The sequence below is a fragment of the Pungitius pungitius genome, chromosome 10, assembly GCF_949316345.1.
Source record: "Pungitius pungitius chromosome 10, fPunPun2.1, whole genome shotgun sequence".
In the NCBI taxonomy this organism is placed as follows: Eukaryota; Metazoa; Chordata; class Actinopteri; order Perciformes; family Gasterosteidae; genus Pungitius; species Pungitius pungitius.
This window is the reverse complement of record NC_084909.1, coordinates 10,489,808-10,547,514: the sequence shown is the minus strand read 5'-3', so window position 1 is coordinate 10,547,514 and position 57,707 is coordinate 10,489,808. Positions and strand designations below refer to the sequence as shown.

The following is a 57,707-nucleotide window of genomic DNA, read 5'->3' as shown; positions in this document are numbered from 1 at the left end:
CCTATAGCTGACCTATTCATATTGCTTGTTGTTTTCTAATGATTTGTCCAAAACTCAAAGATGTCCTGTTTATATTCAAGATAGGCTCTATTTAACAGCTCTATTTAACAGTTTTGGGGTCATAAAAAATAATTTTATGACCCGAAACAGATGAACAGGTGAGTGGCCAGGTTAGTTTTTACTCCTAAACGTGTTTTATACAAAGGATTTAATACTTGAAATGAAGAATGTACAAAACAATGGATACGGTAAAATACTCTTTGAAAATGATTTTCTATATTTTCCACTGTTATTTTGGGGGGTTTATGATCCTGAATCATAAGAGTCATCAAGTTGTAAAAGCCATAAAAATATTCCTATAAAATATAACCCATAACAATGAGGTTGTATAGAGCATTACGTATTGCATGTGTTCAAATGCATCTGCCCTTCCTATTGCCTGTTACCTTTAGTTAAACGTGTACTAATGATTCAACAAAACAATACAACTTTACAATGTGGTCAAATGTAAATACAGTGTCAACATTAAGCTCCTCGTCGGACATTTAAATCGTCCAAATGTCCAAAACACCGCAGCTTACAGCTGATAACAGCAGATATGCTGGTTGAAATAAACGGATTCAAAACAGCAGGCTATGCAAAGCTGCGCGGAAAAAAAGCATATTCATGTGATGCTAACGTGCACTAACAACTGCTTGGGCTGGCTTGTCCCTTATGTGTGATGTCATCGTATGGATGAGGGTGCTGCCGGCTGCGATGCGCATGTATGCAGTCCACCGCCTCAGCGCATCACAGAGAACCGCACTTGACAGCCTGCCAGGTTAGAGGGGGGAAAACACACACCATTCAAGGAGGAACCAGACCTGCTGAATATCCACCAGCCAGCAGTCATCCGCATCCACCAGAGGTAGAGGATTTCCTGCAGACTCTCTCTCCCTCTCTCTCTCTCATCGACGTCTCGTGTTTTTTTGCTTCTTTTTTGGTGAGCGGTGGGATTGATTATGTTTCGTTTCTAACACACAGATGACAGCGTAATCGGGGCTGTTCAGATACCCCCCTCCCGCCCCCCCCCCCCTCCCCTTCCCCCCGGCCCCCACTTCCACCCCAACACACAGACACAGCCGCTTTTGTTGGAACGGGATCTGTTGGGACTGGACATGAATTCGGCGGAACAGACGGTTACGTGGTTGATTACGCTCGGGGTGCTGGAATCGCCAAAGAAGACCATCTCGGATCCGGAAGCGTTTCTGCAGACCTCCCTGAGAGATGGGGTGGTGCTGTGCAGGCTGCTGGAGCGGCTCAGCCCGGGCTCCACGGAGAAAGTAAGGGCAATAACCCCCCCCCCCCCCCCCACCCCCTCCCCGACCCCATTCAACCCCCCCTCCGCCTCCTCCTCGCGCGTCTGTGTGCCGCCCGGACCCGTGAAACCGACGCGGGTTTGTTGTCTGGCTTCTCTCCCTCTCCCTCTCTCTCTGCCCAGTGGTCCGTGAGGAGATTTCTTTTGTAGGTCACAGCAGCCCGCGTTACTGTCCGCGAAAAAACAGCGCTGGTGCTGATGCGGCGCTGCACGCGCACACACCGCGTATGTCGGCGTGTGCGCGCAGACGGGCCAAGCTGTTTGCGCCGCGTATCGACCTGCTAGAACAGAACAGAGCGTGTGCACGGATGAAATGTCCAGGGGAACCACCGCGGTGTTGGTGATGAAGGCCTCGATAGGTGTGCCTTTTTAATGCGAGGTTTTAAACGCTCAACACGTTATCGCGTTATCGTGTAAAGCACCTATTTTAAATCCTCCTTTAACGTGTGTTGCGTGTCAGTGCGTTTGGATTGGCCGCGGATGACCAGCTGTCTGTGCACAGATCACAGCAATAATACGAGTGAGCCGCCATTGAATGCAACGGCACACCGACAAGAGATGGACCCTCTCCCCATTTAAAGAAACAGCGCAGTGATTGTGTCCGTCGGACCTGAAGGAGGAAAGGTGTTCCTCTAAAGAAGATGATTGTCTGTGCAATGACAAAAAACAGGCTCCTTCCATTTTCTCCCTCTGGCACCGACGAAGGGATGTTTAAAATCTGAGGGGAAAGCCAAAGTTATTGTGCACACAAGAGAGAATTTGATGGAGGCCTCACGGCGGCATCTCTGTGATTAAAACAATCCCTGCTTGAGAACAAATGAAATAGACAAATGGACCTGATGATAAAATCCAAGTCAGTGTGTCAGAATCAGCCCAATACATCAATGATCTAAATTATGTCATCTCAACACCAACACCAACATCAACATCCATGTACTGACAGTAACTGCTAAGATGTCAAAACCGTTAAATGCCTTTGTGCCACAACAATAACATGTTGGTATTGTGTAACTGTTGTTGTGAGAAATTCATCCAAATGGTTGAAAAATTGCAAAATGTAAAAAATCCAGCTTTGTGTGCTTCCCACGTTAATTCTTTACGTGTTGAAAAACATAATTTGTCCCATTAATTTGCTTGTAAAATTTATGTTGACTAATACATTTACCAAGGGGAGAATTTATAGACGAAATAACAAGTTCTCATTGCCCTCTAGTGGACAAACTGCATTGGTGACACCTCTTAAATTCCCCATAAACATACTGTATATTTGGCATATCTGACCTTACTGTACATTTCTTGTTACTTAAAAGCAAATGTAAGCGACGATATGAGACACATGTGAAAAGCTGACAATGGCTGATTTATTTTTTGTGCTCTAAATAAATACAACTGACGGTTTAAATGTGGGCAACAGCTCAGATGTGAGTTGTTGTTATGTACAGTCAGATTTGAACTGAAGCAGTCACTATTTTGTTGAAGTGCAGCTTCAATTCAGTGGATAGAACAAAAACCCTACATTGACAGGAATTTCACCTATTTCTACACAGTTATCCCCATTTTCAGAGGCTTGGAAGTAATTGGACAAACTAGTTGTGAATATAAAGAATATCTTTAATACTTTGAGGAGAATCCTTAGCATGGTGAGAATGATGAACAAAACTGGAATGAGCAACATGTAAAACTTGTGGGCTAGATAACTTAATTAATTACTGAAACTTTAATGCGGACATCACTTAAATATCGAAGCTAATAAAGGTGGAGCTCATTTCAAGATCTCTATATGCTATCTGCTTGGCGGCTTATGAATAAATCAAGTTTTATCTAAATTCTTAATTACATTTTGTATTATAAGTTTAGTTTAATATTAATCGGTAAAGTAATTAAAGTTATTAGATCAATGTTGTGGAATAAAACGTACTATATTTGCATCTGAATTGAAGAGTAGTTAAAAGTAGCAGTAAATGGAAATACTTAAGTACCTCTAAAATATATATTTAAGTACAGTACTTGACTAATGTTTGTAAGTACTTTCCCCTAATGCTCATGTACTCAGTTGCCAAGTACAGTAGCTCAAACTTGTTCCATCTAATGTTGTTGTGAATTCTATTTGAATGTTCTAGTCGGTTCTTAATCACGTTACCTAAAAATGAAAGGTGTTCCTAGCATGTGTCCAACCTCCCGAGGCTTGTTTTTTTCTTTGTCTAAACATTTTCTTCACAAAGTAGGTTCTGATAACAATGAGAAAAAAAAGAAGAAAAAAAAGGCCACACCAACATCGATGGGGAGTCCTCTCCGCTGACGTCATTTCCCTCGACGCCGACCCCACGGCCTCCTCCACTTCCCCGCTGCGGGATCAACCTCCCGGAGTGTCAGGCTCGCACATATACAGTACAATGCGTGTCGAGAGGGAAGATACGCGTTTTATTGCTGATAAACTCACAGAAAGAAAGCCCGCGGTGTGAGAAAAAAAGGAGCGCGCGCAGCGTGAACGAGCCGCTTTCCTCTAACCGGCGTCTCCGTCTTTCCAGATTTACCAAGAACCGAAGAACGACGGCGAGAGCCTGAGCAACATAAAGGAGTTCCTCAAGGGCTGCGCGTCGTTCCGCGTCGAGGTGAGTAACCGCCGCACCTTGGGCATTATTCTCGTGTTCGCCTCGAAGGCGCATGTTATGGAAGAAGGAGGAGGAAGAGGAGGAGGAGGAGGAGGAGGAGGAGACCAACAATGGAGCGGAGGCTCGGAGCCCAGATGGAGGGAGGAGGAGGACTGCAAGCCGGGGAACAATTGCCCATCGGCCCGGCTCAGAGAGAGAGAGAGAGAGAGAGAGAGAGAAAGAGAGCGAGAGATGTGGTCGGCGCGGAGATACATTAGCAACGTTGTGACAACTTTCACCAGCTGTGCGGGATTGGATTGATCACCTTTCAGCGTGCACACATTCCATACTTAGTTTTTCTTCTTCTAATGAACGCAGAGCTATTGTCCTCGGACTCGTACGGGGCTTTGTTGTCACGGATGACACCAGCCCTCGTTGTTCCCATTTGTGTTGTCGTTGTGTAAGATGCAGTTGCCACCCAGCTGAGGACAAGGCCGAGGGGCCGCGGTCGTGTCAGTCGGTCTCGCTCAGACGCGGTAATTACAGCGTGATTATTATTCTAAGGTGTACAGTTTAAACACGTCCCCGGATCATGCCCCTCCCCTCCCCTCCCCTCCCCTCCCGCCCCATTGAGCTGCAGTGCACGGGAAGCCTTCTGGGTCGGTTGTAGTAATGGCCGGTGTGGCAAATGGAGGACAGCTTGCTGTTTGGGGCTGTGTGTTGGGCCGGTCCAGAGAAGGGGGTCATTGAACCAGCCCTAGTTTGACAATGCAACGCACTGTTCTTCAGCATTGAATCTGCCCACAGAGGCCCCAGATGGAGACATCTCACACACTCTGTCATGTGTGTGAGAGCCGTCCTTTAGTAACACTGCATCGTGGAAGCAAAGGACATCTTACATGGGGTAATGTTGTGCAGGGTTTTTTAAATTTTATTGTACCAAATAGTCCAATTCCCATCATAAACGTCTCGAGCCCCTCTGCCTTCACTGGCAGAGTTACTGCGTTACACTACATTAGGTCCTTGCGTGCACGAGTGTGTTCAAATACACGTGACTATTTGTACTTCTATTTATTTTTTCCAAGAATCTGACTCAGCTTGAATATAGTAGTTCTGGGACATGTCAGTCCTTTCTTCTCACCATCTGTAGAGCAAAGATGGACCTTCTCCAAAGAGCCCAAGGCACTGCTGGCTCTGACCCAGGTAGCTGCAGCTGCAGATTAGAGCAGCGGACACGAACATGAGAAAGCCTGTCAGAGAGACGCTGTGCTTTTGCAGTTGGGATGTAAACCTCTTTTTTTTTTAGCGGCGTTTAGCTGAACATCATCGATGGGAGCTCGTCTCGTGTGGATATTTCAACCAGGTGATTGCCTTTCTGATCTAATTTGGATACCACATGCAGATTAGACATTGCAGACCATGTCTCGCACTCCGGCAGCTGCTTTTACTGACCCTTGACCCCCAGTGTCTCAGACCACAGGAAGTGATCATAGGCGTCCCCCCAACCCCCACTGCTCCCTTTTGGAATAGTAACCTTACTATTATGGAGGCTAATCACACAATCTGTCTGCACCAATGGGAGACTTGGATAGTCAAGATAAGGCTGTTGTCTTGTATGGATGTTATTGTAGACTCATGGAGCTGTTTAAGGAATTCAATTGAACATGTTATATATTTGTTTTATTGATTTTAAAGCATGAAAAGTACTAAAATAAAATAAATTGCCAGAGTTTTCACTGCTTAACGTGAAATTGTCAGATGTGTTGCTTTGTCCAACCAAATGTTTGCTTGATCAAAACGACCAGTCGATCCATCGACTGAGCTCCAGCTGGCTCTTTGCTAAAGCCATTTGGGTTAAAGCAGTGACTATGAGGCCAAAGCTCTGAATCTTAAGCTTTAATTTGAAGGTTTTTACATCCGTGTCATGTTATCAGCTGCTTTATGTATCCCAGGACTTTACGGTCCCAAAAGAAAATTGAGAAAAGGCAACTGAATTGTCGGAAATTTGTCTTTTTACTTTTGGTGTAAAAATATTTATATTTAATTGTAAATCCTTTGCCGTCTGTGGCTCTGCGGCCCGCAGACATGAGGTCAGTACCGTCTGCAGTCGTCTCCACCAGAGCTAAGCCAATAAATCGGTGCATCAAATTTCATGTTATGCATGGTCAAATATCAATATTGGCCTTAAAAGTACAGTAGCAGTCGAGCCATGACCGTAATTTTTTGCATGGCTATGTGTTTCTTTTGTCCTAAGGAATTAAAACCCCATGACCACTTGTGTCAGGGTCTGCTGACTAACTTGGCTGCTGAAATATACGCCCCTGTTTGGCTGCTTGGCGGCTTTGTCCGCATGTTTAGGCTCCATGTCCGAAAATTTGATCAGTGGTTTCACTTTAAATGCCATCAACTCCATATAGATGTGAACACCCTCAGTTACCATTAGAAGTCAACACAGCACCCTCATTGCTTCATGTCTGAAGACATGCTGTATGCATTCTTGCCTCCCTCACTGCACGGTATAAGTAAAGAATATTTCATTATTCATATACATCAATGTATCTCATTAACCGCAGCGTGCATAGAGTTGTGGTTAGTAGCACCTTGGCAGGTAAACACTCCCACGTCATCATCATAGGAGTCTCAGGGGGGTGTTGCACTATTGTTTCAGGCTGCGAGTGTGATGCTGAGGCCCAGCGCACACGTTGTGAGCCTGTCGTACATAAATGAATAATTTAAACCACCCGGCTTGTTCACTGTTACCTTTTGTTATTTTTCGAAATTAAAAAAATTGTTGGAATGACTTGAAGAAAAGTTAAGTACAGATTCCCAAAGTCACTTGCAGCTTGAGTCCCAGTGGAGGTATTGATATTGGCGGTTGAGGAGGAGGATGCTTACACATGAATGCTCCTCAAGTCGCCCAGTAGTCGGTGAGCACGCACACCCCGGCACATACACGAACCCACACTATCAAACACCCCCTCGGGGCAGATCTGCAATCGGAGCGGAAGATGAAAGAGACTCGTATCTCCCAGTCGCTCACCCTCAGTATAAAGGCAGCAAGACCAACCGATCGCATGGAGCCGTTACACAGGGAGAGAGAGAGAGAGAGGACGGATACAGCCATCAACAGAGATACAATCACTGCCATTCATAGCAGCCGAGAGGCTAGTGAGGGTCACACTGACGAGGAGACAGGTCGTGTACTTTGGCTGCAACTAGGCAAGAAGGCTGGTATTCTGCAATTCGTCGACAAATCCCATTCAGAGAACGAAAGCCATCAATGCATCAGTCTGTATCTCAACACTCTGGGTGTCTGTGACACCCACGCCCTGTTATGTTATAGTCATGACAAGTTTCCATGACAACTCATAAGTTGAGTTCACAACGACATCCACGTTTTAAGAACCTTTTTTTGACTTCTCTGTAGGTTGAAATATGTCTGACTCTGCGCTTAATAATGTGAAAGTACCTGAAAGCAGGGATTCTCTACATCAGCCTCGGTCCATAGTTCAATGTGGTTTTGCTATTATTTTTTTGGCAATTTTGTCCCAAAAGTTTCTAGCTCAGGATCTCTGATTTGCAAACAGACGGTAAAAAGAGTCTGACAATCTATCCCACCAACCCGAGTATCAGAGAGGGAAAATGCACCTTCATCACATCATCATCATTAGCGCAGCTGTCCAGTCTAACAGTCAGCGTCTCCTACCTGTCTGTCTGTCTGTCTGTCTCATGTTGAGGAACTGAGGCAACAGGGTCTCAAACAGATCACAGAACCATGATTATTAACAGATCAAACAATCTGATTGATCAGATACACGTCTAAAGAGACCTGAGATTCTGATTCACAGAGACCAGTCTGAGATCTGTATTCTGAGACCATGTGATTCATCAGCTGCTGTATTGACCAGCTCTCATAGGGTTTCTGAATCCTAACAAAGATCTAGCAGTGCTGTGCCTCAGCTCTGGACTGGACTGGCCTCAATTTAAACAACACCTTTTTGTTTCACAGTTTTTGTCTTTGTACACTGAAGGTTTTAGTCTGACAATGGTCAGCAGAACCCAAAGAATCACTGCACCGCCATTTAGTGTGAACTTTATCATTGGTTGTCAGCCAATCAAAGATCTGCATCTTCAGGATCTACAGACAAAGATAACCTGACGTTCCGGATATCTGGATCCGATAGTAACCACAATGCACCAGAGCCTGTATTCTGATGACATCACTATGACATCATCAACGATGGGAGTGGTGCCGTGAGGAGGCGAGTGGAAGCAATGACACCTGTCTGAAATTGAGAACCTCTGTAAAGACTGGGAGGTGACTACACAGAGAGGGCCCTCCCACTGGTGAAAGCAAATAAAGTCTGTTGTTTACTTCAGTCTCTGCCGGACAATCTCGGGAGGACAAGCCACAACCACTGTGGTGGGGGAGCCAAACCAAGAGACCCTTGCCCCCTCAGTAACAGAGGGATATAAAACGAGTTGAAAATGGGAATATTTTGTACCTCTACCATTCAACACATATGACGTGAACGCAACATCGGCTTCAAGCATTAGTCACAAATGGTATTTTTTTTCCGAGTGAAACCGATGGGTGCTGTTCTTGGGTCATAGAGCTTGGTATCATTTTCTGGATAATTGAGCCAATGCAGAATGACTCGTTAGCTGATTTATAATCATGCCCTTTTTCTCATTTAACATCTGAAATGTAATTTATGCACAAGCAGCTGGCCAGTGTGGCTGTGGGACGACACGGGTCTGCTCTGCTGGAATTAAAGATTAGCGTTACGAGGGAAATGCTGATGGCTCTCTGGCTCATGTTCTTCCTCTTGGCCTCTCTCTCTCTCTCTCTCTCTCTCTCTCTCTCTCTCTCTCTCTCACCTGCAGCCGTTTGAGGCCACTGATCTGCTGCTAGGACTCAACTTCTCCAAGGTGCTCAGCAGTCTGGTTTCCCTGAATAAAGTGACCGCGGGTGAGTCCGAGTAGGCGCCGCGTGAGCGACTTGCATGTAGCGAGTAGCGATGAGGGATCACCAGGCACTTGGTCGTTATATGTTCCGTCTCTTTCCAGATATCGGCGTGGGCAGTGACTCTGTGTGCGCCCGGCACTCTTCAGCCCATCGCATTAAGTCTTTTGAGTCGCTGTCCTCTCAGGCTTCACTGGGCCGGTCTTCCAAGCTGCTGCAGAACCAGTTTCGCAGTCTGGTAAGGTCAATAGTCGTTGACGACTCCGTTTTGGGGATATAAAACATCTGAGTTGCTTAAAATAATCACACAATAACAACTAGAAAATGCATTTCCTGCTGAAAATGCGTTGGAATGCAGAAAGCTTAAAAGTTGCTTAAAGTACAGAAATGAAAAAAGCTGAAATTATTCTAAACATTGCTGAAAGAATAGAAAAAGCTGAAATACATTTAAAAATTGCTGAAAATACAGAAATGAGAAAAGCTGAAATGAACTTGAAAACATACAGTACTAATAAAAGCTGAAATTAGTGTAAACATTGCTGAAAGAATAGAAATAGGAAAAGCTGAGAATTAAAAAATAATTTCTTTGTAGTAATATAAGGTTTAGTACTAGTTTTGTGGTACTAGCAGTAGAAGAAGTAAGTACTAGTTGTACTAGTATTTGAAAGCAATTGTGGTGTACCTATGGTTGAGGTACAGATAATCATTGAGGCTGTTATTTTGAAATAATGGAATTGGGCGAGGGTGGGTTGGGAGAGAGAACGTTTTTCATTCAAACTAAATGGACTTGTACAGCTCACTTTTCCCTTTGTCACCTTCCCTTCTCTGCGACTCCCCTCCCGCTTTTGACAGGACATGTCAGAAAACAGCGGGCAGCAGCTGCTGGTGAGGGCGCGTTTCAACTTCCTGCAGAACAACGAAGATGAGCTCACCTTCGACAAGGGTGACCTCATCAGCGTGATTCGCCAGGAGGAGGGCGGCTGGTGGGAGGGGGTAATCAATGGCAGGACTGGGTGGTTTCCTAGCAACTATGTCCGTGAGGTCAAGGGTTCTGGTAAGTACCTCAGCCACCTGTAAAGACATTTAAACCGAAATGCTGTTGTGTAGTAGTTGATTACGCCTCTCCCTCAAGATGAATTAATGATAATCGTCTTCCTCCCCTGTGTGTGTGTCTGAATAATGACAGCAGCTAGAAAGATTGAATTGTTTTCTAGACTTTGTCAGAAACGGTACACCACATAACAGTTATTTTCATTCCATCTGGCCTCGCAAGAGTAACGCAGCCCCACATCTTCCCATCCTCAGACCTGTTCCCTTGGTGTTTCTAGGCTTGTGAAACAGGTGGTAGCTTAAGATCTGGTCCTCCTTTTGAATTATATTGATGTATTTGACAGGTTAATGATCGGGTGGGTGTAAGAACAAACTATGTAATAAATAGGAGGATAAATGGACTGCTGAGATTACGTCGAAAAGAGGGGGAAATAACAGCGCTGCTAAAGCCATCTGTTATGGAGCTTTTTTCCAGTGCAAATCCTAATACATAAACAGTAAACACAAGCATACGGGACCTGTATGATATGGTGTTATTGTTGCTATCAAGCAGTGTAAAGACAATATGTGGTTTAGCAGTGCAATTAAACCACAGTCTATTGCTATAACCTCTAAGTTCTAAAGCCAATGATTGATTTTCAGCCTTTTTGAGGATAATAGTTCATATTTTTAATTGATTGAAATACCATATCAGAACTTATACAAGAGTCATCAAGATGCATTTAAAATAATAAGCCTAGCCAAAAAAGTGGTTCACTTATATACACATTTAGATATTTAATGCATACATTTATTAAGTCTCGGTTTTCATAAAACTATTTTCATGTTATCAGATTAAATGTTGGGTACATGTGCCATGATTCATTTGTTTTGTTTCTGGCTGCAGACAAACAAGTGTCCCCCAAGTCTGGCACTCTTAAGAGCCCCCCTAAAGGCTTTGACACATCCGCCATCAGCAAGACGTACTATAACTTGGTAAGGGCGCACCTCAACAGCTTTTATTTATCTCATATCTCATTTTCCTTTCTGACAGCTTTCTTATTTCTCTTTCTCCACAAACGTGTTCAAATTAAAGGATTCTGTTTCAGCTTTTAGCACTTTTTAGTTTTTATGTGTTTGGATCTTTGGATCGTTCTATTTTTGCTAGATTCTAGCTGAGCTCTGAACAACTCATTGGGCTACTTGTTGTGTCTAAAATGCTCTGTGACTACTCTTGAAAATGTTGCTACGGTTCAGAGCAGGTGTTGTTTGTAAAACTGTCATCAGTTGGATAACACACAGTTAATTGGACCAATAATACATTTACATGTACACATTATAATATTTTGTATGGATTTATAGCAAAAAATATGAAATAAACTACAATGAACCTGTAATTCCTGAACATGACTGTAATAATGAGCAAACTTATTTTTCAAGACTTCTCCCAATTCATTAGACTGGGACACTTTGTAAATTTAAGCCGTTTTCTTTCTTTTTCCATTGTAGGTGTTGCAGAACATTTTAGAAACAGAGACAGAATATTCCAGAGACCTCCAGAGCCTCCTGACAAACTACCTTCGCCCCCTTCAGAGCATTGATAAGTAAGAGTCATTTACACATTAATCTGGTTTAAACCAACCATTTTATTTTCGAGCAATTCTATACACTTCACAATCAACCAATGTGAATTTGGTCCCTGACTTTCTTTTGCAAGTCACTAAATATGTCCGTTTTTTTTTACCCAAGCTTTTGCCGATCATGTTTTTTTTCCTGCAGACTGAGCAGCTCAGACGTGGCTCTGATTCTCGGAAATCTTGAGGAGATCTGCACCTTCCAGCAGATGCTCGTCCAATCACTGGAGGAGTGCACCAAGTTAGTCCCGCCCCACACACAAAACCTCACTGCAGCAGCCTTATTGTTGCATAATAAGCAGAGTGACATCTGGTGTTGGGCCAGATGAACTACAGAAATGGGGGATTTAACCACAGACCAGTAATGTACTGGTGCACTTTTGGTCCATGGTGTATGTGTATGGTTCCATATACCTGCTATCTTCTCTTTGTCTTTAAATAAGCTCTTTTCCGACTCTCTCTGTCTTCAGGCTTCCAGAGAGCCAGCAAAGAGTGGGAGGCTTCTTCCTCAACCTCATGCCACAGATGAAAGCTCTCTATGTCGGATACTGCGCCAACCATCCGTCTGCAGTTAGTTTGCTTACCCAGCACAGGTACGTCTGCACTACATAGAGTTTTAATTGATAGTATTTTCAACCAGTTCAACAGGGAGAAAACAAGGGGCTCTGTGTTTCATTAAATAAACATTTTTGGCAGGTAAAGAGCAAATTACAGTGAATACAGGAGGGTAGTGGGCCAAATCGTTAACCTGATTTGAAACATACATATGCAAAACGGACCCCTGTACCAAAAAAAGTTTAATCCCAAAAGTAACTCTAGGACAGCTAAAGTGTCTCACTTCAAAAAACATTTTGATACATTTTTCTTCCACTGATCTATTCTGATCTGCTGCAAGAGAACAGGACTTTATTTGGACCTGATGGGAGGCAACATTATTGTAATTGGGAGTTCCTGGTTGCTAGAAACCTGTGAAGAACTCTACAAGTAATTTGTATTATTATCATTATCTAGCATTCTAGTATAAGTATTTAATATCATTGTTAATTGCAATACACTGCCTTTGCAGCTTTGTAATCACAGCTTTGAAGGATTTTATTTGATTAGTTAGCTAGTTTCTCTAGAACATTTTTTTCATTATTATTATTATTTTTGGATGCCAGCTAGCAGCGTATGTTTGCTTTAATAAGAGGTCTGGCGTTCAGTATCAGAGGCCCACCTCTCAACAGTGTGTTTGTTGCAGACCCAGGCAGATATGGTTTGGAATGTCACCGATGGTCACACAGGTTAAATAGTAGATTAAATCATTTTCTTCTTCGTCCTCTTGCAGTGAGGTGTTGGGGGAGTTTATGGAGGGGCGAGGCGCCGTCCCTCCTGGGATTCTCACCCTGACCACAGGCCTTAGCAAACCCTTCATGAGACTCGACAAATACCCCAACTTACTCAAAGAGCTTGAGAGGCACATGGAGGTGTGTATCGAAGCATCCGTCACTAAGCACTTGCGTATTGATGTGTGGTCGACAGCTTACATATTTCTTTTTGTTCTTTTGTTTCATCAGGAGAGTCACCCTGACAGGCCGGACATTCTGAAGTGCATGGCGTCTTTTAAAAATTTGTCTGTAAGAGGATCTCACTCTCTGCCCTGGCCGATGTAACTGGATAAATGAAGTAATAGCAGGTCTTTAAGCATCCACTTGCTTCCGTTGTTTCAGGCTCAGTGCCAGGAGGTGCGGAAGCGTAAGGAGCTCGAGCTGCAGATTCTCACAGAGTCCATCCGGCTGTGGGAGGGGGATGACATCAAGACCCTTGGCTCTGTGCTTTACATGAGCCAGGTCTTAGTGCAGAGTCCTGGATCAGAGGTACCAACACCATCCAAAAACAGTTTATATGATCAATGTAACATCAGTATCAATAAGTCAAAGTAATAGTTTTATAACCATATAGACTCCTGCATTACACTTGAACTCACCGGTTTATCTTTGCTTGGTTTCTATTGCCAGGGGCGGTTCTGCATTGAATGGCACGAGAGAAAATTACATTAGAAAAACACACTTAACAGAATCCAGTTACTGTTACAATTACAATAGGAAACACACATTTTACACATTTGCACAAAATATGTCAGTATAAGTTATCAGAACAGAAATGAAAATACACTATATCCATAAATCTGACAAAAATATACACAATCATATATATATAAAATGTAACAAGAGCAGAGAGAATAAGAACAATATACAAATAAAATATAGAATAAATATTGTAAATAGCACAAATTCTTCATCACACAAATGTGAAAACACACTAAAGAGAACTGTTTCACTATTGCACTAAGAACAGAAAACACAAACTAAATCTAAAACCTGACGTTTCTGGAAACTACCTATAGATTTGAAATTCCGTTGGTTAATGACAGGACCGAACGTTATTATGGGGAAATTACAAACCTTGTGTTTGTTGAGTTAAAACCGAATTTTTGTTAGCATATAGCATTAAGCAACATAGCAAAAAGGCTAACAGACGAAGGAGTTACCCCACCAATTAATTTTAGCCCTTCATTCATGACACATGTATAATCATACAGAGAGAGAACATAGTTGCATACCTTCATCTTTTGCTTGTTTCTCCTCCTCTTCTTTTTTTTTCTGTCTATAGTGGGAACCTGCTTTAACCTTTTAGTGTCCATCTCTGTTTTTATTTGCCACTGACTCGACAAGCAACAGATTTCCCATCCCCCCCAACACTGTCAGTCACGACCAGAATTCAAGACTAAACCAATTAACCTTGGTGACAGGTGACAGATAATCGTTTTGTAATGTGTAAATGTGCAGGAACTATAGGCCCGCCCCTCCCTTTTCCCCTTCTCAAACACACAGCTTCTGTGCACAGCACCTCCAGCAAGCAGGGCGCCTGCAGCCGCAGGGGGCGCCAATCTGCCAATTCCCCACACACACATTCCCCCATGAACCATGAAAAAATGCCGCCCCGGGCGACTGCCCGGTTCGCCCATACCCAGAACTGCCACTGCCTATTGCGGTTAAAAACAAAGGGGGTTGAAGAAGCATTTAAACTACCTTTTGTCATGTAGGTGTATGTGTATTCGAAAACACGTTATGGAATAATGTTTGGCAGGATCTAAATCTCCTGCAACTTGACAACTGGGATGCCAACACCTGATATCTTCTCACCCACAGGCAGTCTGGAAAAGTTCCATCTGTCATCTTTTATCTGAACTGGCCTGCTTGCATTAACACTGATCAAATCTCATTTTGATTTGCCAGGAGAAGAGTGAGCGTTACCTCATGCTCTTCCCTCACGTCCTCCTCATGTTGTCTGCGAGCCCCAGGATGAGTGGCTTCATATTCCAGGTCAGTAGTAAACATTTGTCAAATCAGTCTCGCCTGAATCTCTGTTCTAGGAGACAGTTAAGTACACTGCTCAAACAATGAATGGCATGCATTCCATTTTACTTCTCTGATAATGATCTGGTCAGGTAAGTAGCACAGGTGTTGTTGATCAGATTCAGCTGCATTGGTGTTGATGGAATTATCAACAGGAGCAAAAATGAGACGACCGCTAAAACAGGACTGGTTTTGCATGTAGAAGCCAATTCAAGTTTCTCCCTCTTGATCTCTTTGACTGTTTTTTCACTAGTGTTGGCTTTAGGCTCGAGTCATCATCACTACCGGGAACATGAGGCCATTTCTTAACCCTACAGAAGTTGCACAGATTGTCTCAATGCACTCCTCCAGGATGCATTGAGGATCCATGTGTGCCGTTGCAGCGAGATTGTTAGGGGATGTGTCTCCCATTACAATCCGAACATGGAGGAGATTCCAGGTGACAGGCAGTTGCTCTAGGAGAGGGTTAGGGGTTAGGGTGCCCAGCACCGTGGAGCTCCATTGGCATGTGCTAGCAGAACACCAGAAATGGCATGTCCGTCATCTCACAGATGAGAGCAGGTTCACCCTGAGCACCTGAGATCGACGCGAAAGGGTCCGGAGGAGCCAAAGAGAGCGCTATGCTGCCTGCAACATGTTTCAACATGAGCGGTTTGGTGGGTCAGTGATGGTCTGGGGAAGCGTATCCATGTAGGGATGCACAGACAGTAATTAGTAGTCAGTAATCAGATTACTTTTTCAAAGTAACTGTGTGGCAACACTGGCCCCGACGTTGTCAAGCATGCATACAAACACGTGAGATGGAGAAGCATTGGACTAGCCTTCCACATCATTCTTTCACGATGATATTCCCCTCTGTAGGCTTTCAAAAATCAAAAGATGTGGAATTCTTTTGTTCCTAAGACATGACATTGTCCATTTCAGTATAGATATCCAACATAATTTGTTTTCACATTGAGATGTGATGTCTTTTCAGAGAGTTCCTTACATTTTTGTCTTGTTCCTCACACCTACCGAGTTTTTAATCTCGAAGCAGATGACGGGTCACGTTTTTGTTACATTTTGAATCTATTGTGATCATTTCCCTCTGTAGGGAAAGTTGCCCCTGGCCAGCATGACAGTGACCAAACTAGAAGACTGTGAAGCACATAAAAAGGCCTTTGAGCTCAACGGTAAGAGTGAATTCAACGGACAAGGGCGTAATTCCTTTACCCGTAACCCCTTCTAAATCTATTGACTCTGTCCCTGCAGGTACACAGTTTGACCGTCTCCAGGTGGTGTGCACCAACCATCAGGACCTGCAGGACTGGGTGGAACATCTGACCAGACAGATTCGACACACTGCATCCATAGGACCCAGCCACAAACCTCTCAATGTTCCCTGCCACACGGTGAGAAGCCCACGATTACACACCCACGCACTGATGGTTCTCTTTGCGTTCATTTATACCCAATAAGTCATAAACACTGTGATTTTTTTATGTCGATTTCACACCAATTTTTTTTCTTGCTCAGCCATCCCAGTCAGCACGGGTAATGCCCACCAATCATCTAAAATTACTGTTCAGCCCTGTGTGAAGTGGCTAATTTCTCCCACTATAAAGGCTGTATTGCACAATTGCAGTTAATGATTTGAATATGAATACGGAGCAATCAACATTCAGGCTTATCCTTGTATAAAAAAATCAACAATAATGATCATGTTATCTACAATAGGCCATTAGCATGTAGTTGGCTGCATTATGGAACACTTTAAGTTTTTGAAAAACAATTTCAATTCCATCGGTAAGGCTTCAGTTAAGGGGATTGCAATATTCTTCTATCATTGAGGCTTATTGCAGATTTTACTCAATAGCTGTGGCTCATTTCTAAAACATTATTATTATTTAAAGGGTTTCTGTTTTACCTTTCTGTGAGCTCACTGTATTGTTTTTTAAATTGTTCAAGCTTGTATTTACTCTCTTGTGCACATGCACCAAATAATATGCACTTTGCTTGAATGAAGGAGCCAATAAGGCAATGTTTTAAGAATGCCTATAACTACAATGACACTATATAGGATATATTATTTTTTATTTATTTCATCAGCTCCCGTCTCACCCTCTCACCCCGTCCCGGCATTCTGAGGGGAGGGGCATGACAGTGGCCCCCACGTACCACACCCTGCCTCACCCCTCCTCCCATGGAACGTCTCACAGCACCATGATGTGGGGACCGCTGGAACCACCCAACACCCCCAAACCCTGGAGCCTGAGCTGCCTGCGGCCTGCCCCCCCTCTACGACCCTCTGCAGCCCTCTGCTACAAGGAGGTGAGGGCCTGCCTTGCAGCGTAGTTAGGACTTCTTCAATACGTTCTTATGTTAAGATGTCGCACGATTGCTTCTGTCTTTTTGCAGGATCTTAGTAAAAGTCCCAAGAGCGTGAAGAAACTCCTTCCCAAGCGCAAGCCTGAGAGGAAACAGTCTGAGGAGGAATTTGCCTTGAGGAAGAGTATGTCAAAAGTCTTTCTCGTTCATGTAGAGTTTGCGTTGAACTCAACAATAATACTGATTTGTATATGTCCTTTAGACATATACACACACACGTCTTTAACAAATGGTGTAACATCTTCATTAATGAGCTTTGGAGACACTAGAAGGTACATTTTGTTTCCCCCCCTGACAACCTTATTAACAGTTTTCCTCCGGACTTTGCTAAACTAAGCTAATCTAATCATCTGCTGGCTCCAACTTCACTCTTAACGGACCGGTATGGGAGTCTATTGATCTTTTCATCTCACTCTCTGCTGGAATGTACAAAATGTTCCTACAATGTCAAACGATTCTTTAAATGTTTGGAGATGCTGTCGTTTGGGCCGACATTAGGAGGGAAACCAGAGATTTGAGAATGTAAATTGATCATTTCCCTTTCACCTTCTCTTTCTCAGGTACTGCTGCGCTTGAAGAAGATGCCCAGATCCTAAAAGTTATTGAAGCGTACTGCACCAGCGCAAAAACCAGACAGACTCTTAACTCCAGTAAGAAAACCCCACATCTTCCTTGTATATACATAGTATGTGCATGCACAAAAGCAAAGGTCCAGTGCTTGCAGTCAGTGTGACTGCTCTACTTCTATTACTGAATGCCTTTCTTTAACCCCGGTATTCTGAACTGATCTCTCTAACAGTATCTTCTCTTTCTGCCTGTTTCTTTTTCACTCCTCACTTTTTTGACATCGATCTGTTTGCCTTTGAGTTTACCTTCTTTTTCTCATAAATTTATGTTTTCTCCATACTGTCCTCCAACTTTCGCTCCCATCCCGTGTCTCTCCATTGTTCTCTTTTTGTGTGTGTTTTTTTTTTATTGGTCATTTGTTGCGTGCTGCATATGCCACTTCCTCCTCCCGCACCACCATTCCTCTTTTCCCATTACCATTTCCACAATCGTCCCTCGGCCATCTGCGCTCCGCTCTGACCAGCCTGGCAAGGCACCGACCTGATGCACAACCACGTGCTGGCCGACGTGGACCGGTCCTGCACGGACTCGCCGGGCCGCCGTAGCAGCGTGTCAAGGCCAGAATTGTCCTCTGACCTTTCCGAGGACTCTGACTACGACTCCATCTGGACCACCCACAGTTACAGGATGGGTTCTGTGCCGCGTAAGAGCTGCATCTCTCACCAGAACTAAAGAACGTACAGTACCGCCACGCTGCACCGAAATGTAACGTACAGCGCGCTTACCTCTTTAACTGTTAAATGTATTGAAAGAAACTTGATTTTTTTTTTATTTATCTATTTATTTTCTATTATACATTTGTTAATTCTTTTTTTAACTTATTTGGTTTATTTATTTTTAGATTGTTTTGTTTGAAGATGGTTCAAGAATATCCCTGTTGCCTTTGCCACTTTCCCTTTTGCGTGCCTCCTCTCTTTGTGTAATTGTCATGCAGTAATTGTTAATTTATCTTGAATGTGACCGCTCCCCTTCTTTAAACCATAAATGTGGCGGACTCTCAGCAGGGTGCAGGGGGTGTGGAATATAGGGGAGGGATAAATAATGGAGAGAGAGATGGGGACTGAGCTTTTCCTGTCTGATATTCAGATGTAATTCAGGAACGACGAGTGTATTCCATTTATCACGCACTACTTCCCTCCGGTACGTGTTTCAAGAGTATGTACTCTCAAACATAGCACAGATGTCACACGCACAGGTTCAGGCACACAGGCCCCTGCTGCTGGCAAGAAATATCCAAATTCTTAATAACATTGCTGTATTGATAATTTTTATCTTTATTCATGTTGCTAAGTAGGTTTTAATTTAACATACCATGTGACCAAAACCAACTAAATACTAAAAAATATTTTCAAAATGTAACAGTATCTGAACTGGACTAACGTGGTGAATTTAAATGGTCAGTTTAGCAAATACATTATTACACATATCTATAGTTGTTTTTAGCCATTAATGTAGTTTTATTTGTCCATTTTCTTTCAAAAAGAACCAGTGTGTCTTTCTGGAATCGGCGTCTCCATTAATCAGAATGATCCAAAAAGCATTTTTATTCAAACTAGTTCCTTCTGCAGACACAGCTGTTAAAAACTTTACCAGCACATCTGTCTTGAAGTTTATTTTTTCTGTCCTGCGAGCTCCACAAACTGAATTCCTTGTAATGGCGTGGATGTGATATTTCAGTCAGTAACCTGGACTGCTTTCTGTGTCACAGAATGACCGTGTTTTGGTTGTGTTCTGTTTTTTGGCAAACTGACCCATTAAGTCATTCACTTTTATGTCCTTAAAATTGTCCTAATAAGCCAAATCTTCAATTCAGTAATGTTGCTGCCTGTCAGTGGATCTACGCGGTAGCATCTATATTTAATTACAGTACATTACATTACATGTCATTTAGCTGACGCTTTTTTCCAAAGCGACTTACATTGCATTTCAACCCATGGTTTACATTTTGCCAATTAGAAACCTCAAGTTAGTGCATTGACAAAACGATTCATTTAAACCAGACATAGCACACTGGCCTGACACAAATAATCTGTGCAAACTACTTTTAACTCCGCTACAGTGCTGTAATACAAATGCAAAAGCAGTTGTTTGATTTCTTCTTCTAGTTAAAGGAATAGTTTAGCTAGTTGAAAAGAGCCTGATCAGATCGTTCCACTTAAAACAAAGCTGGAGCTGGGAGCAGGTTAACGTAGCTCAGCATTTAGAGTGAAAACAGCTGTGCTGAATGCGTTCAGATGCGAGTACCTCTAGAGCTCACTATATGCGCTGAACCTTTCTTATCCCTGTACATTCAATGGTAATAGTCCCAAGTATAACCTGTTAATCAGTGAGCTTTAGAAGTGCTCGTAAATGGTTTTTCAAATTTGTTTTTACCATTGGACACGGCTAGCAGAATCAATCCTCCCGTCAAACTCAAATCAGAAACGTAAATATTTCCCAAACTGTTGAACTGCTGTGGCCGTTACTAGGCACCATTTGACCAGGTCAGCTTAACATGGCGACAAACGGCCCTTGTGTCACAACACAACTTGCACCTATGCTAGGGCCTCACAAGCCAGACATGCCTTATAGTGTTGTCCGGCTTGTGAGGTAATGACTATTTTTATGAAGAAGTATTTTTCCAGTGTTGGTATTAATAGTACAGGTTGGCATCCACTTACAGTAGAGTCTATCTCCTCTTACAGCAACCAATGGGGTTGACATATGGAATATATTGGTCCGTGTTACAGTAGTATTTACTGTTTCTGTAATAATTCCTCTCTTGTGTTCATTATTTTTTTCAGGCGTTTTTATTTATTTATTTATTTTTCATTTATTTCTGTATGTCAATGTTTACAAAATGATCCCTGGAAGAATCATTTATTTTCTATTTTACAATTTTATTGCTCTGTATCAAAGTTTACACGGAAAATATTAACATGACGTGTTGAAATTATTTTGCACAATCATGTAATGGGCCAATGGGGGGTGGGAGATCAAATTGAATAGTTAATATCTGTACTGTTGTCTACCTAGAGTGTGAATGATCTAGTCCTCAGAGTATTCAGTGTTACTGTAAAGTACATGCTCATTCGTAGTGTAAATGCATTGAGGGTTAAAAAATAAAAAATAGAAATAAGAGTCTGTGGTTATACAGGAACATTACTATGTGAGCTAATCTCAGAATACTGTCAGAGTGGACTAAAATACAAGAGCACATAGTCTCCCTTTCTGTAAATACTAGTTGTAACGGAGATAGAAAATAGAGTCCACCCTTCAGTGAGTATTTGAGCTAAGAGTATCACTGTCCTTATATCATGTGCTATTCTTTGTGACAGGTGTATTCTGTGGTGTAAGAAGTCAAACGGGCAGGGGGACAAACTACCAGCTGTCTATGACCAACAGTGTCCTCTGTGTGCTCTAATGCTGTATTCAGTTCACACATGTGACCATGTCTTATCTGCAAACAGCGCCTTCAGTGTACTTGTTCTACTCTGCTGAAGTGTTGACGTCCCAAACCGCTGTATCATGAGTTTTGAATAAATCTGTCCTTTGATAGACGCTGGCATTCTGTTGATTTGTGAGAACAGCGAATTTGGTTGTGTTTGTAGATGACTCGGTTCTCATTTATTTCTAAAATGTGACTGAATGATTGTATTTGTTCATGTTTTTGTCTAGCCAGATATCTCTAAAGCCTCTCATTTCCTTTTCACTTTTGTCTGGCTCTTGTCTGGCGTCTCACATGACTAACATGCTACTACCACCAACTTTGTTCTGTGCTCGTTCTCGTCCTGTGCTGACTCATCCGACCACGAGGGGTCAAGGACGGCACAGTACCGAATGTTTAGCGCTCTTCTGTTTTGAAACAGGACCGCAAAGGGAATCGGAGCTCCTTGTGATCGTCCCCGGTGAGAGGAAGATCCTGGTGGAGGATCCCCGTCGCAATGGACAAAGTGCTATAGAAGAAAAGTAAGATCATAAAAAAATCAATTTCTGAAGCTTCACATTTTCCTGATTCATGCCTGAAGCCAACTTTTTCCTACTGAAGGATGTACATCAATGAGTATTAATAAAGCTGTAGGTTTTATTTTCCGGAGCTTTTGCACACAGAACAAAGCAATCAACCAATCATGCTATGCGGAATATATGTATTCACAATGTTCACTTTAGTGTAGCTGATGGTTATAAGTTGAGTTTGTGCTTGAAAGGATTATGAAACAACTACATGGAGTTTGTGGAGTCCAAAACAAGACTACAAGACTATTCTTTTCCACCTTGAGGCAGCACATCCTTCTTCACTGATGATATACTGTATGTTGACCAAAAAAAAAAGGCTATGCCACAGGTTACCTCAGAAAGACTTCCAGACGCTGGTCTGGATTGATAAGATCCGGGTAGTTCTTTTCATATCATCAACAGGAAAAATGTCCAGACTATTTCCTATTATTTTAATGTTATGGTAAACCAACTGCTTCTGTATACTGTGCTGAGATAAAAGAATACATCTCTATAAATCAAATAAGTCTCAATGCAACAGTTACATGCATACAGGGCTGTTTTATATCTGAAAGGTGTAAACCTGTTCATTAACAACCAGCCTTGTGGGCACCACTGATGTGCTGACTTGTTCTGTGTCCTTAAGGAGCTTGGTGGACGTGGTGTACGCCCTGAGGGATGAGGTTCAGGAGCTGAAACAGGTACATTTTTATGAATGGAATGTTTACTGACGGAGCGTGATGGTGTGACTTTTCTAATATATGACCCAGAACCAGTTTAGCTCTAATGGTTAAGAGTTACTTAGCTAGTGTTTTTTTTAGTAATCAGTAATGGCAAAAGGAATAGGCAGAAGTGTAATGGTTTTATATTCCCATCCTACATTCTTATCAATTAAGTTACCCTCAAGAAAAGATTGATATTTTAATAAAGAAGAAGATAAAAACTTAGATACTTATCAATACACATTTCAGAGTAAGCATTGTGTTTTTGTATATAAATGCATTTCGAGGGATTTATTTAGTGAAATGCTCATTTTTTGTTCTCTGGAACATTCAAAGTTTGAAACATCAATGTGTTTCCCATGCTTTGGGTTGATGACACGTATGATAAGGCGGTTTTCCACACAGGATAACAAGAAAATGAAGAGGTCACTAGAGGAGGAGCAGAGAGCACGGAAGGATCTGGAAAAAGTTGTGAAGAGGGTGTTAAAGAGCATGAACGACCCAACATGGGACGAGACAAACCTCTGACAATCTTGTGCACCATTTCCATCTGCAGCTTGGAAAAGAATGAGCGTGAACGTGTGTGTGTGTGTGTGTGTGTGTGTGTGTGTGTGTGTGTGTGTGTGTGTGTGTGTGTGTGTGTGTGTGTGTGTGTGTGTGTGTGTGTGTGTGTGTGTGTGTGTGTGTGTGTGTGTGTGTGAGAGAAATAAAGAGTGTGAAGTGCACACAATCACACACATCATTTCAGGTTGGTTGTGAGTGAGAGGACGAGTGAATCTGCAAGCTGTGAACTGTGTGCTTGTTTGAGATGGATGTGTGCGTTTGCTGTGCGAGGAGTGTCGTCACAGACACCTCACCGACCCGACGCTGAACAGGGTTGACCATCTGCCACCAGGGTAACATTCCAACTCCAGCAAAGATGGCGAGGAGACTGCACACACATAACCTTCAGTGTTCTCCATACCTTCAGCATCCACCAGTGTCCTCGGCAGTAAGACAAGTGGAGAGAACATACAATCATTTTAACAGTGAACTGTCCAATGGTACATGCATGCGCGTCTGTATTATACATGCAGGGCTGAACTTAAATCATTTCAATCATTCCAATCACATTTCATAACCTCTTCTATGTTATTTAATTTTGTATGAAATGATTTGTTGTTCCATCTTTCTCTGGGACAAGTTTAGCTCAGTGTTTTGAGGGAGTGATGATTGTTGCAGAAAACTACTATTTTGTGTCTGTTGTTACTGTATTTTTGCTCATTTTTGTCCTCTTTGTTTGACCACTTTGCGGTATGACTTTCTTTCTAGGGACCAATTGTACAGATATTGAAGTTGTACTGTATAATTTAAATACTGCTAAAGATGAGCCTTTGTCCTTTGGGAAAAATAAACGTGTTCTTAAAAGATTGACTCTTCTTTGCTGCAAAATCTGCTCCAACAAAACGGAGGAACAAGGAGACCCGGCCCTCGGCCCTCAGACAAAGACACTCAGAAGCTCCATGGCTGGATTACCAACCCCTCAAGCAACCACAGATGCCCAAATCAATGGCAATATATATATATAATCTGTTTTAAATGTATTTTAACTTTGTATTGTACCCGTGTGCAGCTAGAGAACAATAGACAACATGTACATTAGTAAAGGTGAAACAATAAAATAGTTAAGAGGGGATTCCACGACTCAAATCACCAATGCGCAAACTCAATTTCATCAGTCAATGCTCAGGTAAGCAGTGTTTGGCCATAAAGTAGAAGTTGTCTACCAATACTGCTAGTACTGAACCCAAAACTACTAATAAAGCTACGTTCGTTTAGTTTTACTATTATTTTTTTTTAAAGCAATTTGCCGCGCAACTCCACCCACACGTGATACACTGCTCATCGAATCCAGCGCACCCTTTGCAAAAAGGCGCAGTGTTTAGTGAGAGCACAGCTTCCGTCTGCGCTCCTTCAACGTTGTTCTTACTGCTGCTCAAATAGCTTCGGTAAAGCACAGTGTTTATCCTGTTTTATTTTGCCCAGCTGTTGCAAGTGTTTCCGGACTCTTTTTTCTATTTATTTTTATTTTTATTTTTCTCCCTGTTGGTAGGTTCGGACCTCCACTGCTCTAGATGGCAATGACCTGCTTCACTTCACCAAGGACCAAGCCGGGTATGTGCTGCCCGTGCAGACCCATTCTGAAGATCCACTGCTTCTGGTTAGCTGCCTTTTTTTTAAAATGCCAATCCTAGTACATTTAGAGGCTTCAAGTTTGGGTTTCTTCCAACTGACATAAGCATTAGTTTTTCTAATCCTGCAGTAAAGACTATGAGAAATATTTAAATAGTTTGCAGCTCTTTCCTGGTGGGGGACAGTGATTTCATCTTCTCTCAACGTGTTGCGTTGCGTGACTGATCTGTACATGTGCAGGTTGTATATGCATAGAAGGTAAGTGCTCATGCACTGTGTAGTACTGTTGTGCTGTTCAATGCTTTTATCCCTCCTCCTGACCGTGCGTTAACCTCTGCAGCCTCATCCTTACTTCTTGCCAAATTTGGTATTTGAGGCAATGATGGCATTGGCAATGACAAACTATAAGGTTAGACCTATGTGAATGTTTTGTGTTGACACTACAAATCTGCTCCTTACAAGTTAAAACATGAACGCAATGACATTTTAAAATGAAACGAAAAAGTGCCGAACGTAGGTTGGCATGGCAATGATATTGCTTGAATTGACAGAATGTGTGTTTGTGTGCCTGCCACCTCTCTTTGACACAACCTCCCTATTGAAATCTTTTGTGGCACCTTGATAACCGCCGAGCTTTGTTTGGGGGATCGGGGGGAAGAATGAGCACAGACGTCAAAACACTTTCCCAGTGACTCTCACCTGCACTCATTGCAAATGCAAATAGTTTCCTTTTGTTTCTCGTTGAATATGACTTCATCCGAACAAAGGCACAATTCACGCTGGTCCCGTGAAGCAGATCTCCTCAGATGAAGCCCTGCCAGCGCTGCCGCGCTCTGACCTTGTTGGCCTCACTCGCTCTCGCTGCGTTCGAACTGGCCGACCGCCACTAAGCCCCCATTAATGAATCCGAGGGGGAGGTTTACCTGGGGCTGTTAGAGTCTAGAAAGTTATCGTCTTCCCACAACACAACTTGACCGCGATCTACTTCCTGTCGAGGGCCTGGTTGGTGAGAAACTTTTGAATTGAAGAGGCAGACTTTTATTATCAGTGTTGTGACCCGCCCGGCCCCTCTTCACTTCCCCTGCCTCTTTCTTCCCTGCCAGGATAGAGTGACAGCTTGTCACTGTGGGTGCTCCACACTGCGGCTCACACTCCCCGACTATTGTGCAGCTCAGAAAAAGCATCAAGGTCTTCTTCTCTCTCCTTCGTTCACTCCTTTCTCGCTCTTTTCAAAGCGGAGAATCAATCAGCTGTACACACATGCATACGTACGACTCACCTCTTTCCCCTTCCATCTGTCTATTCAGCAGCCTGTGATCATTTAGACTTGACATGTATTGTGAAAAACTGAGCTGCTCTGCCTCTTTCTTCTTCTCTTTCTTTCACTCTCTTTCTCTTTCAACTGTCTGTCATTAATGTCCAGGTCCTACAATATACGAACAGAGGAGAAGAAGAAAGCGAAGAGTGAGGGATGAATTGATGGATGGGAGGATAAGCACTCAGTGTCTTTTCTTTAAAGATTTGTTATTGTACAGTACTGTCTCCCAGTCATTTTTGGTTGGTGTTTCAGTCTGAAAGCCCGTCCACGTGCTCTTTTGTATGGGAAAGCAATAAGGCCCCATTGAATGAAGCTGAATGGACCTGCCATCCTTAGGGGCTGAGGCCTGAGGACTCCTATTCTTTAGCCCCCAATCTAATTGGAGCTGAAATGAAATGGAGGTTTCTTATGAAAATAGGCTTTGTTTGGCCGCGAGGCTGGTAATTCATAAACAATAAGCAGGGCCCCATTGTGTAGATAATAATATATTCATGCTGCTGGAGATGGGGAGAAGGCAAAGCGAAGGCTGAGGATATATAAGGAGGATAGGCAGCGACAAGGATGGAGAGTGGAGGGATAAGAGGAAGGGGAAGAGGAAGACGAGGGGCTAATAGCAAATAGTGGGTCAGAGAAAATTGGTAATGGTTGGGTGGAGGCTGAGGACTTATTAGAGGAAGTGAAAGGACCAAAAGTGGGTAGAAGTGAAAACCGGGTGGGAGTTGGGCTGGAAAATGACGCAAATAGGAGAGACCGACGAGATAAGAATGAGACTGGGAAGGTTGGAGATTGAGAAATGGAGTTGAGTACTTTTAAGTCTACAGGTGACTGGTTCGGCAGCAGTGGGGGAGAAGGCAAGAGAGTGAGAGTGTCTTTAAAGCCGAATAGGTTGCACACTGCAAATCTGTGTGGAGTTGATGGCGCGGTGGAGGGTGGATTGGTCAAGTGCAGAGATGGAGCAGAGCAAATCAGTCAACGTCTGCGAGCCGCAGGGTGGGGGGTGGGGGGGGGGGGGGGGGGTGGATGAGAGAGGTGGTATAAAACTGACAGGAGGGCTTTCACCGCCTGGAGACACGATGGCTGGCTGAGCAAAACAGGTGAGCTTTCACGCCACTTGGGCGCGTCAGCCTGTTCAGAATCTCCCACCGCTAACATCTGTAATGGCGCAGGTCACAGCTGCTTCGGGGAGGTGCTCCTCAGCTCAGTCACCTCACTCTTAAGGAAGTGAATTCCTCCCGCTGACATTGTCAAACAGTAGGACCAGAAGGAAAGTGGTGGACTTAAGTTCTTTGTGGCGATGGACTGACCGACGGGGACCCTGCTTCCTATCTGCTCTAAGCAGCTTTTAACCCTCACGTAACAAGCTTTTTAACGCTTCATCGAGGAGGATTTTTTTTTTTCTTTTTACAAACTGTGAAGCTGGAGACACCTTTTCTTCTGGATGCTACGGGAAACAGAACTTCCTCACGGCTAAAACTTTGACTGATCCTTCTACTTGACTTAAATTCCAAAACTGTTACAACGTTCAATTTGGTTCTACTGCCCACAGAGACAGATGTCTTAACTAATGGTGAGTAAACCTGAACGGCACAAGTGGGCGTGAACTGTGTTTGTGTGTGTCTGTCAGAGTATGTGTGGGCAGACAGAAGAGATCTGACCTGCGTCAAGTGTCCAAAGTGATCGGCATAGTTTACCAGTGGTCCACTCTCTGTGCAACTTCTCAGCAGTGATGATTCGATGATGCAGACACTAAATATTGCATGTAGTTGCGTGTTACACGAGAGTTACCCCGGTTTAGTTTGAACGAGAAGATTAAAGAAAGTCTTTGTTAGAGTAATGTAAGAAAACTCAGGAATGTTTTACTATTAAAAAACAATTGTGTAAAAGATGCATCTAGTGGTTACATGGCTGTACTGGCCAAGAGGACCAAACCTGTCATCCGTGTGCAGTTCCAAGGTGGAGCCGCTAGATGTCAGTATTTATCAACATATGAACCAGAGTGGCAGCAGCGTGCCCGTGTGCACGATATTAATGCAAATGAATTGATCTTAACGATGTAATGACATAATCTTAACATTAAGATATCATGCAATGTCAAATTTGGTGTGACTCGTGTATTTAATTGTGTGTTACATTTTTTAAATTATTACTCCACACAAAAGAAAAAAAGAATGCTTTGCCTTTATGTGTCGATCTCAGCTAAAACTATAGTTGAACGATTGCATGTCACATTCAAGGTTATGCATCTACTCTTAATGGCGTTAGTTAGTCCTACCGCGAGATGGCAATCACACATAATGAAAATCCCCTAAGCTGTGTGTGTGTGTGATTGTATTGGGAGGAGGGGGCGTGAGGGGGCTTGGTGTGTATGCTCTCCCCATGTATGCTTTTGCATGTGACAAGATGCCTTTGCATTGGTGTTTTGGATGCACTTGCCTTGGTCCTTTTGCGCATATTTGTCTTTTCATTAACCTGCGGTGTGTAGGGAGTATCTCTGAGCGGAGCTGGATGTTTTCCTGCTGGACGCCCTCGTTTGTTTTGTTTGTTTTGCAAGCGACAAAGTGGTTGCTGGCGGTGCTGGTCACTACAAGTGGCTGGCATTGGGAGCCTGGTAATCAGGCTGTGGGCGAACTGGGTGGCAGCGCTCCGAATGGTTTGCTGGAGATTATCCCAAAATTATACATGAATTATCCCCCAGAATTACGCCATTCCAGTCTGGCCTTGTCCGTTGATGGGACTGGGAAGAGGGAGAGTGTTGGGAGAATGTGTGTTGCTGGCGTTGTCAGGGGGAGAGCAGTGTTAGTGTCTGTGTCATGAAGCGTGTGTGTGTGTGTGTGTGTGTCCCCTCTGTAATGACTCTGGCAGTGTTGGTACATTGGGGTAATGGAGCATGTTAATCCACATCAAACAGCTATTAGTAGCACATTTTACTCCTAAAATGAACCAGTTACAGTACAGAGAATGTACATATATGTAGCAACCTGTGTACTTTTTATTTTCAATTTTTTCTTTTGCCTCAAAAAGAAACAATTTCTTTTAAATCTAAAGCTACAAAAGTTTGGCGCACAGCCCTTGTTGAACTTAACCATTGTCAAATCCCCAAAAATTCTGTCCCAAGCTCCTGTGTAAATGTGTATGTCATCATTTTCACAGGGAGGTGTTTATTCCCGCAGCCATTTGGAGCACTGCATTAAATTCATATCTGAGGGGCTGCTGTCACCGCACATGGTGCTGTCATTATAGTCTGGGTGTAGAAGGTGCTTGTGTGTGGTTGCTAGAGCCCCGGGAGGATGAATGGTGGTGAACCTCTCTGCGATAAGTGTTCGGTAAACGGGTCAGTAGATTGTCCTCGGTTGCTCAATCTGAGCTATTTTCCCTGACTGAGAACACAAATTATCCTCCGTATTCATCCCACAAACAGACCACCAGCGGCGCAGACACCACGTCGTTTTTGTTGTGTTTTCTTGTGCTTTTGGAGGAACACAGGGCTGCTTGCACACGTAAACCACAGGACGGGATGACACATGCACGTTTTCACCCCCTCAACAACAACGCCCGGATGGATGCGCAACTATTGAAGATGAGAAAAAAAACAATTAGAGAGCGGGTGCAAGCGGAGCATCACAATGAAAGACACACCAGCGAGCAAAACTAAGAGGCAAAGGGGAAGGAGAGGCCAAGGTGGTGAAAGGTTAAGTACTCTCTTTTTTTGCGGAGGGGGAGGGGGGGTGGTGCTGTACTTCCTGCAGGGCCTTGTCCCTTGACCCACTGGTTAGGAGGGTTGGGGGGGGAGAAGGGGGGAGAAAAGGCTAAAGCTGCATGTGAGGTTGCAAGGTGAGCGCTAAAATGGGAGGAGTATTTGCCTCTGGCTGATGGGGAACAATTGGACACACAAGGACACACACACACACACACACTTGAACCAGAAACAAAAATGGACATTCTCACACACGCACACACACGCACACACACACACACACACACACACACACACACACACACACACACACACACACACACACTTAGAACTGCAGTCCCAGCAGGCTATGAACTTCAGTGCAGTTGTTGCCATGGCGATACTCTGAGTTGCTGACCCCCTGACTCCATTTTTCCTGCCGCTTGGCTATTGAAAGAGATGATTGACAAGTGTCCAAATGTCAGCCGACCCAGCCGGCCGCACAGATGGGGGGGGGGGGGGCATTTTATGTTACATCCACTCACAGGTAGGAAGGTGTGTGTGTGTGTGTGTGATATAGATATATAGTGTATTTATTCAGTGTAGATACACGCATGAGTGTTATGGTTGAACCAAATATATATGGTGTCCGTCCCGTGATGCTGAGAATACTTTGAACAAACAAACCACCAGAGATATATAGATGTTGTATTTTTGCACATGAATGCACAAGGACTTTCCAAATGAAGCCCCTTTTGAGTGCGACACAGGGTCCTATATTTGGTTCGTCTTTTGAGTTTCGCTGTGGACCCGTTCAGTGAAACGCTGATGAACTAAATCTGCATACATTCACTTATTCCACATCAAATGGGATGAACACCAGCTTACAATTGGCGGCTAGCCTGACACAAACCATGTTGTCTACAAGGCTTTTTGCTTATTTCTGTGTATTTTTCTTCTTTTTCTTTTGTCACTGTGCCATTGTCCGCAGGCTTAAAGGGATCGTTCTTATCTTGATCACCCACAGCAACACATTAACCTCTCCTCTCTTATCTCTACACTGGTCATTAGTGGCGAAACCCTTAACGTCCTATTGACAAGGGGCACCAAACTCTGTGTGTGTGTGTGTGTGTGTGTGTGTGTGTCCGCGTGCGTGTGCGAGAAAGAATTATTGTAGGTGACATGCGGTTGAGATCTGCTGAGTTGGTGATCTGGGCCGATAACATTATGTGTGTGTGTGTGTGTGTGTGTGTGGGGCGAGGGGGGGGGGGGGTTGTGTGTTATTCTGTGTATATAGCAAAAAAGAGTGCGAGGGATATTTCTTCACAATGTATTTAAGATTGTCTAATTGATCAGTCGATAATGAATATTGATGTGCTTTTCTTAAGAGTTTTTAGCAATTTGTACATTTTAAAACATCAGGTTTCTGAGTTTTGTTTAACGGCATTAATAACATTAACATGAATATATCTAAAATTAGGTCTGAGTTACACTCTCAGTACTAATTCAAAAGCTATTCAGCACGTGTTTGCAATGTGACCATTTAGAAAGTATTGAGGGAAGATAAAGTGTTCTTCCTGTCTGTAATGTGGCATTAGTGATGTTGAATGGTTTGATCCATTTGCTGCTGATGGAGTATACACTTCAGCTCAGTCAAACAGCCGTCAGCAGCGAGTGTATCGCAAATGAAATCAATTCAGTGATATCGTGCCTTGACACAAGGCAATCGAATCATTTATTTGAAACACTCCATGTACATGCGGGGTTTTTTTTGAACTGCAAATACAACAAAATATATCTTTACGTAGATCAATTTAATTCCTTGTTTTTCACTTTAATCTCTTCGGGGCCAAAGGTGCTACAATTATTTTATCTTAAAATAAAGATACAAAACAGGCCATGAAATGTAGGCATTTAGTTTTGAGTTATGTGAGTGTCACTCTTTCTCTAAATGCAGTCCTTCTGTCACTGTCTGTCTCCTCCTGCCCCAGTGTGTCAGTGGGGCTGACAGTCTAACAGGTTAAAAGAGTAATTGCAACTCTATTTACCCCAAACAGCCTCTCCTGCACATAATTACACACACACACACACACACACACAAAGAGACACACTATCACATACTGAGACACACTGTGAGGGAGAGAGAGTCGCTGCACTAATATTTAGGTAGTAAGAGTCATGTTTTTAAGTGAACCCTCCTCTTGTCCTCCTCTTCAACTTAAAGCACTGTTAACCACTGGCACTCACTGAGAGAGGAATTGACCGCTCTCATCGTGTCGTGGGCGTGTGAGAAAGATGTGAAAATATTATGACAATGCTGGTCTCCCAGGTGAAGGGCTGTATAGGGAGTCATTTATTTAAAACATAATAATACTGGATTGCTACAAATGACTATTTTCATTATTGATGGTTCTCAAATTGTGTTATTGTTTTTGATTATTTCAACAACTGTTTCAGTCCATACATTTGAGAAAAAACCTGCTCTATTTCCCAAAGCTGTTTGTTTGTAGTGGTGCTCAGTTTATGTTGAAAGAAAACCGAAAACATGTTTTCTATTCTTTTTTGTTTTGCTTAAATGTCCTAACCGATTGATTTAGGGAACAGAATTATTAATTTAATTAATTACTCTATAAAAATACATGTTTGTTCTTTCAGGAACTATAATAATTTTTGGCTGATTTACTTTTAGCGGTATTCTGCGTGAATAATTGCTGCTGAATTATCATGTTATTTATTAACAGAAAATAGCCAAACTGTGATCAACCCCACACACGTTTTATAAAGCTCACACTACTTAACAAGTATTAACATAAACTAATTAATCTATTAACTTCTAATCAATGTCAATTACCTAATACATATTAACACACAGCCAAAAGGGACAACAAAGCTGGGAAAATATTAAACATATTCCTTTGCAGATATATTAATGGATTTCCAGGTTCTTTAATTACTATGAATGGGTAATGTAAGAATTTAGATTTTTATTTACAGTACATGCATTGTTTCACATTTTTGGATGTTTTATCCATTTAATTATAGCAGTGGCAGTATTTAAAGAACACGTAAATTGTATTCCACAATACAAAATGTATATTGAACTGTAATATATTTTATATACTTGTAATTTGTAGGTTCTGTGGATGTTTTTCACTAGAAAAACATAATATTTAGACTTTTGCTTCAACTCAGTTCCAAGTAAAGTCCCGGTAGGTGTTGGGTGTCAGCGGCTCGGGGCTGCAGTGCCCCTCCTCGGACAGTGGGGGCGCTGCTGCTGCACAGTGATTAACAACTACTGCCGCTATACTGTGGACCCACTCACGGCTCGGCATTGCATTAGAAGACATTATCTAAATACTCAACAAAGTGAAATTGAATTTAGGGCTCCGTCTCCAACCTCCCCCCCCATCGCCCCCCCCCCCCCCCCCCCGCCCCCACCCCCTCCCCCATCCCCCCTCTCTCTACTGGTTCAACTGGGCCGCTCTAGGATCCCATTCTCCCCTTATTGTTAGAGTGAGTCGAGCAGGATCTTCTGCTCCTCATCCACTCTCAAATTGAATCAGTCTCAATTTGACCTTTTATGTACCAGAATCTGCTACAGATGTACAGTATGTGCATGAAAGTAACATTCGACACTGTGTGTGAGTGTGTGTGTGTGTGTGTGCACACGCGCTCCTCCGTGTGCCCCCGTGTCAGCTTGCATTGCTCTCGGTGAAGTGGGAAACAGCATCTCCCTATTTGCCGCAGAATAGACCAATTAGTGTTTAGCAACAGAGCAGGAACCCATGTGAATGTGTCATTGATTAGCGGGATTTGGCTAATCATCACATCTCATAAACTCACCCGCCAATTTCAGCTGGATCTCCTACAGTACGCCTCCTTCTCCTCGCTCAATCCATCCCTCCATCTCCTCTCCCTCTCCTTTCAGCTTCCTCTTAGCGCCTGTCTTTCCGCACTTGTCTTTTTTTCCCATCTGTCTCTGTCTGTCTTCTCCCCCTTTCTTCCTCTGTTTTCCTCCCCTCTCCTCGGTTTCTTCCTTCCTCTCTTCTCCTTTTTTTTCACTCTGGAGGGTTTACAGTAGAAGGAGCAGAGCGGATGCTGACTTTCCTCTCCGTTTATCAGGAAATGAGAACAAAAGTCTGTATTATTGCTGAACCATAAGGGCAATATGTACTGTACTATTTAAATTGGGAACTCCACATTTCTGTTTTCCCCTTTTACTGTACAGCTTTTCATGTTCTTCATATTTGAAATAAAATACTTCACTCTTACTAATGGCCAAAACCGTGTCCAATTATTTGATAGCCTCGTTTGATGGAGAACTCAGTATAAATGTTGTCATTTCAGGTCAAAATGGTGAAAAAGAAATGATGTGGAGTTGTTGGAACAAACAAAAGCTGAAGTGTCTTGTACCACATCTAAAGTACGTATTTAGTCGGCTTTCGTTGGAACTGTAGCAAAGTGACAAAACACCTTGTTTTGTGTATTCATGAAAATCAATTTTCTTTTTTTATGCTTTAACAATATTTAAATTTTATATCATAGGCCTAACAAACTATTATTCTCATTATTAATTGACATACAAAGAAATACCTCTCACATGTTCTTATATTCTAAAATGACTTAGTTGCACTCGGCTCCAAAACATAAAATCTAACCATTAATCCATTATTTAATAGTTGCAGTTTATTTATTTGTGATCAACTAATCATTTTAGTTTCACTATATTGTTGTCATATTGTAGCAGTTAAAGAAGACACACTTATGCGTAATGTAAAACATAACAATTTTAATAACAACAACAGTGAAAGATATTATTTGAATTGGAGTAAACTAATTGCCATAATATTTGAGCTGAGCTTGTTTTTTATATCTTCATGTACACTTAAATCTAATCACCTTATTGGATGTAAACTGTATCAGCTGAGATGGAAACAGGAAGAACTTTCATTATTACATTTCATCTCTCTGCTTTCAAAGAAGAAGGAATTACATTTGGGGTTTTAGAGCTTTGTATGTTGTGTAATAGTTATTAGTTCTTAAATTAATTAGCATCTGTTTGACACGGTGAGGTGGCCAGCTGGGAGTGTGTGTGTGTGTGAGAGGTTGCAGGGGGGAACTCGCAGCGTTTGATTTGTTGTGTTGCTAATGTGACACTGATTATACAGGTCAGAGTAAAACAAAGCGGTAAAACGCAGCAATGCTAATACGGACGCTAAGATAACAGGGTTGTGATTACACACACACACACTCTCATTCACTCTCAAACATTGATAGGGAGATATACCGTCATATGAATGTACACACATGTACACATCTACATCCACGCATTCTTTGCATCCTCGTGAAACACACGCAAAGACGCATCCACAACCTCATGACACGCACATCCGCAGCGAGTCATGGAAAAGCGTCTCATAATGTCTTCAGCAAGCCACACTGAGCCTTTTTTTGTTTTTGTAGGAGGCAGACTGTTGCCATGGAGAGAAGAGGTTAGTAAATTTGACCTATGCTATCATGCTAGCTTTGGTACCGCAGCTGTAATTTAAAATGAGAAAAAAAAAAATCTGTGTTCCACACTGAATTGATTTATCCCTATGTTTATGAGTAGATAAGTGCAGTGATGCTTGGATGGAGGGTTATTTTCACGGGGTGACTCTTTTGTGTGAATTGTGTTTATCTAGGCCACTGTTGATGTAGGGAGTGCTGTAGCTCTTTTTCTTTCTTTGTGTCGGTGTGTGTGGGTTTTTCTCTATGTACGATTTTTTTGTGTGTGTGTGTGCGTGCGTGCGTGTGTGTGTGTGTGTGTGTGTGTGCCAATCTCCATCGTAGGCACGGCATGGGAAACGTTTGGGTTTGTGAAGAGTGGTGCGTGATCAGACTGTCCGGCAGCACTAAATCTATCGCAATAAGAAATTAAGGAAAATAGTGACTTAGGCACACAGGGTGCATATGTTTTCATTTAGTCACCACATAACCTGGTCCCCCATTTAAACTGAGCCAGTCTAGTGACCTTGGTTCAGCTTCCACAAACAGCAGAAAGAAAAACGCACCCACGTTGTTTTAAACAATTAATCCCTTGTTTCAAACCGAACAGAATGTATGCGCATGCAACATAATGGAAGACGCCAAGAGAGCAAATGGGGAGCCACGGTTTCGGTCGTCTGTCTGGGTTTTGGGGTAATTTGTCGGGGCGGGTGTGAATGTTGTTCGAGATGGGCGGGAACATGTCAATCATGCGTTTGACAGCGCCCTGTATAGGTTGTCATGTTGCCCGGCAGCCGAGGCAGAAGAGCCGCGGACCTGGGGGTCACGCAGGGGTCACCGTCTGCCCTAAACGCTCCCCTCGACAGCTCCGGGTGCAGATAGGCGAGGCGCTGCTCCGAGGAGGTCAGCCCAGGGGTGATTCAATTCTCTGTGTTTGGCCGTCGGGAGATTGTGTGCTCACCTCTGTCAGGCCCGCCACATACAGGTCAGCTAAAATAGGATGGGGGACTCGCGGCAGCAGAGACGGGGGGTCGACACGAGAGAGACTATAACCTGTGTGTGTGTATGTATGTATAATTCACCAAACAAGGTTGTGTGTCTTCTTTCCTTTCTCCAGTTGTCTGCACAGGCAATGTACTGGACACCAATGTGCCTCTTAGTTGTCAGTTGACCCTTGAAAGCCCCAGTGGGGATACGGAGGGGGTGACTTTGCTCCTGCATCCTGGGAGACTTCCATATTCATTGTTTCCCTTTTCCCTCTCTTCATATACCTGCTATCTCTCTTTCATTGTCTGTCGGTACTTCTCACTTTTGACTGTGTACGCTCAATTCGTCTTTCAACTTTGCTCCCCGGAGACACTTCTCACCTTGCCCACTGACGCTTCGGATGTTTACGCTGGTCGGTGGTGGGTATTCCTGTGTGGCGCTGTCCTTATTGTGCTGTGATGCAAATCAATCAGGTCATAATTCTTATCACCAACGTCAGCAAAGAGTGAGCCGCGAAGCGGTGAAGGGTTTTGCAGACGAGACCCGTTTGTGTTGAAGAGCTCGTCAAACATTTTGCACCTGCAACCCAGAACATTATGAGTGGATTACGACTTCTAGTGAGAACTTGCCCACAACAAATGTGTGTGTCGTGTGACATCAATGAGCATGCGCGCGTGTGTGTGTGTGTGTCTGTGCATGTGTGTGTGTGCGCACGCACCACCATCTGCTTGCGAAAGCTGGTAAACCGTTGGAGCCGTGCTGCCCTGCCCTTGTCAGTGGCAGCTGTGTCTGTGTGTTTGTGTGTGTGTGTGTCTTTTGCACATGTATCTGAATGTATGTGTGTGTGTGTGTGTGTGTGTGTGTGTGTGTGTGTGTGTGTACTTGCTCTCATGCTCTAATTACGGCTGTCATGGGTGTCACAATACGATCAGACCAGTAACGGTCATCATGTGTTGACACGTTTATTTCCCAGCCAACTGATGCGTTTGTGCGTCATGTGGTTGTGCAGCAGGGAACCTCTGACTGACTCGCTCACTAACGGCCGTGGAGCCAACCTGCTGTTTCTTATATTCGTGTGGCATTCTACCGCAACCCACAATTATTTCGATTTTCGCTTAATCCAATGATGTTTTCTTGAGCGATCAAAGCATTGTGAGTTTCATGAAATCTAAGCTCCAAGCAATTTTTGACACACCAAATGACACACCTAAAGATGTCCTCTTCATGATCGCAACTCATTTTTTCAATGTTCCCAATAATTAGAAAAAATTAACAAACCAGCTGAGCATGCTCACACGCACGTACCGTGTATGCAGTCGATCCATCAAAAGGAGCTCAGAAAACGGCACATTTCATTCTCTGCTCAGGTAGATTATTACTACAATACTCTGCTATAGCTTCACTAAAATAGCTAATCGTGGTTTACCTCTTTATTAATGTTAAATATGTTAAGTACAGCTACTTTTAAGTACTACTTTTAACAAGGTTTAAAAAATAATCAATTAGGCTTTAACGCGGCAGTGAAGTAGCTAAAATCAGAAGACACTTATTGTTGGCATTAGCAGGAATGAACCGTGGTCACTTTAAATCCAACCATCCAGCAACCAAATCACCTTTTACTTTTGACTGCAAAAAGTTCCATGTTAGTTGATCAGATTCCAGCAGTAAGTTAAAGATGCACAGAACAAAAGCTGTTTAATCCTGCAATGGTATTACTTTTCAAATCTTTGCTCGTCAACTTTTCAGATCTAACTGAGATCAAATCCCCCCCCCCCTCCCCCTTCCCCCAATCCCAAGGGCAAGCCAAAAGATGACAGCTTTGTTTGTGTTCTCCACTAAGTGATTTTTAATCAACTGGTCTGCATGAGTCCTCCCAAGGGCCGGAGCCCCCGAGGCTGTGGGAGAGTGACCTGAGGGCCGGACGCCCGGCGGGAGCTGGTGGAGGTGAGAGGAGCAGCAGACTGCGGCTGTGATGGATCATTCTGAAAAGGCTGTCTGTGGGCGACAAGGGAAGAAGTCTATGCACAATTTTTATTTTGTTGTGGTTGCCTGAATCTCTGCCCGATGCATGAACCGTAAGAAAAAGAGCAAATCTGTGTATATAATATTTGTGAAAAGAGCATTATAAAACTGATTCAAATTCAGAAAAAGAACACACATCCTTGAGTTAGACCAAAGATTAGATCACACAATTACAAAAAAGTAGCACTAGTAGAATAGTACAACTAGTCCTGTCCCTGCCTGGCCGCTACAAAAAGCGCCGTCCGTGGCAGTGATGGGGTGTGCGTAACTCGTGCCTGATTAAAGCTCCACTGAGCATCCCTAGTCGCCCCTCAACAGACAAACAATGTAAGTCCCAATGCACCGTGCCCAGCCTAGTTCCTTAATTCCTTTTATGTGTGTGTGTCTTAAAGAATTATCTCCCACCCATCGAGAAGAGTTAGTGGTAACGTCTCTGTCCGATTCGGCTGAGTGCCTTTTAACTTTGTCACATGTTGTGCCCCACTGGGTGGAGGCAGTTGACGTACTTACCCTGCAAGGAATTTGTTGGTCCAACCCCAGATGCCATCGCTCATATAGGGGTGCTACGAGGTGTCGTTTGCTGGGTGGAGAAAGAATTTGAGTTTGTCGATATTCTGCACATGAATCCATTGAATATTTCTGTAAACATCTGTTTTTTTTTTATTTTTTTTATTCTGAAGGTGAAAAATTAAGACATTTTCCATATGTCAAACCCCCATTGACATCATCAGTTGTAGTGTGTATACTTAGTATATAGAGCAACTTTACTGCTTCGGCTTATTGATGAAAGGGGTCATCTGTGTGCTGTCAGTGTTCATTTTTTCTCTCATGGGGCAACGTCTTGGTTGTTGACTACCTTGCTCACTCCATTACTAGAGCTGACCAAGCATCTGATGCACTGGCAGTCTAGTCTGGGGATTACCCATTTGTAGGTTGCATTCATTCATCCAAACAATACATCGGTGGTCAATGAAGACACACCTGGAGATCTGCTGTTTTCATGCTCTTTTTATTATCTTTAATAATGCATTTACCTCCAAAAATGGATGGTGTCAGCAAACATATGGCTAATAGTGATGTAAAATTATTTTATATGCATTACCATCCCCTTGGCACAATCATGAACATGTCAGTTTGAAGTGTATTATGCAGAGATTTCCCTGCCACACAGCTGACATTTTAAACCACGTGATGCCGTATAATGTTGAAGGGAGTGCACTGATGGATCGTCATCTGGCGGCTGTCAAAGTGGAGGCGCTGAGTCCATGATGCTATTTATTAGGAGGTCGGATTAGTCTACAGATTATTTATGTTTTTATTTATGTGGTAATCCACAGACAGAGGAGCAACAGAGACTCTCACCTTATCAAAACATACAGCCGCCCGATGCGTCCCCGTAGAGAGCAGACGATACATGCAGTCTAACCCTATGCAGCCTAACCCATGCAGTCTAACCCTATGCAGCCTAACCCATGCAGTCTAATCCTATGCAGCCTAACCCATGCAGCCTAACCCATGCAGTCTAACCCATGCAGCCTAACCCATGCAGTCTAACCCATGCAGCCTCCCTGTCACAGTCATGGATCCTGGTTTAAGGAGACACGAGGACACAACATGAAGGATTTATACTAGTCATGTTAGATGGCTACCACGGGTTTAAGCAATTTAAGTTACGCTTCAGTAAGTGTAAGTACTCTAATAAGCTACTTCCCATTGTTCAACAACCTTCAGGAAGAATCGCAGCTGCTTCCAAAATTACCCATCAGGCCTCCACATGGTCAGGCTGCATTTGTAAAAACAAGATGTCGCAAAAAAAACAATTCCCTGCTTTCCCCCCTCTTCTCATTGTGTTCCTGTTTGGAATAAGGCAAACTTTTGCTTCCTTTTCATACCTGGAGTTCAGAGAGTATGTCGCATCTAGACCTTCCTTGGATGCTCAACTTCAGCACCAGCAGATGACGGCGTAGGACGCCCTGAATGCCCCCAGCGTCCTGTGCACACGCCAAGCAGGCTTCCTCGTTCGCTTCTTCCTGCTCTGAAGAAGAAGAAGAAGAAGAAGCAGCAGCTGCAGAAGAGCAGAGATAACTCTTAACTTTGTTTTGACACTTTTGATTAAGGACCATTGAAGGAACACCTGTATGGCGGGAGGGAACAATGCGCCGAGCCCGTAGAGAGATTGATTTTGTGCATTAGAGAAGCCGCTTTTGTCTAAAGCCACGAGGCCCTTTGTTATGCTAACCAGCCGTGGAAGATTTCCAATTCAATTTCACCTGAACGCTGGTCAGCAGCACGCTCCATTGTATGGCGTCCCTCGGGCCCCAGCAGCCCCCCTCCCCACCCCCTACGCCGCCCCCACCACCGCCGCTGCCTTTCCCCTGTCGTCTCTCAAACGGCAATTTAGCCGCTGAGGAGGGTGCGCATGTGTGTGTGAGTTGTGTGTTTGTGTTATGGGGGGGGAACTTTGGCCCGAGATTGACAGCCGACTGGATACACTTGCGCTTCCCGTCCCCGTGTGCGCAGTGGGCCGCGGAGAGGACCACAGTGAAATGAGATGATATTAATTATCCTAATCCTGATAGCTCTCTCTGGAACTCGGCTTCCACTCATCAGTCTCAGGAGAGGACTTGGATGGTCAGACAGAGAATGTCAGAGAACCGGAATGAAAGCCCGCAAATTCAGTAGAGAATACTCTCAACAAAAAAACTGCTCCCTGAATAAGGTGTATTTGCTGCCGCTTTTCTTCTCGTGCTTTCATGGTCGCTTGATTGTCTTTCTATTTATGGTATTCCACTCTCATCTTGTAATTTTTATTTTTTGCCATAATGAATATCTTGGTAAAAAAATGATAAAAGAATTTGTGGGAATAAATAATACAATTATATATTTTATTTGACTTTTCAAACATAATAGAAATTATTTTTAAACTTTCTTCTACTTCGATGAAGTAAAACATTCACACCGTCATGCACAACCGTGTGTGCAGAATGCATCTAGAAATTATTATTTATACATTGCCAAATTTATTTTCTGATAAAGCCAAATGAGGAGCCTTTCCTTTAATTGAATATCTCTGCAAAAGAGCCTCTGATAATTGAACCAGAGGGAAAGGCGGCCTGCATGAATAGGCCTGTATTACACTGAGATTTGTATTAAGATCAAGTCTCTACAGAGATGAAGTAACACAATGCTCAGCTGCAACCATTAACTCTGATACATGCATTAAGAGAAACTTCTTAACTCACCCATTATGCTTAATGATTGTATTATTTTAGTGGTGTCAAGCTCCAGTAGCCTGGGTTTGATAACATTGCTCTCAGAGTTCACCGTCATTAATTAGTTTCTTGTTCTTCGGTCATGAAAGAAGCTGCTTGGGTTTTGCTGACTGAAATGCAACTTAAAGATTCTTTCATGTCCTTTAAAGTTTCAGCTAATGCGCCCGGAAGAGAGAGAGGACGTGCATACGTACCGATACCTCCTGCCTTTTGTGTTTGTCCTGCATTGGAGTGCATTGTACGCAGTAGGGAGTCAAGCTCTCCCGTGAAGAATTTCTTCGTAAAACAACCATTAACCAGTGCTGTTTGCACAGTATATTTCACCACGTTTAGAATTAATTGATTTGCCGTTCATCTGTGCGTTTGCACGGCTGTTTTCGATTCTGATCGTTTTTTGTTCCGTAATGCAGCACATCAACACAAATGTGAGCACAGAAAGGCCTAATCCTGGCCCCAAGTGGAGGTACAGTACATCCGAAGCCATTTTGATTGTGAAGGTTGTTATTATTGAATTTGAGTGACGATCACGGTCGTTTGATCATGAATCAATGCCTCGCTGTTTCGTCGTGATGTGCTTGAGGGGACGCGGAAGTGTAGAAATTGTTTCATGGGGCATTTTGTGTTTCTTGATCTTTGAGGGCCTCTTGTCTTCTCACTTGAGCTCACCCTGTAGCCTGATGAGACCCCTGCGGGCACCAAACTCTCTCACACACACACACACACACACACACACACACACACACACACACACACACACACACACACACACACACACACTTACTCACTCACACCCTGGAACCACTGCACCAGACAAAGTGAAGTGAGGAGAAAAGCTGTTTACCCCTTTGCGCCTGAGGTATCAGTGCCAGCATAGAGTGGCACATCCCCCCCCCCCCACCACCCTCCTGCCCCCCCCCCTTCTCCCTCCCTCCCCCACCCTTCAATAGGCTTGTGAAGTGTGAAGTATATTTTTGTTCTTGTGTCTCTACACCAATTTTAATTCCACAGCTGCATATCTGAGAAGCAGGATTTCCTTGGTTAGCTTCCCAGATTTTCTTTCTCTCCATCATGCTATTTCCCTCCCTTCTATCCTCCCTTTCCCTCACCCACCCCGTCTTCATCTCCTAGCCCTACAATCCCTAACATCGCTGTGTCTGTCTTCCCCTCAGCCCCCCCCCCTCCTCCCCTTCCGTTGCCTGGGGGCTGATTATTTTAGTGGAAATGCCGCCATTGCGTAGCGCTGCCAGATTCTGCCAGCCCAAGCCTCTGCCACCCCGCCCCTCCCTCCCCGCCCCCATGCCCACATCCCTCCACTGAGAATAACCAATCTGATGATGTGACAGTTTCTTTCTCCCCGTAGAAAATCTGCCTCTAACCCTTTTTCTCTCACTCTGGCATTTAGGATTCCAGCGTTGTTTGACATGTTATGGAAGGGTTTCAGCTTCCCACCTCCGCAATCCTTATTCTATCCCATGGAAGCGGTTGGCATGGGAATCTAATACTTGGCAAGGAGGGCAAGGAAGGAGGTGTTGACGGAGGGGAGGGGGGTGATTTAAACTCTTTTTAAACACACGCTGTTTAGTTTTTCTCTATGAAATATTCTCTTCATTTGCAGCCATGAATGTGATTTAAACTTTGATTTTACTGTAGCTTTCTTATTCTTGTGTTATTAATTTGTTAGTAAAAATTCATTTAGTGCATTTGTAAGTGATCATTTCTAATCTGCCAGTGCACGCGTCCATCTGTTTACTTCTGTTATGTAACTATGCCAATGGTTTTTGGTCCTTAGGTCGATGGTCATTGGTTGCCATGGCGCTGGCAGGAGGAGAAATCAGGTCTGGTTACAAAGCTTTGATTAGAGAAACATGAAAGCCTCTTTCTTCATAACACTAGACATAACACATAAGAGTTGCAACCTCGCTGTATCTGTCAACTTGAACATGCAGCTCAGGCTAAAGCACCTCTGAAAGCTCACCCAGATGCCAATCATACAACTATTCCAACCTTGATATACACTTTTACAAATTTCTCTTCACCCACCGCTGCCGTAGTGCTGGTGGTCATGAACTAATTTTTTGTCTTTATGCGTCATCAGCTTCATTGTCATGCAATCATATAGTTAGAAGTTGCCAATTATGATTCACTTATGTTGGTTTAAGGTATTTTAAGCACAGGGTAAGCCTGCAAGAGGTTAATCAACACTCTCTTGTTACATTGTCTCAGCTAATGTCTTGACCAAAAGTGCTCGCTCTTTCTCTCTCTCTCTCTCTCTCTCTCTCTCTCTCTCTCTCTCTCTCTCTCTCGTTCTGTCTGTTTCCCACAATGGCTCAGCCTTGGTGGGATCTGGCCGCCTACAGATAACTGCTGTCTTTGTGCAACGCATTCTAAGCTGATGCATACTGTACCATTCAGACAGGGTTATGTTATTTATTTGTCCATTCTGATCATTTACATGCATTTTCATCATACGTTCACAAGCTGATATGTTTATTCAGCCCTAAATCCGTATTGGTTTTGCCCTATTATATTTTATAATGCACCTAAAAGTGATCATACAGAGGCTAAAAATGTGAAATGCTGGTAATTTAATCACATATCAATCAACAGCTCACTACATGACCCAATCTGCACATTCAAATGAGCCACATATGCGATGCATTGCGGCCCATATTAACATGTGCGGGAGAGGAGATGGGCCTGCAGATAGCCTCGTCTACTCTGAGTTCTTTCTCATTGTGCAGGTCCTCTCGGCATGCTGAGCAGCCTGGCGGCCCCCAGTGTGAGGCTGAGCAGGCAAGAGCTGTCATTGTTTAACGCCTTCCCTGATTAGTTTACTCTCGCCTGATTAGAAATTAATTAAAATGATGACACAGATCCCGGCAGAGGAGGAGGAGGAAAACGAGAGATATGCGCCGAGGGGGAAGGGGGCCGAGGTGAAAAGAGGGTTAGTGGTTTGTTGGTGACGTTTGCTGGGAAGGGGTGATCTTAAGTCAGGGAGCTTTTAGCAGGAGTGTGTGCACAGAGGGTGGGGGGGGGGGAGGTGGAGTGTGTGGAAGGCACGAGGGGTAAGTGTTTTGGGGCAGCAGGGTGGGGGGGTGCCGTGCAGGGAGCGGTGGCTGGGGACAAACATGGCTTAATGAGTGACTCTTGTTGCAATCAGAACATCGTTTCCTCATGCATTCTAATGAGCTGGATGTTGCAGAGGAGATCGGTTCAGGCTCTAATTTATTCAATATATATTTTGTGTATTCACCCTGTTTATTTAATAACAGAGACCGTGCACATTAATCAACATCTCAGCCATCATCACATTAGCGCAAATATTCCAGAGTGAGTTTTCTCTCCGTTGTGCCTGGGTCACGCCATGGCTTCTCGGGACAACGGTGCCGGAGGACATTGTGCCGCTGCTATCTGCGTCTTGGTTATTGCATCCGTGCAAGTCGGAACAAAAGCTTTGAGTATTACATCCAGGCCCCGATAGCATCGCGGTTGAGCAAATATCAGTGTTGTAAACATTTGAGTGTGTGGCTGAGGCTTACATGTCACCCATGGATGAGCCTGTAATTCTCTCAACTGATAATTTTCCCTGAGTCCCACCCTTCTAATCCCATAACAGCCTGTTTGTTGCCTGTTGCCCCCGCACCCAAAGTTGGGCTGACCTAGAAGGCACACTTTTCAAAGATTTTCAAAGTTTATTCTTCTTAGCATGCAACAGTTGATCTCTGACATCAACTTAGTTTGCCTTTCGCTCTCACCACAAATGATTTTGTCCATCGCACGGTGGTGTCTTCTCCTTTTCTTTACCTTGTTTTTGATTTATTCCTACCCAGGTCGTCCTTTTACCACTTTCAAAACGTAATCAAAGTGTTGAAAAAGGGTAGCGCATGTGACTGAGTCTGTGTGTGTGTGTGTGTGTGTGTAAGGGGGACCGTGTGGTGCAAGGACTAGTGGGTTTCCCATAGCAATGAGGGCCTGTGGTTCTCTTGGTAACCTAATTGGCATGTGTTTCCTGGCAGGTCTTATTGTGGCCTCTCCTAATCACTGTCCCCAGCCCTAACAAGAGCGACCTACAGTATTGCTGCTGCACTGAAGGAGCATGTCTTTTGTCGTTTTATTTCTTTCTCTTTCTTCCTCTTGTCTGTCCTCATCCCCCTCGTCCTAACAGAGGGACTCGTTGAGACGCCCTGATTACCACAGTCGGATCCAGAAATGAGCGTGTGCGCGCGTGCGTGTGTACGCACATGTATGTGAATGACCCCCCCCCCCCACACACACACACACACACACACACACACTATAAAACAAGTTGGTTCATCGAGGCAGACCCCTGCCCAACCGAGCATGTAAACCCTAATTGAGAAATGCTTTAAATAATTTCTAATTAGTACAAGTGTGGTAATAATTGGCTGGGTAATCTGAGGATTAATTAGCGATGTGTGAGTGCGAGTGACTGTGAATGAGTGCATGCGTGTGTGCTTTGTGAGCATGTGCGCGGGTCAGCGTGTGCGTGTGCATGTATGCTCGCGGACACACTCAGTCAGGCCCGGACTGCCGGTTGAATAGACCCCAGGTTCTGCAGCTTGCTAATGGAATCCTGCCCACTCAAGGAGGTCTGTGGAGGAGGGAGGCCAAGACAGACGCAGCTTTGTTGGCCAAGTTGTACTGTGGGTGGCCCCCCCCGCCTGCAGACCTCATTTGTATCGCGGTGGGTATCCTCCTCCTCCTCTCTTGTGACCCCCACCTTATTTAACAGCAGCCTCCGACTCCCCTTCACCTCGCCCAGCCGCTCCAGCTCCAGGCCCTGCTTGTCGTGCTCGCCGCTCTCATCTTCTTTCTTTGGCTAAATTACACGTTTTATTTTCTTTGACCCAATCGCGGCTGCTGCTAACCCCCTCTCACTGTTTCTTTCTCTTCTTTTTTTTCAACCTAGCTGTATTCTTCTCCCACTTTCTCCTTCTCCAGCCATGTTCCCCCTCTTCCACCCTCCTCCACATTTCCCCCTTCCCATCTTCCTGTGCAGGAGAGGGTGAGCTAGCGCCAGGCTCTTGAGTTGTGTACTTCCACCTGGTCTACCCTCTAATTACTGCATCCTTTCTTTTGAAAAAAACAGAAATGGGGGGAAAAAGGAGGAAATGAAGAGCAAGAGGAGTACAACCACTTGTTGCTCCAAGAACTGCTTTTATAACACTCCCCTTTGTCTGATTAGAGGCCTATTTCTGTCTCAACTAGACGGCCCTATTCAGAACTTGTTTTAACATGCGCATTGGGGCAATATGATCACAAACGGCTCTATTCAATTTTTCTGTTAGACTTTCCTTTTTCCAGGGTTGAAAAAAGAAAAGGACGGATGAACACAAATAACTTCTAACAAAATGGCAAAAATATTATATTCCTTAGAAAAAGAGACGAGTAACAGACTGAGACCAAAAACATTTAAGGAGGAAATTGTATCAACCAATGAATTCGCAGTGTCCTTCTATACTAGGACATTCCCTGATCAAAAAGTCCTTAATCTTGCACACTCATAAGATATTGTCGTCATGTTCAAATTTTCAGTGTGAAATTCTGAAGTTGTGTCAGGAGAACAAAGCAACTCACCCATGCAAACTGTAACGATGTGTGCACAAAGACGTAACGCAGCAGGATGTACCGAATCCAACATCTGAGCCAACAAAGAGAATCAATATGATGTTTGAAAGACTGTTGAAAGATTGTTGGGTATTGTAAGTTGGGAAGATGTTATTTATCAAAGTAACAATCTGATACACACCATAAACTGTCTTCATCTAAGGACATGCACATTGTAATATGTCACGTGGCAATAGAATGACGATGTGGTCTCTGGTCATACTGTTGCTTTTAGATATATCTTAAACCACATGATTCATCGCTGCACATTGTACAACATTGTTATGCACAGGATGCTAATCCTAATATATTTTAGTGTACACGGCCGTTCTAGGCAGATTATCACCATGTGCTCTAAGTTTGATCAAAATGCCTACAATATCTAATTCTTGGTCTAAAGGTGCCACCCTTTGAGTACAGATACTAGAAAAACTAGTCTTTCAACACTTTTCTTGCTATTCATAATTCATTACAATTCTGTTACATCTGAGCACCTTTTTCATCTTTGTTTTATACACAATATGTTTATTAATGACTTCTGTTTCTTCCTAAAGTGTTTTATTATTAATGTTTTATTGTACATATTACATTTGTATACATTGTATTTGGCCTTAATTCAAATCGAATATGCCTTTTATGGATTTATGGGATTATCAATTTAATAGTTTTACTTACTTACAAATCTTTTTCACATCTGTATTGCGAAAGGTCCTATTGGCAACATTATTTCTTCATACATCACATCCAAGGGACAATCCGCCACCGTCTTATGTGGCTGTTCAGCAGGGATCGTGAACGCAGGTTATTGAAGTGACAAATTCCTCAACGTCTGCTGTCTTGGCCCTTAAAGCATATATAGCATATAGCATATAGGCATCACAAACTAGCTGCCCCCCCCTCGCCCCCCGCCGGGCCGTCTCCTCTCTCAGGGCTGATTCCACCACAGTGCAGTGCAGTCCCAATCCAACGCATTTATAAGGTTGTATTCTCCTGCTCCAATAAATACAGTTGAGTCAGCCAAAGACGCAGTAAAATGTTTCCTTGTCCACAACATCCTCTGAACTCATATTTTCGAAAGCTCCTTTTCGCTGTTGTAAACACAGTCAGTTACACATACAGTCAGTGAAGCAAGCTCAAAATATGGTAAAGCAACAGTTGGAAATATAATATGTGGTTAGCCAGGTTGTAAAATGAAATAACAAGATGAGGATGTCGAGTGTTTGTGAGAAATCCAAACCTATGGTTGAAGACCAGATCTCTGGGTCAATAAACTCTGAGCGAATGCATCGCCCCTTTTAAACTACATTTACCGTCATCACTGACTGGACATCCACATATCCACATAAAAGTCTACACTCGCTCACTACTGGGAGTTTTTCCATCCCCTTTAATCCCAGCACCCACATTGTGGATTCCTCCCCTCACGGTCTCTCCGTGTGGCAGATGGCTGTTTGGGAAGCAAGTAAACAGACAAGCCAGGATCAATATGGGAGACTAATTGAACAATGACACCAACAATTTTGCTGATGGCTGCTCTCAGTCATTTGTTGGTCATTACGGCTCACGCCAAGCCCGAAACGTGCGTCTGTCGGGTGAGGTCAGTTTGGGGCAAAGGGGGTGACGATAGAGGTAAAAAAAATTTTTTTTAACATCCTCTCTAAATCCCTGTCTCATTTACGCCGTCTCTGTGGCTGATAAGTCCCAGGTTTAGCTAATGGTGCTTATCATTTCCTTGCTAGTCTGCTTAATGACATACATTTACAAAGGTTGTGGATGTATTATGGCAGATGCTAACACACACACACACGGGGAGGATGTGGGCTCCACTGTGGGTTTGAAACTGTCCCCATTTTCCCTGTGATGCATACTCAAACCACGAGGCCTTCCGGGTGCTCGGCCCATTCTGTGACATTTACTGGGCTGGTACAAGGACGTACCCTTTCCCTTCCCCTCCTCTTCCTACCATTCCTCCCAGTTAATCAGACTGGTGTGAAAAGGAGGCTGATAAGCCCATTGTCTGGCTGACAATGTCTTGGTGATAGGCCCATAGTGGCCAACTGGATGGTGCGCTGTCCCCTCTCCTCTTGCATCAACACATATTCCCCAGCCCTGAGCCCCCTCCGTCCTACCAACCCCACCCCCCCCCCATCCCTTTATCAACCCTTCCTCACCCCTTTTCTCAAAACTCTCTTACCCCCCATTTGCCTTTGGCATGGCTGCACCTTTCCCCCCACGCAGCCCCGTGCTATTTCGCCCTGACCCCTCCCCTCTCTCCTCACCCTGCTCTTTCCTCTTCTCCATTGAGCGGTGCAGAGCCACCAGAGGGAACTCATTAGTGCACTGCTCCCAGGTTAATTGGCTAGCTCAAAGAAAAGGACTGAGAAAAAAGAAATGAATGAGAAGAACACCCACTCTGTCCGGGGAGAAAAGGGAATCGACCTGTGTGTTTCTCACGGTGGCAGCTCCTCTAAACAGTGATGCAGCAGCTGTCAGGCCCAGATGTGATCCTATACCGCTGATTAGTGCTCCAGTCCTGTTAACTGTGCTTGCAGAGGGGCCAAGGCCTTGGCCCCTTTTGTTAGATTTATCTATCGAGGAACTATGCAACAAACCTGTAAGGCGCCCCATGTGACAGGTTCATATTTCTCCAAGAAAGGAAAAACCGATAACATCGGGCTGAATTGAAAGTGTTATCTGTTGGCTATCTGGATGAGTCTATGCAGAGGTGGCGGCTGTGGGCTTGTGCGCATCCATGCGTGCACATAACCACGAGAGAGGCTCACCATACGTGTGCTCTCCGGAGGGCACGTCATGGCCCTCCATGCCCTAAAAAACAGAGGGAAATGACTGTTGAGGGAGTGTGTCGTGAGAGTGGTTCTTATTACAATACCACGAGTGTTTGAGTGGAGTCTGGAGTGCTGTCCACTCTTTAATTAACCACGCCGCTTCCTGACACCTCGGGGCGACCAGCACATGGCGGCTAGAAAACGACAATGTCAAAACAATCAAATATAACAAGAATACGTCGCATTCATTTTGGCACGGGCTGCAAAGTGGCTGAAGCAAAATAATGAAGACATGTTGCACAATATAATTATTAGAGTAAATAGAAATATGCAAAATACTCTTTAATGTATTAAAAATGATGATAACCATCCTCTGATGTTACAAACTAGTAGTAGTCGGGCGAATGGTTTGGCCGACGAGGGTGATATTAAATGATCCCCAAACCCTATACGGATACTTTATCCCCACTCACAAAAGGCAGTTTCAAAAACTATTAATATTAGACCATTATCAATACAAAATGAACTAAAGGGAGCTTCTGATAAGACCAAAGTCAAAGTGCATGAATAAACAGCAATGCTGTGCCAAGTGCTAAGATGCTACAACCTATTTCGAAAGCTTAACAGCATTTATTGCATATGCGGTAAATGTAAAATTGAATCCATTAGAAAAAGAAGTCAATGCATTCAACTTTTCAACTATTCAACTATTCTTTCTAAAAAGCCACAATGGGTTTTATCCTCTGGTTGCAAAAAAAGTCTGATTATGTAGATGTCTATGAGACAATAACTGGGGGATAATACTGTAAACTTAAATTTAGGGTATTAATCACTAGTTTCAAGTCTTATGGTCTCCTTTAAAGTAGATTGTCAACTTTTGATTGAGGTCACTTACACATTGTTTTCCACTCCTGGTTTCAGCTTTAACCCTGTATGCTCCCAGTTCATGAAAGAAATGTCTTATTTATTGCCCATCTACTCAGGTGCCTCCTTCTCGTGTCACTTCTTAAATACAGTGTATAGGCAACACCAGTGGGCCTATCAAGAGGGATGGTCCAGATTAGCTGTCATGCATTAGCTTTCTGCGTCGATTTCTGGATGGAAACCAGTGATTTTACGCGCTGCCTTAACTGCGTTGCTTAGTTAATACTGTTTTGCGCATTTATATTACCTAACAGATCAGTGGGAATGCGAGACAAGAGCACTGACTTTCTGTGAGCATTAAAAACGATTAACTTCAGTAGAAAGTAGAGTCTTTGTTGCCTCTTGGCCCTTTATCTCGCTAAAGAAAAAACGGAGGGGATTGAACCATCATCCTCATCATTTCTGGCAATTTGCACTCCTAATATGTATATTATATTATTGATCGCGGCCGCTTGAGGTTCAAAACAATGGAGGAATTCCTTTTAGTGAGATGGAGGAATCGGGAGAGGAAGTACCGTCGCATGGAGGCCCGAGTAAAGACTAAACAATGCACCGCCCGTCCTCCCTTTCCCTTTCTCCCTCTCTTTCTCTCCGCTGAGATGATAACAGGATCAGTGGTTTGCTGGGCTTCAGCCAGCACAGGGATCATATTCATACGAGCGAGGTTGAGACTCGCTCCAGATTGGCTGCTGCACCTGACAAAGTGGTGGGGATTAGGAGCGGGGATAGCAACAGCGTTAGTCACAAGCTCTTCTTCTGCCGTCCTCACTTCTCCTCTGGCTCGGCCTCCGTTTGTTGGACATCGCTCCCTGGAAACCCCCCCACCCTCCACCACTTCCACACCCCCCCCCCCATGCTCTCCGCCACTAACACGTGCGCGCGCACACACACACACACACACACACACACGCTCTCCCTCTTGTCTTTTCAGCTGGGAGAGAGAGAACGCTAAAAGCAAGTCAGGGGGGCACTGCATAGATTTGCTTCCATTGTGTGTCAATCATCCAGTGTGTGTGTGTATGTATATGTGTGTGTGGGTGTGTGTGTGTGTGAGAGAGAGAGAGAGAGAGAGAGCGAGACACAGAGAGACCTTGTCTCCAGTGATTAGCTCTGTCCATGCTGGGCTCTTGCTGCTTACAGAATAATACAGTAAGGCCTTGAGGGGCAGGAGGGAGAGGAGAGGAAGGTGCACCGTCCATCTATTGGCCTATTTGTGGTATTGTGTGTGTGTGTGTGTGTTGGCATACGAGTGCGTGAGATTTGCTCATCTGTGTGGGAGTGTATTTCTGGAAGTGAATTCAAGCTGAGTTGCTTGGTTTTGTTAGACGCATGAAATAATAAGTAGATGTCTGAGACTCAAAGTTTAAGCACTCAAAAGAAAGTAGCAGTTAGTATGGTCAGATCACACACACACACACATTGGGCATTTATTCATCTGCAGGTCCGTCAGCCGCATGCACCCTTTCTCCCGCTCCTTATTTTATTTGCTCTCCCTCAGACAAACACACACATACACACACATTTTTTGCTCATGTCATAAGTGGGTGTTCAGAGTAGAGCCTTGAGCTGCAGATGAACATGAAATAAACACAAACTAGGGTAGTGACAGTTTTAAATCGGCTTTAGATCACTATGAAAGGTAAGGGATTAGGATGCTTTCTCCAGTCCTGAGGAGATAGGACACAGTCTTGGAGGAGAGCCCACTCCTCTCAGCCCACTGTGGGCTGGGTGTCTATCTTCTAATCTTCTAAAGCACTCTTACACCATTTGCATGTAGTGTGGCCTACATAGTTATCAACTACTCATCAATATGAGCTACAATTAAAAAGGGATCTTTTTACAAAATGATGGACGAATATTTTATTTTAATTCTATTTCCACCACAATCTTGCCTACAAATTTTGAACTGCAGACTGTTTTATTTATTTTCATTTCTCATGTTAAAGGGCGTTTAATGGGCTTTTGTGTTGCCTTCAGAGCATTTAATCATGCATTTATTTTATTGGTTTGTATCATTTGCTAAATCTTCCCTATTTTAAATATCGGATTTATTGAAGAAATACAAATTGTTTTTTAATTGGTAACAAATACATTTATCCCTTTTAAACCAATTTCCCTATAAAATGAGGAGACCCATTCCCATTTTTTTTCGTTTTAATCTATTTCTACCCCCGTTGATCTAATCGCTGTCTGATTGTGAGCACACATACCGGGGGCCGTTTGGCCGTACACTCCTCTTCTGATTAGCGTGGGGTTTGTCAGCTTTTTCCAACCAAATGCAGCCACGAAACCGTCCCGGGAAGACGTTTTTTTGTATTTTTGTTTCGTCCTTATAATGCGTTTCTTTCACTTTACCTTTCGAGTGCACGGAGGGAACTCGCAACACAAATCAAATTAAATGTCCCATTGAACATGTTTCTCTTGTTATTCAGATGCTGGTCTGGGGTCTTTTGTGTGAATCTAATTATTCTCCACTATCAGGACGGTCCACAGGGTAATTAGTCACTTCTCACCAAAGTCCTCCCTGCATCCTCAGATTCTTATCACCATAACTCTGACATTTTAAAAGAGACATTTTAGTCTCTTTCATGATAGCCCGGAGTTTCCTTTTTTTTCATTCCTTTGCGGAAGCTTTTCGTTCTTTTTTTTAAAAAGCAATTTGGCGATGCCGTGTGCGCGTAAATACACGCTGCTCTCCGAAGACGTGCCTGCCTTTTATTTGTGTCGCTAAGGAGAAGAGTAAAAAGCATAAAGAATCATTTGAAAAAAAAAAAGCATCACACCCGAGGACGTTGCTGCCCGTGTGGCGCTCTGATTTTTGCGCCGTGCCAATCAGAGCAACGATGGCGCGCAGAGTTTGGAGAGGTGAGGAGCGCGCGAAGGAGGGACAGTGGCCTGAGATCAGAGCATGAATGGGAGCCTCGAGGTCCGCAGCATGGGGACAACCCAGCGCCTGCGTGGCTCTCGATGAGTTGCAACACTTTGCACTTGTGGTAAATGAGTACATTTGAGTGGCTGCAGCTGTCTCTACACGAACGCCACAATAATACACACATATAACATGAATCTTGTAATATTAAATCGGATATTTAAAAAATAAATAGTGGACTTTCTACAGGATTTTTAGAAGAATAAGTGATTAGATCTGGCCTTGTGCAATCTTCTCCATCTCTTAGGTAAAATGTTTATTTTTGCTTGAGCTCCAAACCTCTGCCCCCTTCCATACAGACATTTAATTGCTGAAAATCGACTCTGCTCCTGATTGTCGCACAGCATGAAATCATTTTTTGGTCTGCAAGCATTTCTTTTCTGTTCGTATTTTTTTCTCCAATAGCATTTTCTTTAAAATCTTAAATAGTAAAGGCTGTGGAGTGTAGACCAATAATGGCTGTGCGTAGCTAGTAATTATAGCCCCCCCCCCCTTGCAATTTAAAAAAAAAATGGTTTAATAATCTCTGGTGCAGCACCAAGCCATTCTCAGAACCTTGGATGTTTCCCTGTACATGAATGATATTTTTCACTTCGATGTTTTGACAGCAGTGCTTTAGCCCTGAATGTATTGGCTCTGGTTGTGCAACGCTCATTTCTGCCACCTGTAGGCTGTGACCTTTAGGCATCAGGGCAGTGTGCACTTCATCATTATGCCTAAAAAACACTGTACGCATCACATCTAAAATCCAGCCGAATCGCAGCCCTGCAGACTGGTGGCTTCAAGGAATCAGCTAAAATACCAGTTGTCCTTAATAATTAAAAGGAAAGCAGCACGGACAGTGAGGCGGGGGGAAGGGGGTACACGGGACGGGCAGACAGCATCGGTCAGATCAGCAGATCATGGCTCAGGCTCAATCACACTGACAGCTGGTGAAGTGACGACTGACCAGTAATTAAGATTGGCCCGATAGCATAAGAGACATAAGTGAGCGTGTGATACGGCAAGTTTTTGCATACGACTGCCTGCAAATATCAATTTATTTTTGTTTTTCGTGGACTACCTGGCAATTGTTGATAATATGTGATGTTGGTGCATGGTTTTAGAAAGAGAGAATGATGGTGGGGGTTGGGTTGGTGGGTACGGGCGAGGAGGGTGTTTTCTAATCAGTCACTGTCGTTTTGTTGTCACCCGCTCCCAGACAGACAAAGTGGCATTTCCTGACTGTCCCCATCCCCGTCTGAGTTATCTGACACCCCAAAATACGGCTACGGGGAAGCAGGGAGACGAGGCACCACAGCCTTATCCTGGTAAGGAGATGACTTCTTATCAGATCAGGCTAGGAAGTTTATTTTATGGAGTAAATCTGTATAGAGGGGATAAAGAAATGACACATCCCTTGCGGACACAAAGGGAGAAGGAGATTAGTCCTCCAGCAGCATATATGGCTTTAGTTCAACCTGACAGGCAGCGGATTGAAAGGTCATGAAATAATAATCCCCCTATTCTTCTGCTCTAATCCTACGAGGGTGTGTTTCACTAGGGGAACGTATAGGCTGGGGCTATGTGCTGCAGGGTGGATGTTCATTTTGTGTTGCCACTGTATTTAGATAGGCATCCAACACTGATTTAAATTAATTAGCCTAATTATGATTGAAGAGGGATTTTTTTTATGATGAATGTCAGCGCCAGTACATCTGTTTCTGATGTTGATGTTTTCTATTTTGCAGTCACGTTTGCACATATGCTGGGGGTTATTTTCCTTTTTTACATATCAGACAGTTTGGAGGTTAAAGGGACATTACAAATATCTGCCATCACCAGGAGCCTTTTCCTGCACCACCTCGCACCCAATTCAAGCATCAGGTGTGATGCAAACACACACTTTAACCAAGTGTGTGTTTGTATGTACATCTGTCCGTGCACAGATGAGAAAGAGGGGGAGATTATTATGCCATTTAGGGAAGTGTGATCCAGCACGGTGTGTGTACGTGCGGGCATGCGGGCATGCATGCATGTGCTATGTTTTTGGAGTGTGGTGGGTAGCGGGGTGAGGGGATAAAGGGAGGGGGCAGAGTCGGTCCAGCAGCCTGATAATCAAGCATCCAAAATGAGTGAGAGAAATTCAATGAAAACTAATGTGTTTCACACAATTACTCGATTAATTCTTATTCCATTTCAGTGCCATGGAGACTCAGAGAAAGAAAGAGATGGTGGGAGAGAGAGATTTTGTAAACAGGGAAAGAGACAAGACAGCGAGGTGGAAAGAGAGAGAGAGAGAGAGCACATCAGGCTGAGAGATCTGCAGTGGCTGTATATTTCCCAATGCCTAGTTAAGGCTGCGAGGCAGGGGTCAGGAAACTTAATTATAGTGTAAGTGGATAGAAACTGCAGAATGATAAAGAGAAACATGGAGGCAGATTGGAATGGCAAGGACAGGTTTAATACTATTTTCTCCTGTCTGCTTCCCTCCCACAATACAAGCCAGACCCGCAATCACACAAGGAAACGCATGTACATCCCGTCCCACAATAACACTAATGCATATCAAAATGACATACTCGACAACTGCAGCGCATTTTGCATGGCCACTATTACTTTCCAATTTTGACAGTTGAAGAAAATACATATGCCATGTAATGTCCATATCAGAGGTACTTATTTCCATGCAGAGCTTCAGATAAGCGTTCACCTGTGGTCAGACAAGAGTTATTAAAGCATATCTACCCGGATGGACCGGCTGAAGAATCTGCTTTTTAATTTGTAGAGCCGCCATTAATTCTTCATTCTCTCCTCTTTATTTATTTTCCTCAATATCTTTAAGTCCAGATTATTATTTTACATGCGGAGCCACATGTGTGTATTGTAATTCCTTTTTTCTTGATTTCGATTTCAAATCAGTGGGCCTCAATGAAGCGGCCCAACACACACCGTCCACTCTGCGAGCTGCGCCGTCTATTTGCACGGTATAGGATTTGCATATCTGCAGCTCATGAAGCAAGGCTTTAATTTCCTCCTGCTGCAGATAAACATCACCTTGTTGGAGCAGATGGGTGGAGGCAGAATGGGGTCAATGACGAAGAAGCAGGACAATGGTGTTGGTTCAGGCACTGAATGGCCAGAAGTAATAAAATTGCACAATTTCCATATGGTGGCCAATTCTATTTTTCCTTTTCTTTTTGATGAATCAGGATCCAGTGTGATATGACGAGATGCTGTGGTATTCTGTATCTGTTCGGGGGGGGGAGAAATGTTGGAACTATATCCAGTTTGGACCAAATTTGCAAATGCCAATATATTCTTCATCTGTTAACTATGTTGGATTCTTCCAGACTCAAAAGGTGAAATAAAATAACTTCATTTGTTAAATGTGGGACTAAGACTGCTACCTTGGCTATGCTCTTCAATGCGAGGTGACTGGATTAGTCTTCCATGCATTATCTTGTATGCATGTATATATATATATATATATATATATATATATATATATATATCAGTCACTGTATTGAATATAATGAATACTATTTCTTGCTACTGTTGGCATATTGTACCATCACGCTAGACGAGAGGTACCATATTCTCTGAATTAGAGTGTCAACTAAGCAGCTTCTTATGACAATATTGGACACAATGGAAATGATTAATTAGCTTCAGATAGATGGAATTTAATCAGCGTCTGAGTTGGAATAAGGTTCACACGTAAGGAGGCAAATTGGACGGACACTTAGACAAAGTGAACTTTTCTTAATTTTCACTTTAACTTATGGGATGTGCATTGTGGGAGCTCTCACATTATTGTACACGGTTGGTATTAGAGGGGGGAGACAGGGATAGCAAGACTCG

General features: G+C 43.5%; 1 protein-coding gene and 1 long non-coding RNA gene across 4 annotated transcripts; both read left to right on the top strand.

Moving 5' to 3' along the window:
- Nucleotides 1-1,087: 1,087 nt before the first annotated feature.
- Nucleotides 1,088-24,054, top strand: arhgef7a (Rho guanine nucleotide exchange factor (GEF) 7a). Of its 3 annotated transcripts, XM_037488608.2 has the most exons (22): nt 1,089-1,322; nt 3,886-3,969; nt 8,836-8,920; nt 9,019-9,152; nt 9,767-9,968; nt 10,851-10,939; nt 11,453-11,547; nt 11,723-11,818; nt 12,048-12,170; nt 12,905-13,043; nt 13,134-13,193; nt 13,287-13,433; nt 14,856-14,942; nt 16,069-16,147; nt 16,227-16,366; nt 17,064-17,285; nt 17,373-17,466; nt 17,903-17,992; nt 18,433-18,612; nt 21,818-21,917; nt 22,591-22,645; nt 23,072-24,053. In XM_037488608.2, exons 1-22 carry the CDS (start codon nt 1,158-1,160, stop codon nt 23,192-23,194), a joined length of 2,589 nt encoding a protein of 862 aa, XP_037344505.1. In that variant the 5' UTR covers nt 1,089-1,157; the 3' UTR covers nt 23,195-24,053. The 3 variants fall into 3 exon arrangements, with proteins under 3 accessions (XP_037344503.1, XP_037344505.1, XP_037344504.1); XM_037488606.2 differs by lacking the exon at nt 18,433-18,612 and having other exon boundaries at nt 1,088-1,322; nt 23,072-24,054; XM_037488607.2 differs by lacking the exons at nt 21,818-21,917; nt 22,591-22,645; nt 23,072-24,053 and having other exon boundaries at nt 1,092-1,322; nt 18,433-21,509.
- A 529-nt stretch (nt 24,055-24,583) lies between these two features.
- Nucleotides 24,584-57,131, top strand: LOC134132814 (uncharacterized). Its single transcript, XR_009956993.1, has 4 exons — nt 24,584-24,654; nt 24,759-24,866; nt 55,066-55,174; nt 56,766-57,131. It is a non-coding gene; the product is annotated as an uncharacterized LOC134132814 (long non-coding RNA).
- Nucleotides 57,132-57,707: the final 576 nt, after the last annotated feature.

What these genes read in the sequence shown, in the direction of transcription:
- arhgef7a (XM_037488608.2), top strand. Translation starts at nt 1,158, where the DNA reads ATGAATTCGGCGGAACAGACGGTTACGTGGTTGATTACGCTCGGGGTG. An exon ending in CGTCTTTTAAAAATTTGTCT is followed by an intron (nt 13,194 to 13,286) that starts GTAAGAGGATCT and finishes CCGTTGTTTCAG; the next exon opens with GCTCAGTGCCAGGAGGTGCG. An exon ending in CAAAGTGCTATAGAAGAAAA is followed by an intron (nt 21,918 to 22,590) that starts GTAAGATCATAA and finishes TGTGTCCTTAAG; the next exon opens with GAGCTTGGTGGACGTGGTGT.